Source organism: Chanodichthys erythropterus, chromosome 16 (genome assembly GCF_024489055.1).
Source record: "Chanodichthys erythropterus isolate Z2021 chromosome 16, ASM2448905v1, whole genome shotgun sequence".
Lineage (NCBI taxonomy): Eukaryota > Metazoa > Chordata > Actinopteri > Cypriniformes > Xenocyprididae > Chanodichthys > Chanodichthys erythropterus.
In genome coordinates this window covers 26,420,979-26,481,926 of record NC_090236.1, presented here as the reverse complement: position 1 = coordinate 26,481,926, position 60,948 = coordinate 26,420,979, and the positions used below count along the sequence as shown (strand labels likewise).

At 36.2% G+C, this 60,948-nt stretch overlaps 3 protein-coding genes across 7 annotated transcripts; 2 read left to right on the top strand and 1 right to left on the bottom strand.

Annotated features, from left to right (window-relative positions):
* The first annotated feature begins 1,345 nt into the window (after positions 1-1,345).
* Positions 1,346-22,720, top strand: ctdsplb (CTD (carboxy-terminal domain, RNA polymerase II, polypeptide A) small phosphatase-like b). 3 transcript variants are annotated; one of them, XR_010891892.1, is made up of 9 exons: positions 1,346-1,953; positions 7,894-8,054; positions 8,306-8,338; positions 12,370-12,471; positions 14,209-14,265; positions 16,773-16,865; positions 17,678-17,863; positions 20,413-22,288; positions 22,565-22,720. XR_010891892.1 is itself a non-coding variant. In XM_067362339.1 (8 exons), exons 1-8 carry the CDS (start codon positions 1,878-1,880, stop codon positions 20,536-20,538), a joined length of 834 nt encoding a protein of 277 aa, XP_067218440.1. In that variant the 5' UTR covers positions 1,346-1,877; the 3' UTR covers positions 20,539-22,399. The 3 variants fall into 3 exon arrangements, 2 of the variants coding, with proteins under 2 accessions (XP_067218440.1, XP_067218442.1); XM_067362339.1 differs by lacking the exon at positions 22,565-22,720 and having other exon boundaries at positions 20,413-22,399; XM_067362341.1 differs by lacking the exons at positions 8,306-8,338; positions 22,565-22,720 and having other exon boundaries at positions 20,413-22,399.
* Positions 22,721-24,716: 1,996 nt separating this feature from the next.
* On the bottom strand, positions 24,717-37,922 carry plcd1b (phospholipase C, delta 1b). Of its 3 annotated transcripts, XM_067362325.1 has the most exons (16): positions 35,861-35,946; positions 35,505-35,747; positions 34,710-34,868; positions 32,986-33,214; positions 32,765-32,894; positions 32,412-32,640; positions 31,630-31,831; positions 31,303-31,447; positions 31,030-31,182; positions 28,116-28,262; positions 27,859-28,018; positions 26,610-26,726; positions 26,322-26,500; positions 26,034-26,166; positions 25,647-25,796; positions 24,719-25,465 (listed from the first exon to the last, which is right to left on the bottom strand). In XM_067362325.1, the coding sequence occupies exons 2-16, from the start codon at positions 35,602-35,604 to the stop codon at positions 25,374-25,376; spliced, it is 2,325 nt and encodes a 774-aa protein (XP_067218426.1). In that variant the 5' UTR covers positions 35,605-35,747; positions 35,861-35,946; the 3' UTR covers positions 24,719-25,373. The 3 variants fall into 3 exon arrangements, with proteins under 3 accessions (XP_067218427.1, XP_067218426.1, XP_067218425.1); XM_067362326.1 differs by lacking the exons at positions 35,505-35,747; positions 35,861-35,946 and adding an exon at positions 37,751-37,922 and having other exon boundaries at positions 24,717-25,465; XM_067362324.1 differs by having other exon boundaries at positions 35,505-35,904.
* Positions 37,923-46,280: 8,358 nt separating this feature from the next.
* afg3l2 (AFG3-like AAA ATPase 2) lies at positions 46,281-56,125 on the top strand. The gene is made up of 17 exons (XM_067363587.1): positions 46,281-46,473; positions 47,265-47,358; positions 47,454-47,534; positions 47,638-47,759; positions 48,157-48,309; positions 48,416-48,490; positions 48,961-49,085; positions 49,287-49,560; positions 49,653-49,790; positions 49,886-50,039; positions 51,076-51,183; positions 51,851-51,976; positions 52,060-52,170; positions 52,361-52,476; positions 52,579-52,779; positions 54,316-54,510; positions 54,618-56,125. The coding sequence occupies exons 1-17, from the start codon at positions 46,381-46,383 to the stop codon at positions 54,858-54,860; spliced, it is 2,409 nt and encodes an 802-aa protein (XP_067219688.1). The 5' UTR covers positions 46,281-46,380; the 3' UTR covers positions 54,861-56,125.
* The last annotated feature ends 4,823 nt before the right edge of the window (positions 56,126-60,948 follow it).

Genomic DNA, 60,948 nt, shown 5'->3' with positions numbered 1-60,948 from the left:
TCTTTGACCAAAGAAAAACAAACAACCAAAAAAAAAAAAATAAATAAATAAAATCCCTTTAACATTTCCTGTAGGTCTTAACATTGTACTGACATCTTCCTTTCTTTCCCTTTCTCTTATCTCTCTGTTTCCTTCCTTTGTTTGTCCTCTTGCCAGACTGTCTGCAAAGCATTTTTTTTAAAAGACTGCTAAGAATTTGTATGGACACATCTACGCCTATAAACCTATTTTCACCCTCAATATCTGTGTAAAAGTGTGTGTGTGTGCATGCAGCCCATTTTAGCTTAACCAATCATTTCTAACTAAAATGACCTTTTTCACAAAAATCGAAGTTTCTTTTTTAAATTAAACTTTTTTATTTGAAAGAACATGCCAAAAAATTGTTCATAAATATTTACTTTGTTGGTAAGATTACTTATAATTGCTTTAGTACCCTTATTAGTAATGAATTAAATGTACTATCAGGCTCACTTTCCTTACAATTTCACTCTGCCCTGCCCCCCTTAAAAAACTCAGACCAGTCAAAACTATTGTTACATGTCAACAAGTGTTGAAGCAACAATACAAGATCAGTTTTTGTGAATGGCTGTAAAAATTTAAAGATACAACCTTATTTGGCCAATTTTACCTGATAGCCCATTTTAGCTGACTTCACCCTAGCTACAACTCAAAACAAAGTGCATTGGTTAACATGGAAATGCTTCACATTTTTGTTAACATGGGTGTGTTAACATTAAGCACAGACCATGTTGTTTGTTGTTGACTAGGTTATTTTTTATTTATTTTTTAACATAATATGGAGAGACAGAGAACCATATGGAAACATGCGAAATAAAGGGGCAGAAAAAGATGTTACAAACGTGCCACAATGTCTTTGAACAGCAGAGGGAGACATGTTATGGAAATTAACTGCGCAAAGGGAAAGCCCTTTATTATTTAAACCCCACAGGCAGAAATATACACTTCATAATACAGGTACAGGCAAATTTGTCTAACTGTATTGTACAGTGTGATGCCTATTTACCTTCTATATCCGTTTCTTTACTCTAAATGATCACTGTTTATTCACATATTGAAGCTTCTCAATACATATTAAACAACAGTATGAAGAAATCAAAACATTATGAGCTTATTGTTCTCTCACTGTATTTTTCATTCTGAAGCAGAACAGAAAACCATAAACCAGACCAAATGTTCGAGTATTTTAGTTGGACTTCGTTTGTTAAATATCGCCACTCCACAGTCGAGTGCCTAACGCGTTGTTTCATTGGGCGGACTGTGCGCTCCCAGACCGTGCTTTTATTTTTAATATGAGGGAGGGGGTTCCCAGAAAATACCTCCTCCTGCTGTTCCTCAGCTCTATCTCGTGAATATCAAACACTCGCCGTCTCCATATTGGAAGCAGAGATCAGAAAACACGGGAAAACATGAATAGACCGTTTATGACGATCGTTTAAGCGCACCGATGTCGGCGTTCTCCGCTATAGCTCCAGGAGTTTAAACGCAAGCGTTCAGACATCGCGCGGGTCATTTATTCAGCCCGCATTCGGAGGTTTCATGGTCAGTTCGCTAACGCTATCCTATATTAGCAACCCAACCTCCAACTACTTGTTAGCCATTCGGCGCTGGCGCAGTTGATTTTTGTAATGCGCATCCGCACGGGCTGATTGATCAAATGTGTGTCCGCGACGCGTATTTTAATGCAACAAAACGCAAAGATTAGTGGTCGGGTGCAGTCCGTTCGCCCACGCTAGCCTGATCGACAGCAGTCTGCTGGCTGGCTGGAGATCTGCCATTAACTCGACTAGCTGTTAGCACTACCTGAAACACGGACACGGCCAGAACTCGCTGGAAAAAGGAGCTAACATCTCGTTTCCATGGACAACACGTCCATAATAACGCAGGTTACGAACCCCAAGGAGGAGGAGATACTCTCGTCAAATGCTGAGAAAGGTGAGAAGTGTTTTTGCGCTTTGAAGTTGGTCGCCGTAGCGCGTTTTGTTAGCTTTACCCACCATTTTAAACGAGCGGGCTGCTGCGTCCGCGGAGAAGAAACATTTCAGGCATTTCATCCCTGTTTGGACTAACATAAACGAGGATATAGTGTTTTTTTTAAATAACTTTTAATATGCTTTCATATGATAATGTGCTACTTTTGATGCAGAACAATCAAGTGTGTTGTTTATATAATTGAGTCGTCGTAAAGGCGCAATGTAAACCGCTAAAGAGCGAAAGTTTGGGCTCTGTCAGCGTTGGTCGCCCGTGATGTGGATGGAGACCAACGTAAACATGTTTCTTTCTGTCACGGGGCAGACTTGCGTAAGTAGAGTGCTTTAAAGGGCGCATGTTTTATTTAAGATTTTTTTTTTTTTTCTATCAGTCAAGTCAGCAACAGGAATAGTTAAGTAGGTGCGTTATTTAGTTGCCTACAATTTTCTTTTTACAAAACACAGGCGAGTCAGTTGTGATGCTGTGTAGGTTGTCAGGAGGCAAACAGCACATTTTCAGTTTTTTTTAGGCAAGACACAACCGATGAATAGGGTACACTTGTTGATTAAACCCAGTATCATCAAACCCAGTTTATTAATTACGTTACATTAAGACAACGGTTTTGCACGTTTTCTGAAATGTTGTTTAAATATGCAGATGCATTATTAAATATTAATTTCCAGAACAGAAACAGGAACATTAGATAAAGATTTGTTTTGTCGACATATTTGAGTTAAAAGTTTTTACAGAGTGGATTTTGGACATCTGTTTTTATTACTCCATAAATCAGAAAATACTGTCAAGTGTCAACAGCTAAAAAATATATATTTTGAAAAATTAAAAAATGTTTTTTTTTTTTGTTTTTTTTTTGGGAGGGGGTAGATTGTATTATAAATCAGGTGAACATATATAAACAAATTCCACAGTAAAAAAAAATACTTTATTGGAATAATACTAAAGTTTGGTCTATGTACTATTCAATTCAATTCAAAGCAGCTTTACAGAGAATGTCAACATTACAATTTAGAGAATGCATTTTCAGCTAATAATGTAATAATTTAGGCAACTGATTTACAATCTTTGTTAGCAATTTAATTGAAGGTAGAAGCAATGAGCTCCTGGAAAAATGATTTACATATTAACAATAATTAGGATATATAGAAATTTGGGAATGTGCATGTTGATCCAGATGTTGCATCTTCTGAAGTCCATGCAGGAGTTGGCACCTTCTTCTTCAAAGGTTTTGGTGTACTACTGCTACTGACATGGAGATTTCTGGCTCAGTACAGGAGAAAAGCTCATTTTTAGAAACAGTCTTTAAAGATATGTAAGTGTCTTAATGTGTTGTGAACGAACATGTTGCATGTTTGTTATGAAAGCAAAAAATCTCAGAATTGACCAGTGCATGAAAACCGCGTCTTGCCTTAAAATATGTTACATAAAAATTTAAAGTAAAAAGATGAGTTTATATAAGGCAGTTTTGCAGGGCTACTCATCTGAGGATGTCCGGTTCTGACAGCAGGCATTTAGATGGAGCACTTCCAGGGCTTTACCTTTGACCTCTGGGTGGCTGAGTGGAGAAGCTCTTCAACAGCTGCCCTCTTAAAACGGCGCAGAATAAAGTTTAACAATCTAAAATTGTCCTTTGCGCTTTTGATGGCCTATTAGGCAACACTTTAAATGCCTTTTGTTACTCGCATCTACTGCCTTGATCTCATCCAGACCAGGGTTCCCACTTCAAAGCCATTCATGGGTCTTTCCAACATGTAGATTAATATTAAGCCAGAAGTAATTAAAGTCAGTAGTAATTACAGGTTTTTTTTTAAAGGCAGCTGCTTGAGCTCTGATGGCATCTGATAGTCTGCCGCAGTGATCAATGTCTCTGGCCCGTTGCCTGACAGGGATCTTTTCTGCATTCTGTCCACAATTATGCGAAACGTCCTGTACTTTACTGCATTTTATTCTTTTACTTGTTCGGAGTGCATATGGAAGTAGTTTATATTACAGCCAATTGTTCATTGGATGCCTTTGTTTGTAGTCTATATTGTTTACTCTTTATATGTGGTAAAGGCATTTAAATAAAAGTTAGATTACAGACAGATGCACGTTTATGATTTTTGTGTTGTGGCATTGCAAAGACACACTCACTATGACAGGCTACTCAGTTGATCTAGATATCAAGATATGCATTTTACACCTCAAACCATGATGCTGATCATGCTTCCTGACACGTCAGTTCCTCCGATATTCCTGAGTGAAGCCAAGCTGCTGTCCTCCCACTTAGGAAAAATGATCCTAGCCCTTCTTTTAAAGCGAAATAACACATGGTAATGCTTTATTAAAAGCTGCTTTCTTAATCAAAACTATTGAAAGTCCATTTAAAGTGCAGTCTTTTAATAAGCTGAGTCCTATTGCTGTAAAATCAGCAGGATCTTTCCAGTTTGTGGTGCGTCTGAAAAGGAATTAAATTTTATACTAAATGTTAGTGTCATGTATCGCATAGGTTATTGGATTTTGAGGTGAAAAGCATGAGATGTTCAGCTGAACCTTTGAGATGGTTAAAGGGGCAGGAGAGGAATGCACGGTTCTCATTGGCTGTTTGTTTTCTTAACCCCACCTCTGCTGATGCTGCCCCTCCTCTCTTCTTCCCTCTCTCTCTCAAATATTCCCCCTCTTCCGCTCATCTGTGCTTCTCTGAAGTCATCAGTGAAACTTCAGGAACAAGGGAAAATAGCCTCTGTCCCTTAAAATGGTGCTGGAGTCGGTAGCCAATGAGTGGAGGGACTAGGGTTTAGGAGCCTAAAGGGGACGGGGTGGGGTTTGTAAGCGAGTGGGGTCTAGTTTCATTTTTTTTTTTCTGCTCGTCACTATTTTTAAAGGGCCTTTACTTGCTGGTGACCTCAGTGTTAACATTCAGAGCCTCTGCTGTGGTGCTGGAATGAAGGCAGATTATTATTAGTGTGTGTGTGAATGAGGAGAGGAGAACCGCGAGGGTCTTTGGCGTCCCCTCATTATATGCAGTGTATTGGTGTGTCTTTAATCATTTGTAATAGACTGGACTTTTAATTAAAAATGCCATGTGACAGCTTGACTGGGTGAAAGCCATTTCCCTAAAGGGTGTTCATGCGTTTCCAAAATCAAGTGTCCCAAATGAGTGTTATTGAACTTTATATGCCATGTATCCACCTTTTTCCTAACGAGCATACTGCGTTTTAGATTTTGGGTGGCACTTCCGCTTTGGGGAAATTCCACTAAAAAATACTAAAACAAATCATTTCAAATCATAAGGCTGCGCTATAAATACTCCTTATCTGTCAGTTTGACTGAATGAGCTTTAAAATTTCCTTCATGTTCAGACGTTACGCTGGGTATTTTAATGTGACTTTGTATGACAAGAATATCTATGGCAAGAGCTCTTTTCAGTTGCTGTATTCTTTTCCTCCTGATTATTATTATTTTTTTTTCCTTTGTATTCCACTGTAACTGTATGGAAAATGTGTGAATCGTCTGTCACAATGACAAGTTATTATCACTTACCCTAGGTTTCACAGACAAGGCTTAAGCCTGTCCCAGACTAAAATCCATGTTTGAGCTGTTTTAACTGAAAGCAACTTTCACTGACATATCTTAAAATATGTCAGTACCATTGTTTTGTCTCAAGATGTACACCAGTAATGTTTTTTTTTTTTTTTTTTTTGTAAGGCACATTTATAAAAGTTACTTAAATATTCTGATTGAACTAAGGCCTAATCAAAGCCCTGTCTGAAAGAGGATCTGCTAAAGAGGATCTTTTCGTCGACTGAGAAACCAAAGACTGTTACTGAGTTTTTGAAATGAGCGCATGCATAAGAATTTCAAGGGAACGCCTCCCAAAACTCGTGCACGAGTATTGGAACATGAGTATTTACCACCGGCATTCGCTGTGTCGTGTTAGTGGATTCATTATGTCGGACTCACCGCAGGTAACTCATAATCTGCAGTTGTTACTCCTGTCTTCTGACAAAAACCATAGACAGTAAAAGAAATGGACACAGCGACCCCATTGGAACTCAATTGAGACAAGTGAAGCCCGTTTTTAGCGATTTTTAGCACTTCCGTTTCTGATGCGCAGACTCAAACTAAGCTTGATGACGTCTGCAACCTGTCTGACAGATGTAAATCTTCTAGTAGCTGTGCATGCAAACTGTCATTGTTAATCTTGCAGAGACGGCGAGCTTGAGCGGGGAGTTCTTTGGCGTGAGTGAGCAGGAGTAAATATTCTGATTAATTAGTTTGTAGTGTATTTTAATATGTAACGCCAGTACGCCATATTAAGTTAATGCATACTATTGCCTGCGAGCTTCTCCTCCTGTCTGTACGGTAATGTCTCTACTGTGAGACAGAGAGTCGAGTGGTTATGACGCAATCGTTAGCCTATTTTTACAAAAACTGTTTCTACGGGGCCATAATGTAACATAGAAGGTAATGGAGCCCTTTATACATTGTCGTGTATGTTTAGAAATAAATTATGGACAAATGGAGTCTTTAAACGCCTCAGATGTAAAGTTATTCGCTGTCAAAGTGACGCCAAAATGAATGGGAGTCAATGGGATGCTAACGCAAGTGAAGTTCTGCTACAAGATGGCGGCACGCGGCCGACTTCAACTTCCGGTCGACTTCCTTGGGCACTGACAAAAACATTGCATGCGGCGCCTGTGGAGTGTGGAAAAGTTACTGGAGCGCGTAGCTGCGCGCTCCTCTCACAAGGAATGTCTTGGCAGTGATTGACACGGCGGTGATCGCGTAAACGATTGGCTGATGTTTTTAAGGCCCTACCTCGTGCACAGATGATGTATATTAATATTATTCCTTTCAGTGCACCTAATAAATAGTCCTTTATCAGTTAGTAAAGACAGTTTCAAGTAATATTGCAAAAATGTATAAAACAAAACATCCTCTTTAGCACCTTTAATGTTCCAGTTAATTAACATTTTTGATTAAGGCAACGTGTTACATAATACAGACATATATTACTTAAGTGATATTTAACACCTCCATAATATTGCTGCTAAATAATCTGGGGTTATTCATAGTCTGTGGTAGAGTTGTCAAAAGTACCGACTTCGCTACCTAGTCGGTACTGAAATTTAAAAAACGTGACGCTTTGAGCACTGTTGAGCGGATTCGTAAACACCCCTGATTGGCCATTGTTTTCACGGCTCATCGGATTTGTCTGTGATTGGCTTCAATGATCAACGCTGTAAAAACGTTGTAAATAGTCATCAATGAAGCTCTTCACCGAGCGCTTACACAGATACACACGGACCAGTCCGCTGAGAGACGCCTGCTTTCAAACGCTCCTCTCCCGAATTTCAATACGCTTTCAAATTCAAACACTTCCGTGTGCTTTCAAACGCTGCCGTGCGTTGATCACCGTAAGACATTTGTTCGTCTTTGGATATTAAATGAAATTCGAGAGCTTTTTGATCCCTCTTAGACAGCAACGCAATTACCACTTTCAAGGCCAAGAAAGTTAGTAAAGACATCTTTAAAATAGTCCATGTGACTACAGTGGTTCAACTTTAATTTTATGAAACAAGAATAATTTTGGTTTGCAAAAAAAACCTTTATTCAACAATTTCTTCTATTCTGTGTCAGTCTCCGACGCTGTTCACCTGAGCACGTATGCGTATATGTGTGGCGTTGACGCGGGAGCCGGCCAATACTGAGTCGGCGTTCTGACATAGGACCCGGAAGCGCAGTGTTTACAATGTAAAAAGCATAAATCACATGAATTTATTATAATGGACAACCTGAAATAATAATATACCAGTGTGGTCACTAAAAATATCACGCATCCTCGGTAAATTATTATTGTAGTCATTTGTTTTAAACCTATGTTGTCTCTGTCTGTTCTTTTTTTAGTTTCGCTGTCTAACAGCAGCCTGAAGAAAAAAAGGACTCGCAGCATCTTCAGCTCGTTTTTCTGCTGTCTGAGGAGTTACGATGCCGAGCCCCCCGCCACCCCCAACAACAACAGCAGCCCTCTGCCCCCACCTGTGGAGGAGAACGGAGCTCCACCAAAGGTGAGACTGCCCAAACATCCTCTTTATAAGGGAAGTGATCACAGAAGATCAGATGCTTATGATCCAGAGACTCTGCTTCTGCGTATCGCCATCATGTGTGTTTTGCAACATGTTAAATAGAAGTCATCGACTCTCTCTCTCTTTCTGTGCAGACTTTATCACGTGTCTGAATTATTGTCCATTTGTCTTGTGGTTCAGCACCTCATTTCCTCTCCTGTTTGTTTCCTCTGTCTTCATCTCTCATGTCCCAGTGTGACCAGGTTGAGGTCATCCCTATCCCCAGTGTATGTATGATCCCACTTCACTCCGTGCCGTCTGTCTGTGTGCTCTCGCATGCCGCATGGAGCGTCGCACCACTGTACACTCGAATCGTCTTTTGAAGCGGCTCTGTGGACAGTGATGCACTTTGCCTGATGGATGCTTGCATACACTGTATATTATACTACTTCTACGGCGACTGGAAAGCCTAATGTTTTTCCTCACAATTATGGGCAACGTGTTGGCTATGCCCCCCCCTCCAGCTTTTAACTATTGGGAGTATGACAACTTCTGATTTGATAAAGCAAGTGTTTATTTCAGCATTTTCTAGTCTGTTGAAAGGTGATAAGCAATATTTCACCACTAGAATGTTTTTCATCTGCTGGTCGGTCAGGCTACTTTTTACTTCCCATGCCAAAATTTTCACTGGTCTGTTTTTAGCAATGCATTTTTATAATTGCTAGAAATAATTACATTTTTCATTAACTTTTAGTTTCCTTTTCACAGTTATTGAAACTTTGTAACAAGCTGGAAATTATTGTTTGGTTCGTCATTTAATATACTATTACTAATGCTTTGAGGTCTAGAGGTATTTTCTGAGAATTCAACAACCTAATCTATGTCATCCAGCTAGATAATCAGTCTTAGAGATAGATCAGCAGAATTTACAAGAACAGTGTAGAGTACATCACAAAAAAACAAACGTTTAAGTTTTGCAAGGCATAAAAAAGAATGTACACTACCGTTTAATGTACACTACCAGTTTTTTTTTTTTTTTTAAAGAAAGATATTAATAAATTTTTCCAGAAAGATTCATTAAATGAATTAAAACTGACAGTGAAGACTTTTAGAAAAGACATAAAAAAAAATTGCATTTATTTGAAATAGAAATCTTATCTTAACTTTATTAAAGAATCCTGAAAAAAAAAAAAGTATCATGGTTTTCTCAAAAATATTAAGCAGCCCAACTGTTTTCAACATTGATAATAATAAGGAATGTTTCTTGAAAACCAGCATAATAGAATGATTTCTGAAGGGTCATGTGACCAGTAGACTGGAGTTACTGTTTTTACTATATCATTGATTGATCATTGATCAAACGGCTATTTTTTTTCCTGCGTATTATGATAGAGATTGGCAAAAGCAAAAAAAATAATTAAAAAAAAGACACTTCAAAAGGTTCATAAATAGGTTGGTTGATTGTCTGCAATATCTAATTGATGGGAGTTTAGCATGTCCTTCTGCTGTTAAAGGGATAGTTCACCCAAAAATGAAAATTATCCCATGATTTACTCACTCTCAAGCCATCCTAGGTGTATATGACTTATCTTCTTAGACAAACACAATCAGAGATATATTTAAAAATCCTTATCCTTATTCCTCCAAGGTTTATAATGGTTGTGAATGGTACCCCAAAATCAGAAGAAAAAAAAATGCACCCATCCATTAAAAAAAATTATCCATACGACTCTAAGGGGTTAATAAAGGCCTTCTGAGTGAATCGATGCATTTATGTAAAGCAAGTATTATTATTTAAACTTTATAAAGTAAAGTAAAATAATGAGCTTCTGGCACGACAGCCATATGCATTCGACGTGCGTCCACAAAATGATAACTTCCACGATGTAGTACATAATGACATGACATACTACACGGTTAGAGGGTTAGTTCACCCAAAAATGAAAATTCTGTCATTTATTACCTTCCCTCATGCCGTTCTACACCTGTAAGACCTTCGTTCATCTTCGTTCATCTTGAACACAAATTAAGATATTTTAGTTGAAATCCGATGGCTCTGTGAGGCCTGCGTTGGGAGCAATGACACTTCCTCTCTCAAGGTCCATAAAGGTACTAAAAACATATTTAAATCGGTTCATGTGAGTACAGTGGTTCAATATTAATATTATAAAGCGACGAGAATATTTTTGGTGCACCAAAAAAACTAAATAACGACTTATTTAGTGATGGCCGATTTCAAAACACTGCTTCATGAAGATTCGGAGTATTATGAATCAGTGTATCGAATCTGCTGTTCGGAGTGCCAAAGTCACGTGATTTCAGCCGTTGGCAGTTTGACATGCGATCTGAATCATGATTACCATCACTAAATAAGTCGTTATTTTGTTGTTGTTTTTTTGGCGCACCAAAAATATTTATAATATTAATATTGAACCACTGTACTCACATGAACCAATTTAAATGTTTTTAGTACCTTTATGGATCTTGAGAGAGGAAGTGTCATTGCTCTCTATGGAGGCCTCATGGAGCAATCGGATTTCAACAAAAATATCTTAATTTGTGTTCCGAAGATTAACGGAGGTCTTACGGGTGTGAAACGGCACGAGGGTGAGTAATAAATGACAGAATTTTCATTTTCGGGTGAACTAACCCTTTAATGCTTTTTGGACGTACATTGGGTCTCATTCATGAAACATTCGTAAATACACAAGTAAACATGTGAGTGATTTGCGCGTGAAGAGACCTTCCCGAAAGCTCTTCTCCTGATTCACAAATACTTCGTAAACATCAGAATTGATAGTGAAATGTGTGTTAATGAATTCCAATCAGTCGTAAATGGGACGCGCGTGCACGCTCATTCTCAATTACCATAAATCCCGCCCATTAAATCCGACTGACAACTATATATGGGCATCATATTATGACACCAAACGAAGGATTTTGGCCATATAGGAAACAATTTCCATAACAATTAAGGGGCCATTAGTTTGCCCAGCCCTATTGAAATCAGTTAATTATTTGATTAAAGTGCTCCGTTTTCAGATGCTATTAGTGGCTCTCACAATAAAAGTAAAAAGAAAAAACATATGTGATTACTATATATAATATGTTTTTCAAAATGCTGTGTAAATATGTACCTTATTAAGGTGAATTAAAATGCAGCCTTATTAATGAGCAAAACGTTGGGATGTTAAACGCACTATTTACGCGTGGCTGGGAGCAGGTGTAGATTTCTTTCGTACCAACTAACATTTGGAAAATACGAACATTTTAATGAATCCAAAAATTTACGCCAGAACCTCTTTACACACCATTTACACAAAAATTCGTTCTGCTCATGTTTAATGAATGAGACCCATTGAATGCGTATGGCTGTTTCTAAACTAAGGATATTTTTAAATATATAGATTGTGTTTGTCTGAAAGAAGATATATATATCATATATACCTAGGATGGCTTGAGGGTGAGTAAATCATGGAATAATTTTCATTTTTGGGTGAACTATCCCTTTAATCTCAATGCTAGGCTGTTGAAGTCCAGATGGGAAGGTCAGATGTTATGATTTTGCCATAAGATTTTAGAAGCAGCGATCACACAATCCCCCAATAAAGTATCTGCTGCTTGATTTGCTGCACTGTTGTTTGCGTACTGAACAGGAACTTGCGTCCAGCAGAACTGTAAGTGTTTTTCTGTGTTTATTCAGCAGTTCAGACTGAGATCATGACTGCACTCCAGCGGTTCCTCCTAAGCTTGATTCATCCCATTAAACAGACAGGGATTTAGATTAGATAGACTCGACAGCATACTGCCTCCCTCTATAACAAGATTGCCTCTGCATGAATTGAGACGGTGCAGCTAGGATTAGAGAACTGGATCAAGAGATGGACCCATTCACCCACAGCTTATAAATAAAGTGATGGGATTTCATACAGGCAGCCAGTGCTGAAGTCACTCTCACACTCTCTAACCTTACCCAACCTGCATCTCTGATTAATGTGTGAAAAACCTTTTAATCCCTACGCAAGGCCATAATCCTTTCCACTTCCGCTCGAAAAGAGCTGGGATGTTACTGCATGAGCGTCATCTGTGCAGCTCAGGAAACACACTTCCTAAAATGCCTAAAGCTTTCCCTTTACAATTTCCAGAGGAAATGTGTAGATGGTTGGGGACAGTACTTTTTCCCCCATCTTTCTGCTCATGTTGCTTGAAAACAGTCTAACACGTCGTGGCTTAACCTCCCGTGCCTAATTTCTCACACATTACACTCAACCTGTTCCATGTTAATCATGTTAACTCTTTCTGTTTTGCATTTTCACAGCCTCCAGAGAAGTACCTCCTGCCTGAGGTTAACATAAATGACTATGGGAAGAAGTGTGTGGTAATAGACTTGGATGAGACTCTGGTGCACAGCTCGTTTAAGGTAATTCATTAATTGTTGCCTGTAAAAAGTAATCCAGATCATATTCAGGTATTTCCAAGAGAAAAACAACCAGGAATGGGTCACAGTGAAACTGTGACTTCTCTCTGTATTTTGCTCAGTGACTGTGACCCTCAGTGACCTAATTGCGTCAGGGATATATATGCATGCGGGCAGAGCTTCCTGTGATGCTTAGTGACGGGCCAGTCAGGGCTCATTTGTCTCTGCTGCTAGTAGGAGAGTAGAAGAACAACACTGATTGTGAAACTCAGTAGTGAGCTTTTTATCATCTTGATCTGTGTGTAAAGCACAGAAGTTTAGAGTGGTTGTAGTTTGATTATAACTAAGGCTTTATAGGATTAAACTCAAATTTATCGTATTTGATATGCAAAATTCAAAGGCCTCTGAATTATCAACATGATCAAAAGATGCTGAAAAACCTGTTCTATCACAATCTACTACATGCCTTCTGTCCTCTGATTGAGAAGTTCATACTTTTTTTAGCAAGTAAAAAGCCTTTTAGTTTTGTAAATCCCCTTTAGATTAGGGTGCATCTTTAAACAAAATTTTTTTATATTATTTTTAATATTTCAAGATGAACATATACTGTACTTAAGCATCCAACTCTTTTTCTAGAAAAAATAATGTTAAAATGTGAGTATCAAATATGATACATCAGGCTTTTGAGGAAAATTGATCTACGTCAATCATCATTGTATTGCCAAAATGAAAACTACAGAGCTTTGATCATAAAACTAAGCATTTAAATATCATCTTACTAAAACATATTACATGTTAGAAGTCTGACATACTGCTATAAAGATCTCATTGATTTATACTAGAAGCTATCAGAATTTCATCCTTTGGCAATATAAATAGCAGCTGCAACAAATTGCATATTTTTGCACAGTTTGAACTTCTGAAAACAACAACAAAAAAAGGTCATTGTTCTCCTGTAAATGTAAAAGCCTGATGTATCAAATACGATACTCAAAAACACACAAACTTTTTCCAATTCAGAACCTTGTATGTTATTTCATATGTCCATTTTTCCATTCCAAAACCTTTCATGTTACATGTACAAGGTTAATTTGTCTGTGATCCACTGATTTCATTCATGCTAGTAAGGACAAATATGTGGGGTGCGCCATACTCAAACCTCCCTCACACCTGATTAGTAATATTTGGAAGGTTTGTATTGAAAGAACACAGACGCCTTGTCTAGTACTTTCTTAGGTACACATAAGTGCATCTTTGGAGTTTTCCGAGATATTGTTGTATAAAAGGCACATGAAAAATGTTTTAATAGAATCCAGTTATAAAACACTGTGTATTGATAAGAATTTTAAAATTAACCAATTAATATATCAAATGTAGCCTGATATGATTTATTATTGGTATCTAAAAGCAATGTTCTTCTATTTTGAAAGATGGATTTTATAAGGCAGAGAAGGATACAGCCTGAGTGTTGCTCACAAAGTTGCGTTAAAACACTGAATGAAATGAAAATTAATAAAACTGTTAATAGCCACATCAAATAAAAACATATTAGAAGCGTATTGAGCCAGTCCATGGCAAACCAAAACATGAGTATTTAATAAGGTTCATGCATAGTGCCTGGAAGGCTATTCGGGTAACTTAATTTTTTGTGGGCTTAGTTGGGTCACTTTCTCTACATTTGTTTCCCATCTGATGCTGTGTCATAACTCCTCTGTTTTGCGTTTGTTTTCTCTCTCATAGCCTATTAGCAATGCTGATTTCATCGTCCCAGTGGAGATAGATGGCACAGTGCATCAGGTACAGAATTGATGGAAACATGCACAGGTTTCATATTACTATCTAGTGTGTTTTATAGCAGTTATGATCCAATTTATAGTTTTTATGTCGGTGTCAGCTTCATTAGATGGAGTGGTGAAAATGGCTGAGTGGCTGTTCCCTTGTTCAAGTAATCCAGGATAGGCTGTCTGTCCTGGGAGGCCTATTCATGATTACTTGCACTAGGTGGCAGCTGTTTATCTTCATGGAGCTGATACAAATCATCTGTGCTTTATTTGTTCCTCTGTGTTTTGGCATTCAGATTGAAGAACAAGAAAATGACTTTTAATTTATTATATTATATTACTATTATTATTATTATTAGTATTATTATTATTATTATTATTATTATTATAGGTTTTATATATTATAAAGATAATTTCTTATTTTTTTTTAAATTAACTTAAATGACTGTGCATCATATTAGATATTATATTATTTCATAAAGGTTATATGTATCATGAAAATGTTTATATAAATAGTCTTAAATGGTTCTGCATCATAATATTGCATTATATTTAATATTATATTTCTTGTTAAAAATGTCATTTTTATCATATGCATTATGAACATTTATTATGATTTAAATTGACTTAAATGGCTTTGTTTATGACAATATTTTATTATTGTGTTGTATTGTTTTATAAAGATTTAATTATTATTCTTATTATTAATATGCATTATAATACATGTATAGAGTGCTACAGTGCCCATCCACTTTTTTAGCTGTGTTGATTACTGAAGTAGTTTTTCCATTCATTTCTCCCATATGGATTTAAAAGAAAACTTTAATAAAGTGTTATAAGCCATGAACCAAGCCAACCAGCTACGAGGTGAACAAACTTTGATTTGAAGCAGAAAAGTATGTGAAAATTGGACAAAAAGAAAAGGTACAAGACTGTGTACTTGATGGCTTTATTGAGGCAAAGAATATGGAGTGAATTTTGTGCCATAATTAAACAAACAAATGCAGCATTTTGCAAACAAATTCAATCTGCTTTGCAAAGGGCAAACTCAACTCGCAAACGAACAGAAAGGAATGTGCAAATACAAAGGCCAGTTTGAGTGAGAACGCAGAGGAGTAACAAATGTTTTGTATTGTTTTACAAATAAAAAAAAATATTTCAAAAATAAATACAAACCATGCTACAAATTGCATATAACCTGTGAACAAATACCAAAACTATAGAATATAAATGCATACCTGTCTGTTATGATTGTGAGACATTTTATGAGATCTCTCGGCTCGATTTTTCTCACAAATTTGTCCAGACAGATTTTCACACAAATGCAGTTGAGCAACTTCCTCTTCCAAAACAGCAGATGGCGCTATGCTAGGGGATCAATGTAGCGCTAGAGAGAAAGTGCAAATCCTGGCAGCGCCACTTCCAGTGGCATCTGGTGGAGTAGTGTTTTTTTTTTTTGTGTGTATTTTTTTTTTTTTATAAAGATTTGATGATGGGGCTGGATGAGAAAATGATTGATATTACAAAAATAAAACAACACAAGTATTACAAAATGATAAATTAAAAATTGTAAAAGTCTTTAGTTTTTATATAGTAACTCTGTCCAACAGCGACACCCGCTGGTAAAGTTAAAAGGAATGGCTGAACATCAGTTAACAAAAATATATATATATATTGTTTGTATTGTTACTGCCTTTTGTTATTATTTTGGAAAAAAAGTAGAAATACATAAAAACACTAACTTGATGAGATTTATTGGTTTTAATCAACAGAATATTACATAGTGTAAAAATACAAAACATAATTGTATTTTGCCTTTTTTATGTATTGTTTATTTTACCAGGAATACGTGACAACATTAAGTGTAACGGGACATGAATTAAAAAAATATTTAGTAGATTGAGTTTGTTTGCAAAATGCTGGATTTAATTATGGCACAAAATTCACTCCATAAAAGAACTACAATCCCCTGAAGCATTGCAAACAACATAATCAAATTAAAACTATGTAGAAATATAAAACTAATTTAAAAATGTTGATAATGTCTATAGAAACACATATTTGTATGTATTTGTACATTTTGCAATAAACATAAAATATATTAAGTATTTTGAGACCATAGGGAGATTTACTCAATTAGGTCAGTGCTTCATGGGAATAGGTGGAGCAAATAAGCTCTGTTGGGGTAGTTTGCTTATTTGGACTCTGATTGGTGGAATTTACTGTACAGCATCATGGGTAATGTAGTTTTCACCAGGAATTCCATTATTAAATTGTAATTTTAAAAAGTTGAAATAATGCTTTCCGATGGCTTTAGCAGAAGCATACACCATCAATTAACAACCTTGTAGCGCACAGTAGGGCTGTCTAAAAAAGGTTTCTAAGTTATCATTAAAAATCAGTTTCCCTAATATGGACAAAAATGAATGGAGTTTTTACTTCCGGAATCTGACTGTTGAACTCTATTATGAGCACTTATCCTTCAAATTGACTTAAATGGCTCACAATATCTCCCCTTCCTAGGTGTATGTGCTCAAAAGGCCGCACGTTGACGAGTTCCTGCAAAAAATGGGCGAGCTGTTTGAATGTGTGCTTTTCACAGCCAGTCTAGCCAAGGTTTGTCCACCACACTATGACACTGCCTCGTTTAATGTTAACAAACATGTCAAAAGACTCAGCAGTCAGTCAGCATCTCACAAACACTCAATGGCTGAAACAGTCTGAATGTTATTTAAGGGAGAAAGTAGTGTGATATACCTGCCAGAGTCCTGCTGAGTGATTTAAGGTCTGTTGGGTAGGTGTTGAATCATACCTGCTCTGCTAATATCTGACCCCCCTCTCTGTCTCTGTGTGGCCTGCGTTTGTTTTAGCCGCTAATGCATGGGTAAGTGTCTCTATGGCAACTCTTCCAGAATGCGCGCCATGTACCAGTAGTTGCAGTCGCTGCTGCCTTCACCTTTGAAAGCTCACATTGTTTGATTTTGGCCGCTTTTACGATATGCTGTGAAGTTTCATTTGTCACCATATCTGTAGCTAATGTCTCTGATGTGTTTTGTTCTTCTCATTCCTGTTAGTGACACATTAGCCGTTGAGAATGTATGCGGCCCACTGTAGTTTAGATCATGTGTCTTGGTTGCTTTTGTGTCTGTTATATCGAGGACATAATGGCTCATTCGCTTTAATAGCAAGCTTTCTTACTGAGAGGCACGTATCTGACTATGGTTTTGTAGGTTTCCTTACAGTCCTCTTTTTAGACATTTTTAGTGTTGCGTTGCCCTAGCAGCTGGCATTTTCTCTGTTTTATTTATTTATATATATATTTGTTGCAGGGAGCAGCTGGATGATTCCACAGTGACTCTACAGTTTATAAAAAAAAAAAAAAAAATTTTGACTTGTCTAAGTGTCTGTTCTGTCTGTGTGTGCTTCAGTATGCCGACCCGGTGGCAGACCTGCTCGACCAGTGGGGTGTGTTTCGGGCACGACTCTTCCGAGAATCCTGCGTTTTCCACAGAGGGAACTATGTCAAAGACCTTAGTCGGCTCGGGAGAGAGCTCAGGAACGTCATCATTGTGGACAACTCCCCTGCATCCTACATTTTCCATCCTGAAAATGCTGTGAGTTTCGATTGCTGACGAACCATTAATCTAACTATTTCGGTTACGCTTGAACATCTTTAGTAGGGTTGAGGGCCGAGTTTATTTAAAGGTGCCCTAGAACGTCTTTTTAAAATATGTAATATAAGTCTAAGGTGTCCCCTGAATGTGTCTGTGAAGTTTCAGCTCAAAATACCCCATACATTTTTTTTTTTTTACTCATTTTTTTAACTGCCTATTTTGGGGCATCATTAACTATGCACTGATATATAGGTTGCGACCCCTTTAATTCTTGTGCTCCACTGCCCCCAGAGCTCGCGCTTGCCTTGAACAGCATAAACGCAGTTCACACAGCTAATATAATCCTCAAAATGGATCTTTACAAAGTGTTCATCATGCAGCATGTCTAATCGCCTAAGTATTGTATTTATTTGGATGTTTACATTTGATTCTGAATGAGTTTGATAGCTGTGCACATCCAGATGTCCTGCCCTTGTCTAATGGCTTGAACATGAGCTGGCATATGCAAATATTGGGGGCGTACACCCCGACTGTTACGTAACAGTCGGTGTTATGTTAAGATTCACCTGTTCTTTGGAGGTCTTTTAAACAAATGAGATTTATGAAAAAGGAGGAAGCAATGGAGTTTGAAACTCAGTGTATGTCTTTTCCATGTACTGAACTCTTGTTATTCAACTATGCCAAGGTAAATTCAATATTTAATTCTAGGGCACCTTTAAAAAACACACAAAAAAAACAAACAAACAAAGGCATTCAGTTTGATTCCTGAACGTTTGTCTTTTTCTTAAGTGAATTACAATTCTACCGCACATCCAAAGTAGTCTGACTCCCAAATGATTCTTTTTAGTGAATCAAACACATAGAGCTTACAACTTACTGTTATGCTGTTCTTTAGGCTTGTGAGACTTGGTTCATATAGTTGAACTGTTTTTTTATATGACATTGTGCAGTAACTTTTTGGGGATTAAAAAAAAACAAAATCGTATTAATGGGAGGGTTAAATAATCTTCAAAAACAATGTCTTTACCCAAATATAAATAATTTAAGTTACTCAGAGCCGTCGGGACGGATTTCTTAAAAGATTGCATACGCATGTGATTCACCTGTGCTTCTCGCATCATATCAATACACAGAAAAGTAGCTCCAGCTATGGGTACTGTGAAGCTGAAAAGAAGAGAAATTGGATCATTCAAAATTGGAAACCTCCGGCGAATCACCAGTTGCTTAAAAAAAAAAAAAAGAAAAGAAGAATTTTTATTTGTTCGGTATCTCAAACCACATTAGTCTATGCAAAGGAGCACACCCGAAGCACAACCAAGTTTTATTTTGTAACCACTAGGGGGCCAGAAGTTACAAAAGCCACCGCAGGAAGTTTTCCCAGGGACTTTGGGGTGGTACTCAGTGGGTTTCGACCACAGGAACCAGGGTCTAAATGAAGTTCCGGGTAAAAATTTCCCCATCAGAAAGTCCCTGCTCGCTAGGTAGTACTTTCCAAAGTTCAGGAACTTTCGGGGGTGGGACTTGGGCGCAGAACAAGCTGATTGGTTGAGTTCAAGCAGCATTTTTATTGGTTGACTCCATGTGCACGCAGCATTTTATTTCAGCCACCATTTTTAAAAGTCTGTTGCGGTGCATGCAAGTAAGAGTTGTTTGCTATTTAAATCAACATTTGGAGTTTAAAAATTACGACCAATGGACCAACAATGAGGTTCAGGCTTTATTAAGCTTCTATGCAGAGGACAAAATCCAGCGGGAACTAGAAAGTCATGCCCAGTCCTACGTCACCATCTAATCTTCATGGTACTTTAGACTGCGATGGAAACGCAGATAGCAACAGGTATGGGGGGAAAAAAGTTCCTGGGTAATTTCGGTGGAAACAAGGCTAAAGTGTACATTTTTAAAAAAAACACATTATGAGAATCATTATCATTTTAGAAAATAAATTTATGAAGTGCCATTTAAAAGGAAAAAAAAAAAGTTCTAGGATATAATGTATAGATAAGGCCAATTATTTTATTTATTTCATTTAATTATTTAAGCCACATAAAAAAATGGTGTAAATGCGACTAATTTAAAATTATGTAATTTAATTTAAATGTATAACATTTTTTATGTCATAATTTGGCTATTGCATTTCTTTTTTCAAACCAATATTTCATCCTGAAAAAGTGCCAAAAGAATTATGGCACCAGAATCATTAAGAAGATTCTGAAATGAGAAATTCCTTATGATTTCCGTCACTGTTCTTTTGTATTTCTTGTAGTATCTACCTCAATTTACACGGTCCTAAACTGGTGCTACAATATTCTGGCAACATTATTATTGTGTTTTTGTTGTTTGTTTGTTTTTTTGGTCACTGAAAGGGAAAAAAGCTGCATACTGTGCCAAAAGGACAGCAATATTTGATGTTTAATGCAGTTAGGTGAAGAAAGATTTCAGACCAGTGACATTTCATAACACAGATAGCAGGATTATCGCTTGGATCACCTGGTTAAAGGTTATAACACAATGTCAGGTTCTAAACGTGTATGTGTTTGTGTCTTGCGAAGGTTCCCGTGCAGTCGTGGTTTGATGACATGACTGACACGGAGCTCCTGGACCTGCTGCCTTTCTTTGAGGGACTGAGCAAAGAGGAGGACGTGTACGGGGTGCTGCAGAACCTGAGGGGCAGGTAGCAGCCTGAGCCGCAGCGCCTGACGAGGGGCCAGTGAAGTCCCCCGGCGGAGAGCAGAGGAGCCGCTCCGCTCAGCTCTCAGCTCCTCTCTCCTCCAGCCTGCAGTCCTCACCTCACCAATACCACCATGACATGCACACAGTGACATGAACAGACTTTTAACATTTAGTGGACACTCAAATATTTCTCTTTTGAAAAGTGCTTATGATAAACCAAAAAAATCAACCTTTTCTTTCCTTTTTATGAAATGAAAATATTCAAGTCATAACCATTCTTTGAGGTGTTGCTATGCAGGTAGAAATCCGTAGGGTTAAAGGACTGTGGGGTTTCCTCTCCGACCCAACAAAGTGCCTTTTTTGAATGTCATTTTTACGGGGGAAATTAACATTTTGTACACATATTTCCAGAGAACCTAATCTTTACAAGAAATATATGCTTTAAAACGGAGGCAGGTCAGTCTCTTTTTATAAAAGCACTGTTAAAGAGGCCAGAGATTTTTAATTATGTAAAGCTGGGTACACGTCTCCATCTTTGTTCTTCTTGTGCTCCTTTTCTTTTCAATTTTGCTTTAGCTTGTGCCATTATATAGACTGATACTATTATCTAGACTTATATGTTTAGTTTGTTTTCTAAGAGCAAAGGAATGCATTTGCACTTGTTAGGTTACTCTTCCAGTATACCGGAGCCTCTTTTGCCAACTAACCTAGGAGAAACGATCTTAAACTGAAGATTGTATCGTGCCAATCGCTCATAGTTTTATAAACGTTCCGTTTTCAGCAAACGGGCCAGCCGCTAATATTGGTGCTGGAGACAAATGTTCGGACATTTCAAAAATTGTATGCCCAGTCGACAGAGAGTTTTAGTCGCTAGTCTTTCTTGAAACGTTACGTTGATCTGAATGCCTTTGGTGAAGTAGCGTAGACACTGCAGTTGTTCCCCCGGCTGTATTAGTAAGGGGAAGTGTCCTTTATGGAAGCCAGGATGCACAATTGCAAATGTATCCCTTTTATCGTTTTTAATTCTTTTGTTGTTCATCGTTTGAGTCGTTGAGAATTGGTACAGGTTCATCATCTTTTTATTTTTTAATTAGTTTCGACTTGTTTTAAACCTTACCCTGCTGCTGCTACCACTGTACACTACACTACAAAAGACCTCCCTGTAGGTACGACCAGTACCAGCCCAGGGACTAGAGCGCTGTGCAGCTTGTGCCAGAGCATCATTCATAGGCGAAACGGACGTTTTTAGTCGCAGTCGGGCCTGAAAGGGTTTGCTCTTGTCCTGTTGCAGTGCAGCCCTCCTGTAGAAGTAAACGGAACTAAATCTCCTGATGAGATTCTGGTTCTGATGAGTTTTGAAAGTGTTCGGCGCAAGCTGTGCAGACTCTGCATCACCGCAGTGCCTAAGATGAGAGGAGCAGTGGCGGCATGTCCCGATCCACTGCTGAACAGGCAATAACCTCTCTTTCTCTCTCTCTGCCCAGAGTCCGCCACGTCACAGTTCAGTCCTGTTTTTTTTTTTTTTTTTAATTCCCTCAGTCTTTCTTCGTCTACCTCTCTCCATCTCTCTTCATCCTGTTCCGCAGCAGGCGAGGGAGAGCAATTCATTCTCACTTTTATGGTCTTCTGTCAGTATTTGAACTGTATGCTTGTTATCCACACCTGCTGTTTTCTGCTTGTTGACGTTCTGTACAGCCTCTCCTATCGTCGACTCTTTCAAATCTGCTGGTTGTTGAAGATCTTCTTGCTGTCTAGGTATTTGGCTTGCTTTTTATATCTAATATCGTTAAACACAATACTTCTCACATTTGCGAATGTCACTTTTTTTTTTTTTTTTTTTTTTACTACAGTTAACTCCAGGTGAAACACTATTGGTTTAGATCACGATTTTTAGTTACTTTTGTTCTGTGTTTTTCACTTCTAAACTGTCAGGTGCTGTTTTTAACACGCATTGTTTTCGTGATGTCACGCCAATGTTTTAAGTCGGCACATCCAATTAAATTATGCCTTATTTTCTTTGATATTTTTCAGTAAGCCATAAAGACACGATTTACTCTGGGCTTGAAATCAGTTCGGAGAGGCTGTACAGTGCTGATGTTTGGAGTATATTTCAAGTTGAATTCATGGTTGTCGCAAGTTTTCTTCCGGACTCTGACATGTTATATTAAAGCACCTTTTTAAAAAACAACACAGCGTCTTCTTTTATATTGCAGTGTACTAAAAGTCTAGTATCCTCAGATCTTTCCATTTCTTTAAAGTAAATGTCACTTCTTGAATGGTGTCTTTTAGCATATCTTAAGAGGTTGAAAGATTTTAGTGTAATTTTAGGGTTTAATTGTATTACAGAATCAGCAAGCAAGTAACTGCCTGTGCTTATTTAAGTATAATTATTATAAACAACATATGATTACTACTGTCTACTACTGTCTTCCATTAGGTTAGAAAAATGTTTTGGTACCACTTTAGTCTTTTACCTAGTTCCTTATTAGCTTGCATATTACTAGAATATTGGCTGTTTATTAGTAATTATTAAGCACATATTAATGCCTTATTCTACATTCTTAATCCTACCCATACCTAAACTTCACTAACTTACTATTAATAAGCAGTAAATTAGGCATTTATTGAGGGAAAAGTTGTAGTTAATAGTAAATGTTCCCTATACTAAACTGTTACCAATGTTGGTACTTCAATAAATACAGTGGGGTTCAAAACGTTGAGATTGCTAGTTAAATTTATTTTGCATTTAATTTAACATTTTTGTTAAAAATAATATCAGTATGAGTTGAGGGAAAGTTGAATTAAAAAAATTAACATGACTTTCAAAATGTCTAGATTTAATGGCAGCAGCACTCATGAGCTCCACGCATTTGTCAAACCTGATCATGTTCTCCTGCATGATTTATAATGATCCAAAGAGCATCAGACCATCTGTAGTCACGTTTAATCTCACAAATTTACTATGGTTAAAAGGTTAGTTCACCCAAAAATGAAATTTCTGTCAATTACTCACCCTCATGCTGTTCCACACCTGTAAGACCTTTGTTCATCTTCAGAACACAAATTAAGATATTTTTGATAAAATCTGATTGCTTAGTGAGGCCTGCATCAACAGCAAGTTAATTTACACTTTCAGATGTCCAGAAAGCTACTAAAAACATATTTAAAACAGTTCATGTGACTACTAAGGTTCAACCTTAATGTTATGAAGCGACGAGAATTTTTGTGCACCAAAAAACAAAATAACGACATTATTCAACAATATCTAGTCATGGGTGACTTGAAAACACTGCTTCATGAAGCTTCACAAATCTTTTGTTTCGAATCAGTGGTTGGGAGCGTGTATCAAACTGCGTGATTTCAGTAAACGAGGCTTCATTACTTCCTAAGTGTTTCGAAATTTCAATGGTTCACGTGACTTGTGGTTTGCTAGAGTATGAGGTCTCTGTGGAACAAAAATGGGCGTTTCTGAATTTGTGGGCATTTTCAAATTGGAGGGTGTTTATAAATCATGCAATGAAAATGATCTCCTTCACCCGACCCCACCCCTAAAAACTACCCACACTTTGACGTGGGCAAATCAGGTAACGCTCTAAAACACACCCCTCTGTTTATGGCCTCGCCCACTGATATGGTTACTGTCCTGCAGAGACCTGTACTTGGTTTGATATGCGCTCCGAACCACTGATTCGGGGGAAAAAAAAAAAATTTCATAAAGCTTCAAAGCTTCATGAAGCAGTGTTTTGAAATTGCCTGTCACTAGATATTGTTGAATAAAGTTTTTTTTTGGTGCACAAAATGTATTTTTGTAATAGTGTTACATTAAGGTTGACCCACTGTAGTCACATGAACTGTTTTAAATATGTCTTTAGTAGCTTTCTGGGCATTTAAAAGTGTTAATTATCTTGCTGTCAATAGAGGCCTCACTGAGCCATCGGATTTTATCAAAAATATCTTAATTTGTGTTCCGAAGATTAACCAAGGTCTAACGGGTGTGGAACGACATGAGGGTGAGTAATTAATGACAGAATTTTCATTTTTGGGTGAACTAACCCTTTAATGACTTGTTTACTTCTTATAACATTTGTTTTAGGAACACAAAGACATTTTTTTTAATCACAATATAAATATAACAATCAGTTTTAGTAGATGTGAATATATCTGTACTGCCAAACATGGTTTACTGCAGACTGATCCTTATGTTTGAGTGCCAGTTTTCCCTCAAACTCATGAATACTCTTTCTTCATCCCTCTTTTCTCTGGTTGAAGTTATTACAGAATTAGTAGAACTCAAGACAGTAGTTTTAAATAACTTACATTTATTTCTCCTTTACATGGATGTATACAGTTGGCAATGTGTTTCATCAGAATCACTGGCTTTATGAGTTCGCTGACAGAGTATCAGCCAGAAACATGACAATTTAACTATCTTATTTAATATGACAAATCTGATATGGTGTGTAACTACAAAAAAGACAAAAGATAAAAACTCATGCATCTAGAAATACTACAGAGGATGGATTTGTAATTGCTAAAATCTGTATATCTAAAAACTGTTATGTTTAAGTCTAAAGATTGACACTCATGAATATTAACGCTCAGAATGCATAATGTATAACATTTTACAAATAGTAAAAAGTACAAAAAAATTGAAATATTAAATGTGAGACCATTATATTACAACTTCAGAAAGGATGCTGTATTCCCACAATTTCCCTACCCACCAGAATCACTCAAGCTGCCTCATTGTCGAGACATTTACCCTTCAGGACGTCTGCGCTGTTGAATAGTGTGACAATATCATCTCAGATACAGTATAAAATCTGCACCATTGTGTGTATTATTCAGCATCCAAAACCATGATGTGAACGAAAAGCCCAGCAGAGGAAAGAAGGTCTCCATTCATGGTGAACAATGGCACATGGTGGTATCCTGTAGTATAACAAACAGAAATATACGACATAAGCAACAAATCAATAGTATTATTGTTAAAGCGGTTATCGTATTTAGCATGAAAACTTAATTTACATATCCATTTCTTTGTTTGGCCCTCTTTTTAATTTGAAACTTAAAATTGTAAATTGCAAATCATCTTGGATTGAAGCACACTAACCTTTCTTTAGGCTGTTGAAGGGAAGTGTGTACTGGCCAATAAATTCATTGTTCGACGTGGCATCGTAGTCCTCGATCAAAAAGCGCACAAGGGCTAGATCTGGCACACACACATCAAATTGGAAGTTTTCATTCCACATGGGGTTGAAGCCTTGAGAGAAAAGAGAGCACTATTAGGCAACATCCTGATCCTGAGGCAACCAGACACTTTTTGCTGCGGCGCTCGGGGAGCGATTGGGGGTTAGGTGCCTTGATCAAGGGCACCTCAGTTGTGGGTAATGAGAGTGGCCGAGAGCACTGTTCATTCACTCCCCCCACCTACATTTCCAGCCCGTAATGAGACTCAGTGTTATTATAACATTATTCTCAATTTACAGGGTTATTATACCATTATTCTCAATGTACTGCGTTTCCACCACGGTCGTATCAGCTGGCACACCGTAGATCTGCACTTGCACAATGGGATCAACAATAGAGGACTTCCTTTGGCTCACTTTGGGTAACTGCTGGGCTGAGATCACCTATTAGGCAAACAGTAACAGTAGTGGATGTCAAAAAAAAAAAAAAAAAGTATTTAAAATAAAGTATTTAAAAAAAAAAAAGCTATGCAGCTGACATGAACAGCACAAAGATATATTCCATATGCTCAAAATAAAGGTGTTGCAGAGCCACTTGCCATCACATGAAGAGTCTTTCTCTTTAACCATGGTCCCTTGGTGAGAGTGATGGGGTCAAACTCAGTGTCTCGGTCTCGTAGGTAAGAAGGCTTTAGGATGTAACCACTCTGTCCGTTCTGAAGAAAGAGCCCCTGATTCAGATCCATCTCTGTGCAGGGTGTCTGGAAGTTGAGGGCCACTGGAGGGAGATGTGAAATGATTAGTTTAGCACTGTGACATTATATACATATACATGTTTCTCACTAGTGTCATTTATATGGTGGGTTTCAGATTCATGACTTCTTTACCTATCTGACAGCCTGCGTTCCACAGAGGCACAGGGTTATAGTTCGAGGAGTCTGTCCTCAGTCCCCCTGGGTAGATCCTGCTGAGTTTGTCTGTATTGTGATGGATAAAATTGGTTGCTATAACAGAAAAAAAAAAAAAAAGTAATTATTGTGGGAACATGATTGTTTGCCTTTTCTTTTTTTAGCATCTAAGAGGCATTATTAGCTGTGGAATGTGTTTGGGTAGTTAACAATAAGAGATTTTAGGTTAAAATATGCACTACCGTTCAAAGGTTTGGGGTTGGTACATTATTTTAATGTTTTTGAAAGAAGTCTAACTAAGGCTGCATTTATTTGATCAAAAAGTAAACAGTAATATTTTAATCAGTAAAAAACTAATACTGTGAAAAATAACTTTTCTAATTTAATGTTTTCTACTTTAATTTTAAAATGTAATTTATTCCTATAATGTTAAAGCTAAATTTTCAGCAACATTACTCCAGTCTTCAGTGTCACATGATCCTTCAGAAATCATTCTAATATGGTGATTTGCTGCTCAAGAAGCATTTATTATTATTATTATTATCAATGTTGAAAACTGTTGTGCAGCTTAATATTTTTGTGAAAACCTTGATATTTTCTTCCAGGATTTTTTGATCAATAGAAAGTTCGAAAGAACAGCATTTATTTGAAAAGTTTTTGTAACATTATAAATGTCTTTACTGTCCTTTTGATCAATTTAATGTGTCCTAGTGTGCAAAATAAAAAGATTAATTTAAACACATTAGCGCATATTGTGTTTTAGACAACTGGTGACTGCCTTTTAAGTTTCACAGGTCTTTTACCACTCTTAGACAACTTATTGTCTTCTGTGTGAATTACCGTATTTTATTTGAATTACTAAGAATTCAATTTGTAAAGATTCAAACAGATCATTTAAAAAAATATTTTTTGAATATTTCAATAGGTCATTTTGTTTATGATTAAAATGTGTATCATTGTTTGCTGTCCAGCAAAAAAAAAAAAAAAAAAAAAAAAAAAAAAAACCTGAATGGCTCTTTTCCCTGTTAGTCACCTGCTTCTTTACATATTCAAAGTTGTGTGTCAGGAGTCTCCCTCAAGCAGAATTCATCTTCTGTGACGTAACGCACATTTATGACTGTGCATTTTGCGGAGCAATAAATCTGTGCCACTGGACAGAGTCCGAGTCTTATTCATGTTTTTTAATAGCCTTTGTTGCGTTTGAGCAGCATAAGTCATGACATCACACCTGATTCCTCCGCTAGTTTCACAGCTTTTCCCTCTTTGAATGAGGCCATCTCATAAAATGACTGCTTGTCCCGGGAATCCTCAAACCCATGGAAGGGAACACTTTTGCAGTAGATCACGATATCAGACAGCTCCTTTGCCAGCTTCAGTGATTTCGATTTCTGTTTTAGGTATGTGTAATTATAAAATAAATGTTAAAAATGAAAAGAAATCAAGCATTTAAATGAATACTTTCCATGGACACATTTGTATGCTTACGTTAGACTTCTTTTCATGGTCTTCATGGTCTTCATCATCTTCTTCCTCGGTTACACTTTCTTCATCTGCTGTTTTGGACTCATCTGAAAATGTGTCCTCAAGTTTGTTTAGTCTCTTCCCTTTCACTATGAACCGGCCTTTGAGTTCCTAAATAAAACAGTCATTAAACCAGAGACTGCAGATTCTGCCATCAGCTCACATTTACATGCATTCATCCAATGAAAGACATGCATTTTGCCTGATTTTGTTCCTTTCTTTTTAGTTTTTATATAATTCTTTTAACACAGGTAGAAGTAAAATGTGTATTTTCTGCACAACTAATGTCATAAGGAACTGCATTCTAATAGCAGCTTATTTACAGTTGTCTGCAATATTAGGCTGGAATATGATAAAAATGCCATCATCGTATGTACTGCATATTGTTTTTGACAGTACAGCATGTACATGGTCAGTACAGAACAGCAGGCAGTACAAACTATTTCTAACAGTAGTTAGCTTATGCTGTAAATGATACCCTAGCCAACAGCAGTGTTTTTATTGTTGACAGTGGCAGTGACCAGGACAGGCCACACCTTGACTGGAGGGAATGGAAAACAATGTTATGTAAGCTATGATAATCATCCGCTCCCCAGCAGGCAAAGCACCAGTCTCCATAGCAATCGAATACATCCTTTTTAAAAGCCACAAAACTGTGATGATGGATCAACATCTTATAACTCTGCCTTTGCAGAGTTTCCACATTTCATATATGTGCACATAATTGATGTGCTGAAGGTGTCAATTTTCTTGAAGAGTTGACATTTGTTATATCATAGATGACTGAAACAAAGAGAGATTGAGATGCAGTGATGTTTTCAAATAGAGAACAGCTGCATGAATTCCACACATTCCACACAGAATTCCACTCTGAAAGCATCTCCTGTTCAAACAGGCTGCAAAACTCTCTTGGGTCTCATGTCTAAATCCACAGCTACTGGGTTATATCAAATGCTTTGATCTTTTAGACTGCTCTATACATATTTTAAGTAAATGTTAATGTGTAATTTGCAATTTGGATTGTAAAACAGCAAAATAATGTGTGCATTTACTCCAAATGCACTTTATATTGGTTTATTACACTGCTTACAAGAATAATAATTCTGATTGATCAATCAAGGTGTTTTGTGGACAAATATTTTTGTATTACAACCACTAAACATTAGGGATGCATAATATAATTTGCCATAACGGTTATTTTATAATATTAGAGATTTTAATATTTATCTGTATATACAGATATTGGATCTTGTGCATGTTTTTTCCTCTATTTTTACATTTGGAATACCTTTATAAAAAAAAGAATTTAATAAAACTGTTAAGTCTAATCTTTTGCCAATCTCAAAATTAATATTTTTCATACTGTACAATGATTTACAAGTATTTAAAACAACTGATTTTAGTGTTTTAGTTTTATTTTATTTTAACATAACAGTGTTTTTAAAATCTACCATCTATCGGATATCTATGGCAAGCCGTTTTGACTTTTATTCACATCTCAGGATTTGAATTCTTGATATCAACAATTCAGTTCTTGATATCAGGAATTACATTTCCACTAGTAACAATGTTACTTCTTGATATCAACAATTCAATTATTGATATCAACAATTCAGTTGTTGATATCAGGAATTATATTTCCACTAGAAACAATGTTAATTCTTGATATCAACATCTGAATTTCCACTAGTAAAAACTAGAATTCTTGATATCTGTAATTGTATTTTCACTAATGAAATGTCACCATAGGCTGCCATTCAAATTCATTTGTTGATATCAAGAAATGAGTTCTTACTAGTTGAAATTCCAATTTCACATATCAGAAATACAATTCTTACTAGTAAAATGCGAATTTTTGATATCAAGAATTCAATTGTCACTAGTTGAAATGTCAGTTCTTGATATCAACAGTTGAATTGCTACTAGTAAAAATGTTCATTTTTGATATCTGAAAATGTATTTCTGATATCAATATAATTTCAGATATCTAAAATGGCTTTCTTACTAGTAACAATCACATTCATGATATCAGAAACTAACATTATCACTAGTGAAAATCAAATTATTGATATCAAAAATGATAATTTTTACTAGTAACAATTCAATTTTTGATATCAAGAACTGACATTTCAACTAGTGGCAACTGAATTATTGATATCAAAAATTATTAGTTTTACTAGTAAGAATTGTATTTCTGATATGTGAAATTGGAATTTCAACTAGTAAGAAATCAGTTATTGATATCAACAATTGAATTTGAATGGCAGCCTATGGTGACATTTCACTAGTAAAAATACAATTACAGATATCAAGAATTCTAGTTTTTACTAGTGGAAATGTAATTCCTGATATCAAAAATTGCCATTGTTACTAGTGGAAATGTAATTCCTGATATCAAGAATTAGCATTTTAACTAGTGAAAACTGAATTGTTATATCAAGAATTCATATCCTGAGAATGAATAAAAGTCAAAACAGCTTGCCATAGATATCAGCAATTACAAACTTATATTTGCTTATCGTATCGGACAGAATATTAATATCAGTGCTCCCCTACTAAACATTTTTATTGTGCTAGACTATCTCTCTTTCTTCTTAAATGATAAAAATAATTTCATGTCCATTTATTTACTCATTTGTAACTGGGAGTGTAATAAGCAAGATAGTGTACAATCAGTCTATCATTATGACAAAATAATCCCTCTCAGGCTCGGCTTCCTGTGCAGCCTGTCAGGTTTATTGTGTATTTTATAATAATAATAATTGGCTTAACCTATGGTATCCCTTACATAGTCTTGCCACTGAATATGCCTGTAAATGATCCTCTGTCTAACATGGCTTAGTGGATTACTGTGTCCTAACATCCTGCAATCACTAACCTCTGGAGAAGGGAAGTGTGTGGGCATCTGATCTCCGAGGGGTTTGGTGACCAGAGCGCTACCCAGGATAGAGATCAAGTGCTGAGCCATGGTCTTCTGCTGCTCCACACTGCAGTGGTTCTCCAAAGACAGGATCACAGGGTACTCAGACGTCTGGCGAAGGGAACAATGACATTGTTGTCAGTCAGGTACACGTGGAAAGCACACCAGAAGGACAAGCTCTACAAGTCCCAAAACAAACAGAAGTATCCGCTATGTTTTGAATTTATTTACCTTAAAGGCATATTCTTTAATGGCTTGAATCACATCTTTAAAGAGGATCTTTGAGGTGAGAGTGTATCCATGATAAATCACTGGCTCTCCATCTGATCCATCCCAGCAGTCCAGCTCCACACAGCGACATCCCTTTAGAAGTGCTCTGTACAGGGACAATGTTACTTGCAATTCCAAAACTAAGCCATAAAAACATGCTTTATAAGAGGTAAATTAATTCAGACTTTTTCATTATGAAACTAGAAATGATCAAATTAAGCACTTTATCATTTTTTTAACTACACTATGTAATTAAAATGTATTCAAATGTTGAATTATTCACATTACTTTATGTACGCTTCAGTGCTGCTGGGTCCCTTGAGCTGGTCCTCCAGCAGGTATGTGTTATGAGAGGAGGAGATGAAGTAATGGTTGAGAGGCCGGTTCATGTCCTGGTAAACACTTTTATGGGCCGGGTTGAAAATCAGCCCCTCTGGCTGGTGCAGGTACATTAGGAAGCCATCCATTGTCATTTGCTGTTTGGCTCTGGCTACAAGAAACACAGACATGCAATTAGAAAGACGTTGAACTTGTATATTTTTCACTGAGACTGAAGCTGAATACATATACTTACACTACAGTTCAAAAGTTTGGGGTCGGTAAGGCTGCATTTATGAAAAACATACACTAAAAACAATAGTGTGAAATATTATTTCAACTTAAGAAAAACTGTTTTCCATATTAATATATTATCAAAATGTAATTTATTCCTGTGATGGCGAAGCTAAATTGTCAGAAGCCATTCTTCAGTGTCACATGTTCCTTCAGAAATCATTCCAATATGCTGATCTGCTGCTTAAGAAACATTTCTTATTATAATCAGCGTTGAAAACAGCTGTGCTGTTTAATATTGTTGTGGAAACCGTGTAAAAAAATTCCAGGTTTCTTTGATGAACAGAAACTTCAGTCACTTTTGATTTATTGCATCCTTGCTGACTAAAAGTACTAATTTCTTATTAAAATAAAAAACAAAAAAAACAAACACTTAATGACACTAGACTTTTGAATGATAGCAGATATTTTTATCCAAGCAACTTACAAATAAGAATAACACATGACAGCGGCATTACCATTTTCATCAAGTTCATATTTCTCAATAAGCTGAAGGGCATCATTCTGAGACGCATCCTCTCTTTGCTCATTCAACAGGAAGGTCAGCAGATCAGTGGCGCTCATGAGACCGTCTGTCTTTGCATACTCTCTGTAGATGACATCGATCTCCTCCCTTTGTGTCAAGATTTTATAGAAATGCTCGATCTCCTTGCCCTCTAGGAATCCACCCTTCGATTGGTCACATTTCTGAAAGAGGGGAAAAAGTGGCATTTCTAGTCAAGTTATTTCTTGTGTTCAACTATTTAAAGTGTGAGAGAATATTATAGACAGGTAAACTGGGTTAAATTCCTGCATAAAACATGAATATTACCTGAAAGAGCATTTCAGCATAGTCTTCATCCACCTCAATGTTGATGTCTTGTAGAAAGCTCTTCAGCTCTTTCAGACTCATCTTGTTGTCCAAGTCTTTATCTGCTTTACGCATACAACTGTAGATCCAGCTAAAGCTCTGATGTAAGGACAATTAAAGACAGATTTGAAAGAATAATGCTTGAATTGCACATCAACACCACACGCATTTGAAAAGGATACTGCTCCGTTTTCTTCTGCGGAGTGAGGTTGCTCATGTTTGAGATGACTTTCTCCAAACCATTGACCCACTTTTTGGCTTCCTCCTCAGAGCTGGCGATCAGGTCCAGGTTTTTCTGTTGCCCCTTAAACAGAATGGAGAACGCTCGACCATCCACTGACTCTTCTGTGTATTTCCTCAGACCCTCAGTTTGCCGACCTGTTCGTACCGCTTCGATGTCCTCAAGAGAGACTGAGTGAGAAAGACATACAAAAACATAAGCGTACTTCATAAAATACAGAAAATATATAATGGAGTAAAATGTAATGCAGGTCACACTGAACCCAGACCATTAAGCAGTGTAATTTCAGTATGAAATGGTGATCATATATTTTGCATGTTTTATGTCCCAAAAAATGTTTGCGATTCACTGATAATCGGACAATGTTTTTCACAATAAATCATTTGGTTAATCTGCATCTTATTTTTGTTTTCTGGTAAAAAAATATCTAATTATCCTTAAAGTTACAAAATGTACATGAGAAGCAAAAATTCTTATGTTAGGTTTTATTTATGCTTAAAACCATTAAAAACAATCTGCAAGACAAGATCCAATTCCTAAAAGCAGTTTTTTTTCCCCCTAGTTTCCTGCTGTTAAATGCAGTATCATCACATGTCTAGATGTCAATAAGCATATGGAAATTATACGTAGAAGCGGTCATGCTTAACCTACAAAAGCGTTGTAAGCTTTATTTTGTGCATTTGCATATTTACACAAATGTTTTAAACATAGCCTCAGGGCTCATGTTTTACAGCACTGGTCACAAAATTACAATATAACTTGAATATGCTGTTGTAAAACACACCACTTGCATAGAAACACCTAATTTAGTGAGGGAAAAATGTGTTTCTTCAGTATCCCTTTTTATTAATTACATTTAAAAAATCATGGTCAATTCTTCTGGCCAATGCTTTAAACTTTAAAGCTCAGAATAAAAACATTGAATAAAAGCAGGAGAACTATAAAGTTCATCATTATGACAGTCACTGTTTTGATAGCGTACATTACCGTTCAAAAGTTTGGGGTCCGATTTTTTAAAATGTTTTTGGTAAAAGTATCATATGCTCAACGCGGCTGCATTTATTTATACAAAAACAAGAAAAAAAAAATAATATTGTGAAAAATTATTAATGACACTTTTCTATTCGAATATATTTTAAAATGTGTCTTTATATGCTAATCTTATTATTTTCAATGTTGAAAACTGTTGTATTGTGGCCTCCACAAAAATATTAAGCAGCACATTTTTCAGGATTCTTTGGTGAATAGAAAGTAAAAAAAAAAAAAAAAAAACAGCATTTATTTGAAATAGAAATCTTTTGTTACATTATGAATGTCTTTACTGTCACTTTTGATCAATTTAAAGCATCTGTGCTGCATAAAAGTATTCATTTCTTTTAAAAATATCTTACTGAACCCAAACTTTTGAACAGTAGTGTACATCAATATGATGAACAAATGTGAGTATACAGAAAGATTCACCAATAGTTCAATAAATCACAAATTTAGTCTCTATGCAGTAATTTTACCCAGTTTATGCTTAAAAATGTGGATTTGAGCAGGGAAATTCATCAACACACATACTGGCCAACATAACACATTGTGTGTCAGTGCAGGACACGAGAGCGCACGCAAAGAAAGGGCTGATTCTGACACACCCCTGTGTACATCTTTTATGGGACTCACATGTGTTTTTGGACTTCATGGTCTTTTTGGACTCATGCCACATGGTCTTGCAGTCCTCCTGCAGCTTGAAGTAGCGCGTCTTTTTCCATGAGCCCGAACGGACTTTCAAAAGGTCCCCGCCGTTTATCAGGAACTGCAGGTCTTGGTCACCCTCCAAACCTGTGGGGAAGACAAGGACAAGACCACTCCTGTAGTAATTCTTTCAAAGCTCACATTATTTCCTTTTGAAAGGCAGATTTGTGGGTCATTTCCCACATCACAACATCCTTTTTTGTATGAAGGCAGAACAAACAAAAGGATTGTATTATCCCTCTGTGGTCCAATTGAGGAAGGAACCAACCCTTTCATGAGTCCAGCTGCTGAGGAAGAAAACGTGGTTTTAACTTCTATGTAAAACACAAAAGACTCTTCCTGAAAGACACTAAACAGGACACCTGACACCAACCAGGACCAGGTATTAGGTCAAACCACCACAGCACAAAATGCATTATTTACTAAGGCGTGGTGTGTGTATTTGAGAGTAATTTACACACAACCATGAATCAATAGGTGTGACGTGAACTTGCTCTATTTACAACAATAGCTGGGACCTACTTACACTGCTATCTAGGTAAGCAACTTATAAGTGAGACAGACAATGTTTTCCTGGTTACGAGATTTCCTTGGAGAGGTTGCGTGTCAATGAACTGCATACATCTTAAAATAACCAATAGAATACCACTGTAAAAGCAAGTATGAAAGGTGAAGTTCTCATATTACATTAAAACAAGATTATTGTTATTTTCATCCTCCTACCTATAAGTTTCATGTTGTCGCGCGCTACTGTCTTGCTCTGCGCGCGGTATAAGGACTCTTGAGACTTGGTCCGAACTGGTTGTCTTCGTACACACTGCATAGTGTGAATTTTCCTCTCGGAAATCAAAACTGCTTCTGACAGAAGGAGCCGCAAACATATCCCAACCACTTGCTGCGCTGTGTGGTGTATGGCTCACTCACTTGTCCGCGGATTCGGGGCGTGTACTAATCCAAAGTTCATCCCTAAAATAAGACACCTTTGATCGTCTGATCCAAACAAGTGGTAATATTTGTTGGCAAATTCAATCTACAAGTTAAGGATGTGTGTTTAAAGAAAGCTAACAATGTATACTTACAAAAAAGTATACTTGAGACTCGCACGACGCGCGAATGCTACACATGCGTAACAGCTGGTACAATACCTGTTGAGTTTTTACCTGACTTTCTGTGCAATGGCGCCATCTAGTGGCTGCATTTGCCAGTCCACTGACAGACTGATGTGTTTAGCAGCCACACTCTAAACCTGATCCGGTGGATTTATGTGAACCCTAGACGTGCTGTAAGAGTACGTGCAGATAAAACATGCCAAAGTATGCCATTTAATCTCTCTATATCTTTGAGCTCTTCATTTTTCTTTCATTATAATGGCAGTAATGACCGTTTCAGAATTGTACAGGGATTTCTTTTGCACTGCAATGTCAATACAAATATTGTTTATATATTTTCGAGGTGTTAAATGTATAGGCCAATAATGTTATTGTTAACTAAAACTATTATAATACTTTTTTTTTCTTGTTAATTGAAATAAAGCTGAAACTATATAAATACTGCATGGGGAAAAACAAACAAAACCTGGGCAATTAACTAAAATAATACTAAAATTACAAAAACTGAAATAAGGCTAAATAGAAATACTAAATAAAACCTAAAGCTAATACAAATGACAAAATAAAAAAGTTAATAATACATAAACTAACATGATGAAACCTGAAAATAAAAGCTTAATATTAATAAATAGCCTATTATAATAGTATATAAACTAAGATAGTCCAAATTTAACTAACGCAAATGTTTAATTTCTGTACCAAATTTCCTGTGAACTTTTTAATACTGCACTAAGGCAATGTCTAAAAAAATTAAACTTTTATACAAGTTTTGCCCTAATTGTGGATTATATTGTTTATTTACAGATTCAGACATGTATGTACAGCATGATATCTTTCTGTTCCAGTAAACATGACCCATGTTTGGGTTCTTAAAAAACCTAAGGCATCTAAATGTCTATGACTGTGTGCTTGTTGTGTATACATCTCCTGAATCTCCAGTATCTCGGTCATCCAGAGGGAAATAACTGTTTTGCCTCTCACTGAAAACAGGAAGCAGCCAGTGGGTTTGTGGGGGCAGATAGTCCCTCTACAAATTGTCTTAATACAAAAAACATAGAACCACTGCAAGTGTTTGCTTTCTTTAAAACCACCTCACCCTGCACAAACTGAATTAACTTTTTAAAATATTTTTGTCACATTTAAGACTGTGATCTGCTGAAAAACACTGTTAAATGAGCTGAGCCTTGGCTTGAAGAGCAAGAAACCCCATAATTTGACAGACGTTTCAGGAACTGAAGTAATGAAAGGGATGTTATGTGAGTCAGGCGACGGAATGTTGCTCCAGGCTACTGACACCTCTCCTGTGCCCCATCCTCAATAGAAAATCTAGTGGGTTATTATATTGCTGCAGAATTGGAGCACTGTAGTGAGATGGAGAAATACACCCAACAAATAACAATACAAAGTTGCCAAGGGTGTGGCAGCCATATTATGTCCGCTAACTCAATTTACAATACACCACCCATTCGTGCGTTTTTCTTACTCATCCACAGACTGAAAACAAAAATGTGTGGTTTGCCAAAGTACTTTCAAACGTAGTGTACAAATTAAATACAATACCAAATATACAATATAATAAATAAAAACTGGTTAATCTTCAATTTGTTTGTTGTTTGTATCGACAGTTAAATGAAACATTTCATAGCTAGCGCGTGAGGGTTCATGGTTGGTTTTCAGTTGCGCGTGGCTGAAACTCACGAGCGCGTGCAGGTTTAGTAGTGAACAGGTCTGCACATTCACTGCACTCAAACTGAACTTTCAGATGTTTATCGATTGACTTTTGTGATGCGCACAACCATTTCAGAATCATTTTAATTCAGTTGCAACAGAGTTGCGTTTCAGTTTTCATCCAACACTTACATTGTTTATCAGCAATGCCGTTGGAATCCATTTCTCGTGAAAACAGCAGACTGTTATATCCTCCTCGTGCACAATATGTCCAGTGTTCTTAACTCCAGGACTTCACAGAAACAACATAGAACTTCGAAAAGTCTCGCTGGTGAAACTGAGAGCGGACCTATTCCTCCAACCTTCTCCGCACAGGTACAGATTACCTGCCTGTGGGTGCTAACGTCTCAGTAAAAGGTATCTCATGATGAGCCACTCCCACTGATCAGTTCAGCATCTCATAACTGCATGTTGTGCCTCCAGCTGCCTGTAGGGGTCATGACAAATTATGCTCATACAGTAATGCAAATCCAGACTGAGATTGAATGTTTGGTTTGGTTTTTTTTTTCAGACGAAGCTGTTCTTAAACTTCACCTGTAATTAGAGCTGTCAACACTTGTCATGTCGGTTAAGAGTAAATATGCTGCATTAGTGTATTGAGTCTGCCAGACAGCACTAATAATTTATAGGCTGGAAAGCAATGAGCTAATCATGTAACTATTTTGAACATTTTTTTATTTGAGTCTTTTAACAGATACTTAGGCAGACAGCTTAAAGGGATACAAAGAGAAAGACTGCATTTCTGAGTGGGATTTGCTTTGGATTAAAATATAGACTTTTTAAGACTATGTATGGACTTTAAAAATCAGTTTTCATTACATGATAATAAGGTTTTGTCCTGCAGCCCTGCAACAGTGATATTGCAAATCTCTCTCTCTCTCCTGCTTATATAATATGCCTAAATATTTAAATTCAAATGAGATTGACTGATTTTTCTTTTTCTCCAATTAAGGGGTAGTGGAGAATCATTAAAAACTATTGGGCTAAATCTGATATCATTCGTGCACAGAGGCTATTACAGACAAAAACACTCAAACAGTTAAATTTCTATCTCTTCAAACATGCCTATAAAACCTGGGACACATATTCTCTGTGGTTTGAGGTGTTTACACATAGAACTGTTGTTGGAGATTTAAAGATTGCATTTGTCAAAGAATTCCTTTGCTGACTGATAGTGATCAAGGAACACATTTTACTGGCAAAATGTAATGCTCTCGATGTAGATCTCGTATCTGTTATGTGATAGCTGAGCATAAAACAAACATTCCAAGTCAGTTTTTTTTTGTGTGTAAAATATATCTGATGCTTTCTGAACAAGCCGCCATGCACTTTAGCCTCGTATGCAAGTGCCCACCGGCAATGCAAAATTACAAGCTTATTTGTAAGGTCATTTTTGAGATTGTTAAAAGGGAACTTATTAATTGACCACTCCCTGCTTGGATCAAGAGACCAACCAGTCAAAAGGAAAAAGACAACTATATTTAATGTATCTTAATTTTTTACAAATAACAGCGTCATATGAACTGATTTGTGATTTAATCTTAGAAATTATTTTGTTGAGCTGTGGTAATTTCTGCATATTTTAGAATTTGGGCTACAGCATGGAACACAAATGGAGTGTATCACAACATCATGCTTTATACAATCAACATGTTTGCTGCTAAGTTCAATTGCAAGTACTATTCGACTTTATAATGAACTTAAGTAATGTAATTTGTCTTCAAGGCCTAGTTTCACAGACAGGGCTTAGATTAAGCCAGGATTAGGCCTTAGTTCAATTAGGACATTTAAGTAGCTTTTATAAACATGCCTTAGAAAAAACATTACTGGTGTGCATCTTGAGACAAAACAATGGCACTGACATATTTTAAGATATGTTAGTGCAAGTTCTTTTCAGTTAAAACAGCTCAAAAATGCATTTTAGTCTGGGACTAGGCTTAAGCCTTGTCTGTGAAACCAGGGGTAAGCCCTCAGTGTTTCCTCAGAAACTGAACAGAGTATTGAACTTTGTCACCTTCTAGTAAAGTAAATCACAAACACAATATATGTAGCCCAGAGGGTTAAGCAGGTTTCAGAGGGTGATTTAGAGAATTACAAACTATGACTTAAAAAATATCAGGACTGTCAATAGATTAATTATGATTATTGTGAAATCCCTTTCAGGTTTAAGAAAGAAAATGATATGTTTAAGTTGTGTTCATTTGTGTAAATGACAGTGATAGTGTAATATATGTGCAAATAGTGCACTCCAATAAAGTATAAACCTTACAGCAGTGTATTTATTACTGTGGACCCTACTGGATTCAAAGGAAAAGTTAAAAATATTTAGTGTTGCTCATTTTCATAAAGGGCAGCAAGTCACATGTGACCTAGCAGGTACTTCCCAGTTATCATTCTTAGACAAAATGCTGTATATAATGCATGCTTTAAGTTTACTCATTTTTAAAGTATGCAGCTTTTGAAAAATAACCTGTTACCTGTGAGTCACAGATGACTGGTCATTATATCCGGTTGTCGACGTGTGCATGCAACGCATGTCACGCAGAGTGAATGCTGGCAGAGCTGAGATCTGCGATATCAAAGATACCTGCCTGGTCAAATACTTTAGAGAAGAATGTCAGTGTTAATTCTTGTGTTACTCTTACGGTGAATGTCTTGTCATTTGTCACACTTAGTGTATGATTTTGCTTGACCTCTATACAACAATAGTCATGCAGTAGTGCATATAGCTGTGTGCTGTTCTGCCAATCAGCAGTCCCATTCATGGCTGGCTTACCCTCCAAGCAGCGTCAGCTCTGGGATGAGTGCATTTTAACATTAGGCCAATCTGCAGCCTCAGGAAGAGGGGCCTTATTCCCCAAATCCATCTCTATGTTGAAGGGGCCAAGGATAAGAATGCAGACAGAAGGCAGCATTTTGTGCCTTGGCTACAATAATCTGATTAGTTTGATCTAAAACATATTTAATAAAACAGAGTAAAGTGCATAAAAATGTAAATTTAAAAGATGGCTGGCTAGAAATATAGAATATGATAATTTACAAATCAATATATATATATATATATATATATATATATATATATATATATATATATATATATATATATATATATACACACAGAAAAAATGTAAAAAAAAAAATGTAAAAAAAAAAAAAAAAATTTGTGACATTTACAGTAAAACAAACAACAACTGGCAGCTGTGGTTGCCAGAAATTTACTGTAAAAATAGGATAGCAACATTTTAGGTTTTACAGAATTAACTTAAATTTACAGTAAAAAACATACTTTATTAACTGATATAATTTTAATATTCCAACCTATACTAGTTTTGTATCTTTGTGATGAACTGATAACCACGAATTTTGAGAGGTGGTGATGAGAAGGTCAAATGCAATAAAATCAAGAATCTGTGATTTGTTAATTCTCTTGGACCTTTATTTAAAGGGTTAGTTCACCCAAAAATGAAAATTCTGTCATTTATTACTCACCCTCATGTCGTTCCACACCCGTAAGACCTTCGTTAATCTTGGGAACACAAATAAAGATATTTTAGTTGAAATCCGATGGCTATGTTCATAGGGAGCAATGACATTTCCTCTCTCAAGATCCATAAAGTTACTAAAAACATATTTAAATCAGTTTATGTGAGTACAGTGGTTCAATATTAATATTATAAAGCGACAAGAATATTTTTGGTGTGCCAAAAAAAAAAAAAAAATAGCAAATTATTTAGTGATGGCCGAATTTAAAACACTGCTTCAGGAAGCATCGGATCATAAATGAATCAGTGTATTGAATCTGCTGTTCTGAGCACCAAAGTCACATGATTTCAGCCGTTGGCAGTTTGACACGCGATCTGAATCGTGATTCGATACACTGATTCATTTACGCTCCGATGCTTCATGAAGCAGTGTTTTGAAATCGGCCATCACTAAATAAGTCGTTTTTTTTTTTTTTTTTTGGCACACCAAAAATATTCTCGTCGCATTATAATATTAATATTGAACCACTGTACTCACATGAACTGATATAAATATGTTTTTAGTACCTTTATGGATCTTGAGAGAGAAAGTGTCATTGCTCCCTATGAACATAGCCATCGGATTTCAACTAAAATATCTGAATTTGTGTTCCGAAAATTAACGAAGGTCTTATGGGTGTGGAATGGCATGAGGGTGAGTAATAAATGACAGAATTTTCATTTTTGGGTGAGCTAACCCTTTTATGGCACACTTATGTAGTTTTTCGCCTCTAGAGGTCGCTTATTCAAAACACAGGCATAGCTTGATGACGCCTTGATTTCGTAGAATCATTGGAGGTGTTATCTTCACGTCTACAACCAGTGAAAAAGAATGAAAGACGAGCGACACATGACACGGATCGAGAGCAGTGGAGCTTTTATTATGCCACAGACGTACGCTTCTGCTTCTTCCGGTCATGAGTATGTGGGATTACGCAGCGCTGTTTTATCATATTAGATACATTTGTTTTGAAAGTTGTTATGGTACTCTGTGCGTTCGCTCTGCGGCTACTCTGAGACACTTGTTGCACACTCCAGTAAGCTAGATTGATATTAGGAATGGTAAACACGGTACTCGTAGTAAATAAAAAAAATAAAAAAAAGATTTAAACTGAGCTATATAACATGATTAGTTTTCTGTTGATGAATGTATCCAAACAGTTGCTCACCTGTCTAATAAAACACATTAACTGTCACCGTCCCACAGGTGGGACGTTTGCCATTACATATTTAAAACAGTAATATTCTATACTAAACCTAAACGAATCTTGATAAACTATATATCATTTGAAAGCTTAGAATCTCTAGTTTACATATTTGGTGACTGATTTCCAAAATAAATTACATAGGAGCAGTAATTTATCAATTTGCAACAAGCATATTTTCATACTCATAAGGCATGTTCAGACCTTTATTTTGAAATTGCAATGAACATGAAAAATCATTAAAGATTGGTTGAAACATGTTTGTTTTCATGCCAAGAGTTCAAAAGATAACATCCATTCAATTTTTTGAGAAAAAAAATGTCTGAAAATGTTTTTAATAGGAAAAAAAAAAACATTTATGATTGTGGCGCCGATCTATAACCTAGGCCTACATACATGTTATTTTTATGTTTATTAGAGGCTGAATTCATATCAAATTCTGCCAAAATTCCCATACTACTTCTATATAGGATGTCTACTTCATAAATTGTATGAAAATAATGGAAATATATGGTTCAGATCACTCAAACCATATATGGAAATGGAGGCGCCTTTATATGGTCAGTAATGGAGCTTGGTTGTCATCTAGTGAAAAAGTGTGGTACTGCGCCCAAACAAAATCTTACTGAAAGCTCATTTTTTGAGATATCAACCTGAAATTTGGAACACAACTTGTTCAGATTTTTGGCTTTGATTTCCTTGCAGCTTTAGAGTAAAACTTGTTTTGTAAAATATATATTTTATGTAAAATATAAAATATTATATTTTTACATTTTACATTTTCATAAACATAAACTTCTATAACTTTTTTCCTGTTTCACTTACATAAGTTTTTTCACATCTACAATAATCTGCCAAATTTCATCTTTAAAACAAGACCAGCCTTTTGTCTACACTCCAAAGTATGCTTGAATTACAACCATTTAAGTTTGGATAGTGCATTTTCTTGTCTAAAAAAAAAAAGTGGGGGTGACAGTTAAGGGGTTAAAGCGTCTTTGGTGTTTCCATGGTTTAAAACCGGAAATCGAGGATAACGTGGGTATTTATGATTTATGATTATGACATATATTGCCATCAAGACGACATCGTTCGTGGGAAGCAAGAAAATGTCAGGCCTTATTCTGCACATGCTACAATGGTTGAGTGGTTGAGTGGTTTCTTAGACACTACACCATAGAGAGGATGTGCTTGACTGGCTTGCCTGCAGTCCAGATATGTCTCTTACTGAAAATGTTTGGCACATCATGAAAAGGAGAATCAGACAATGATGACCACAGAAGATTCCACCTGCAAACCTAGTGATCAGTATCCACAATTCCCAAGTGATTAAAAAGTGTATGTAAAAAGAAAGGTGTAAACATGCCTCTGTCCCAACTTTCTTTGGAGCATGTTGCAGCCATCAAAATATGTTTATGTTTACAAAATACAAATAAGTTGGTTAGTGAAATCTTTTCTTTGTACTTTTGTCAGTTAAAGGTGCTAAAGAGGATGTTTTGTTTTATAAATTTTTGCAATATTACTTGAAACTGTCTTTACTAACTGATAAAAGACTATTTATTAGGTGCACTGAAAGGAATAATATTAATATACATCATCTGTGCACGAGGTAGGGCCTTAAAAACATCAGCCAATCGTTTACGCGATCATCGCTTAAACGATTGGCCCTCCGGCTTGTCAATCACTGCCGTGACGTTCCTTGTGAGAGACATGCGCGGATTGGCCCTCTGGCTTGTCAATCAATGCCATGACGTTTCTTGTGCGAGACGTGCGCGGCTGCGCTCTCCAGTGACTTTCCACACTCTACAGGCGCCGCATGCAATGTTTTTGTCCGGAGACAGGAATAACAACTGCTGATTATGAGTTACCTGCGGTGAGTCCGACATAATGAATCCACTAACACGATACAGCGAGCGAATGCCGGTGGTAAATACACGTGTTCCAATATCGTGCACAAGTTTTGGGAGGCGTTCCTTTGAACTGAGCTGTGAAGGAGGGGGTTGTTCTTACGCATGCGCTCATTTCAAAAACTCACTAACAGTCTTTGGATTCTCAGTCGACGGAAAAATCCTCTCTATCACCTTTAAATAAAGGTTAAAGAGAATGAACAAATCACAGATTCTTGATTTTAATGGATTTTACATAATGTCACAACTTTTCTGGAAATGGGGTTGTACCATAAAAAAAAAACCCTAACAGATTAGGAAAAAAAATATTTAAAAAAAAATTTAGTTATTTAATTGAAAATACATCAAATGTGAAGTGTAACACAGGGGATTCTGTGAATGTCATTTTATGGTTTTAAATTTTCACTGTAAATAAGCAATGATTTGTTTTGTTTTTTCACTTACAAAAACTGTAAATTTAACATACTATTAAACAATTAACTAGTCTTTACTGTCACATTTTAAAGTCTGAATTATTTTTTTATGGAGTTTTGTTTAAAGTAACTCCCACCTTTGAACATTTTTGAAAAACACAATACAAACACAAAAACACAAACACAAAACTTTTTTAAACGCATATTAACATATATTAATATAAAAGTGTTGATTGTTGATTTAGGTCACTCTTTCATTTTAGTTTCTGTATGTGAATTTAGAGGAACTGAAACTGAAATGCATGTTATTGATACTATGGAACAGAGCATGCATGGAATGCTCACAAAATTCTATGCAGGCTCTTTCATAACATTAACACCTGCAAATCTTCTGCTGTGCTACTATTACACAGATTTCTATATATTGATGATTTAATAAGTCAACAAAATGTTCTGGTTTACATTTCAACGCTGTGGTGCATTCAGATAAAGTAACACTTTATTTAGAAGAAAAGTCTTGTATATTGATCATTTATACTGTACTTATAGACATGAACGGTCTATAACTGGAGGAAAATTTTTAAAAGCATATTTTTTATTATAACTTAATCTAGAGGATTTGGCTCCTTAAACAGGGAAAACCTAACATTGGAACAAGAATGTGATCATTCCAGTTGGGCAAGATGGAGTGCCAAGTCAAAGACTTCGGGAAACATGTTGCTTCATGCTTTGGTACACTTTACTGACAGTGTTTCGCTCTGTCCTTTACTGTGACCCTGCTACGACCCTTCTGAAGAAACACTGGGGCCATGTTTAAATTTGGCCCCATAGTCTATACAGATAATAAATGGATTAGAGAGCAAAATAAGTAATTCTCTTAACATTATCAGTCTTTCCGTAATTGTCCTAAATAGTAGTATGCTGTAAACAATTCCCCACATTATTCACTTTTGGTATAAATGAGATAGAACAATTGTATCTTTCTTTAACAATAAAAAGTGTGTTATTCAGTGAAAACAGTACTCTTTAATGACGAGAGCAAAACAATTTATTTCAAAACTCCCATTGACTAACATTTCAGATTTAAATATTTTCCCATTGGCTGATGTCATCATCCCATAAGCTAGATTTTCACCATATAGTGCCTATTTTTTATTATCTTCTTTACATTTCTGTATTTTTGTACAACAATTAAATTCATGTTTTATGTAAATGATGAATATGACAAATTATTCCTAAATGGAATCATAGCTTTTTCTTACTCCAAGGTGAAAAAAGTGAATTAAAAAAGTAAAAAAAAAAAAAGGGTTTATAGTCTACAAAAAATATTTTTTTAAAAAGTACAATTTGAATAGGCTACACTATTCAAAATAAACTTCACTGCGTATTATATAATAGTAAATAATGTAAGGCTAATAAAGTTAGGCTATCAAAATGACGTTTAATTCAGCAATTAAAAACATGTTCAGAAGAGGTTTAATTTATTTAATGTAACGTTAATGACACATCTAACTAACAGAATAAAAAAAATAAATAAAGAGAAAGTGAAGGAAAATAACGCCAGACCACAGAGGGTTAACCATAGATGTTTACATCACCAGCGTGCACCGGAAGTAAATCGCAATGGACCGCAGTCAATTTCAAGTTCATGTTGTCAAAACTTTTCGTCCGATGTCTTGTTTTGTGTATTGATCAGAGTCACAGGCGCACAGTGCCATAATGGCACACCGATATCTGCATCTGTCAAGAGGCTGCAGGAACCTTCTCCACGCTCTGCTGCCAAATGTCAGATCAACAAACCGTGTGCAATCGGTAAATGTGCAGCTTGACTGTGTTTCTCTGGATCTTTAATCGTCCATGAACGCATCACCGCCTTCAACATATGCAGTGATATGATGTTGCAAATACGCATATTATCGTTCGTGTCATCGGTTTGTCTTGTCTGCTGCTGACTGCAGTGTTATAGACCGGAGAGTGTGTTAGTAAACAAGGGTCGGCCTGTGTGACATTGCATTGGGTAACACGTTTAGCTCTTGTTATGTCACAGTTTTTCACATTGAATCTGTTATACCGTCAAATCGAACGAAGACAGCGTCCAAAACAACAGTCACTGATTGTCTAATGTTTCAGTAATTCATGTAAACATTGTTTTTATAGATATAAAAACAATTCAGAACCTTCTTATTTCACTGCTTGTTTTAATAGTGGCTGTTGAAAATAGTAGTTACATAATTCCCAGTGAGGTAAAATTACAAATGGCATAACCATTAATAGCACTTTTACACTGAAAAGATACTTCAGGCATTTGAGCTTTTCACTGGCAAAACCCTCTAGAGCCTCTTAAAAAGGCTCAGTAAACCGTAAGTTCCTTCAAGACGTATGAACACTCTCAAAGTCACAGTCTTCTTTCAGTAAACTATGGAAAGGCTTTGAAACACAATATTTGAGGAACCTAGACATTCTCCAAATGGCTTCACTGTATGGCAATCTGTATGACCAAAATGTGCTTTGAGTCTTTTATTTTATTTTTTTGCAGCAGTCTGTTTTTCAGCAGTTGTGATTATTTATTTATATTGATCATCTCAATTAATTTGCTTTTGAAGGTTCAGGGTGTTGGACAAATTGCCCTAGACAGAAGTTCCTTGCTCTCTCAGGTCTTGGGCACCTATAGAAGATTATGCTCCAAACCTCCCAAAGGTGTGGGAATCACATGAATTATGAAATTGAGGTGCTCAATGCTGGGTCTTTCCTAGACTCTTCTGCTAATAATGTTGTATCTTCTTTCATTGAAGGATTTGAAAAATACTTCCCTAATAATAAAAATGGTAGTCCAAAAAACGGTGAGCCCAAGCCATCCAATGCAGAAGTCAAAGGTAATATCTCTCATAAGCTTATTATGCATGTTAATTGGCTTTTATATGATGCCCTTCGACATAGGATATAATCATGCTGTTTTCTGTATCTGTTTTAACCCAGAGCCCAAACCAACCAATGCTCATAAGACCGCTGGTGGAAGTGGAAGTAGTGGAGGAGGAGGAGGAGGAGGAAAAAGAGGAGGGCGGAAAGATGAATCCACTTGGTACAGCCGTCTCCAAAAGGTTAAACATTGTGTAGTAATAATTATAAGTAATATTAGGCTTATTGAAACATATTAAAAAGCTTTTTTACTGAGGCAGATGTCATGATATTTACCCCAAGTACTTTCATATCTTACTACAACATTCATGTTATTTTGAATTTATTTTTCCATTGATTTTAATGTAACAGAAATAGGGACAAATCTTTTCTCTCATATTGTTTTCACCGGAAGACCGAGTAATGACATTTTGAGTTTGAACAATGTAAAAAAAAAAATGTCTTCATGCTCTTTAAAAAAAAAAGAAACATATGCATGGATGAATCGTTTAAAGTAATATCTGTAACATCCGTTGAGTGAATTTCCATTTCATTCAGATTTGAAATACACGCTCTTATTTCTCTGTCACTCTCTTGCAGGGTGATATGCCATGGGACGATAAAGAGTTTCGCATGTATTTCCTTTGTGGAACGGCCTTCTGGGCAGCTGTCACATATTATTTCTTCTTTCGAGATGGAGGAAGGGAGGTCACCTGGAAAGACTTTGTAAATGGTTATCTTGCTAAAGGAGTGGTATGTAATCATATTTAATTTGTTTTTTCAGTGAATGTTGTTTGATGTTTCTTTCTAGCTACAGTTGAAGTTTGACTTGTGAAGTTGTGTATTGTATCTTTTCTAGGTTGACAGATTGGAGGTTGTAAACAAACGATATGTAAAAGTCATCTTTACCCCTGGTAAAACTCCAGTTGATGGGGTGAGTTTTACTTGTTTATTATTTTTAGATAGTCATTGATAACCAAGGCAATGGCAATATAATCATATAAGCACAGACTGAATGGCTGACATACTCTTCCGTTCAAACTTTTGGGGTCATTAAGATTTCAAATAAATGGTGTTCTTTTGAAATTTCTATTCATCTAAGAATCCTAAAAAAGTATATCAGTTTTCACAAATGTATTGTTGACTAATGGATGCTGAAAATTCAAGAATAAATTACATTTTAAAATAAAGTATTGTAATATTTCACAATTTTATATTTTCTTTCTGTATTTTTTCACCAAATAAAGGCAACCTTAGTGAGCAGAAGAGACTTCTTTCAAAAACATAAATTCTTATTGACCACAAATGATTGAGCGGTACTGGATGTGTGGTATACATTTCTCAGGTCTATAAAGACAATCGTGATAATGACACACAGTGAACTGTGATCCTTTCTTCGTACAGCAATATGTGTGGTTCAACATCGGCAGCGTGGACACATTTGAGCGGAACCTAGAGACTGCTCAGCTAGAGATGGGTATTGAAGGAGAGAACAGACTGCCGGTGGTCTATTCCACAGAAAGCGATGGGTGAGATATTGACTTAAATGGGCAACTATACATTTCCTAATGGAAGCAATTTAGAGATAATTTAAAGATGGGACAAAACATAATTTAGGAAAGGACATCAAAATTCATTGTTTTGGTTCAAGTATCATTAGTCAAACCAGAGGTTAAAATGCTACAAAGTTTAGTTTTTTATTTTCAGTCTTATTCTTCTGTCATTTTCAGGTCGTTCCTCCTTAGCATGCTGCCCACCATACTGATCATTGGGTTCTTGCTGTTCATGCTGAGGAGAGGGCCAGCCGGGGCAGGGCGGCCGGGGAGGGGAATGGGTGGGCTCTTCAGCGTCAGTGAGACCACGGCCAAAGTATTACGAGACGAGATTGACGTCAAGTTCAAGGATGTGGCTGGCTGTGAGGAGGCCAAGTTGGAGATCATGGAATTTGTTAACTTCCTTAAGAACCCAAAACAGTACCAGGATTTGGGTGCCAAGATTCCAAAGGTAGCACAAGACTTTTAAATAGCATTGCATAACTGGCTAATTTAGTAAAAGTGAACTGAGATTTCAACAGAATGTTTAATCTTCTTGTTTAGGGGGCTATTTTGACAGGACCCCCGGGCACGGGAAAGACTTTACTAGCCAAAGCCACTGCAGGAGAGGCCAACGTCCCCTTCATCACTGTGAATGGATCCGAGTTCTTAGAAATGTTTGTAGGGGTTGGGCCAGCCAGGGTAAGTACATTTTCTGAATCTTATTATGAGCTTTATGGTCTTTAGTATGCTTTCTTACAAACTTAGTAAACTTAAAACGCTCTCTTTTTGGGTAGGTTCGGGATCTCTTTGTATTAGCTCGGAAGAATGCCCCATGCATTCTCTTCATAGATGAGATCGATGCTGTTGGAAGAAAGAGAGGCAGAGGGAACTTCGGTGGACAGAGTGAACAAGAGAACACGCTCAACCAGTTACTAGTTGAGATGGATGGTTTGTATCTGAAATACAGTAGTTTCCATGATTGATTAATGCTTTGATTTTAGGTGCTTTTATACATTGTAATTTCTTAGGGTCATAAATCCTAATCAAATTACGACTAGTCTCAAACTCTAAGGGCCCTATCATAAATCTGGCACAATGCGGTGCCAGGCACGATGCAAGTTTTTATGCTAGTTTCAGCCCGACGTGTTATCATTTTCACGTCCTGCGCCACATTGTTTAAATAGCATATGCATTTGCGCCCATTTGTGCGCCTATAGGCGTGCTGGTCTGAAAACGAGGTGTGATCAGGTGCATTGTTGGCGTGTTGCTATTTTGAAGGCAACTGAAATAGACTGTGCCATTGACCAACTGAAACCTGGTGTAAAGTCAATGGTGCAATATTTTTTTGCTATTTAAAGAGTGTGTTTGTAATATGTGCCTATATGCGGGTGCACAACTCACGTACACTCTGCTTATTATACACCCAGGGATGCGCAGCAGCACGCAAACATGCAAATATTAAAAATAAAATGATTACAATGTAAAAGATTATTATTGTGTGCATAAAGATATAAATGCTTTGGCGGAATCCGGCTTTTTCCGTAGATGGTCTGGTCATGCGCTTTAACCTCGTGCACAGGCAGATCCGTTTCCTCGCTAGGAAACATTCAGTTTTTCTGCTTGCAAATTCTGCCATGTAAATAGGGAATCCGCCATGGCGCGAGGGAAACTGGCTTTTAAAGGGAATGGGAGATTCCATTTTTGACTCTGGTTTATTGCACGTTATGCCCAAAACACACCCATTACTCATTAAGAAAGTAGGGACAACCCTTTTAGACCATGCGCCGGGTGCATTGACCATTTTTCCCGTCGTTAAACTAGCAAAAGTGGATTCGGACATGCCCTAAGTGGACTTGTGCCATGCGCTTAGATTGTTAAAATAGGGCCCTAAATCTTTCATGTGTAGGATCATAGCAATATTTAAAGTTGGTAATAAAAATGTGATGTAATTATATACGCAAATTTATATCTCTCTCCTGTATAGGATTTAACACTGCTACCAATGTTGTAGTGCTGGCAGGCACCAATAGACCGGATATTCTAGATCCAGCTCTGATGAGGCCTGGACGCTTTGATAGACAGATATATATCGGTAAGAGTTTTTGTCACCTGTCAATGTTTCATTTTTTTTTTTTTTTTTTTTACAGTAGATTTTTGGAGACTTTTGGAGAACTTTAATTGCAGTCTATTAAAACATTTCCCTCATTAAGTATGAATTTATTCTGTAAAAAACATATTTATTGTTTTATAAATAACTATACACTACCATTTAAATGTTTAGGGTGGTTAAGATTTTTTAATATTTTGGAAAAGTCTCTTATGCTCACCATGGCTGCATTTATTTGTTTAAAAATACAGTAAAACAGTAACATTGTAAAATATTATTACAAATTAAAAACAAAGCTGTTTTCTATTTGAATATATTTTAAAATTTATTGTTTTCCTGTGATGGCAAAGCTGAATTTTCAGCATCATTACTCCAATCTTCAGTGTCACATGGTCATTCTAATATGCTGATTTGCTGACCAAGAAACGTTTACTATTATCAATGTTGAAAACAGTTGTTTTTTTCAGGATTCTTTTGATGAATAGAAAGTTCAATTATATAAATAGAAATATTTTGTGACATTATGTCTCTACTGTCACTCTTTATTAATTGGATGCATCCTTGCTGAATAAAAATATTTATTTCTTAAAAAAAAAAAGACTAAAGTTTTCAAATGATAATGTATATTTTATATATTGCATAATGATTGCAGGGCCACCGGATATCAAAGGCAGAGCCTCTATATTCAAAGTCCATCTGAGACCACTAAAGCTGGAGGCAGATTTGAACAGAGAAAGTCTGGCAAGGAAAATGGCTGCTCTAACACCCGGTTTTTCAGGCATGTAAAGACTTTTTATATATTTGGTTTTCAAAAGTTGTTTATGAGCTGTAACCTGAGCTTCACTGATATTTCTCTGACAGGTGCGGACATCGCTAATGTGTGCAACGAGGCTGCGCTAATTGCAGCCCGCCACCTTTCTGATGCCATCAACCAAAAACACTTTGAGCAAGCCATTGAACGAGTAATTGGGGGTAAGTGACAGATGTGAAATTTGAAAATCACACTTTAATTCTTGGTTTAACATATTTTTAGCAAAACGTAATATTTCTATATTATTTCTATATTAATATTTCTATATTATATAACTATGCATGCTAACTATATTAGCATGCATAGTTTTTTTGTGACGTTCATATAATTATAAGACCTCTACATGTTTAGGTCTTGAGAAGAAGACACAGGTGCTGCAGCCAGATGAGAAGAAGACAGTGGCTTACCATGAGGCTGGTCATGCTGTAGCTGGCTGGTTCCTTGAGCACGCTGACCCCTTGCTTAAAGTAAAACTTCCATTTAATCACCTGTACTTTAATACTCCGATACTGTTCTGCACTGAAACTGTCCTTTTTCAGTGTACTCAGCCATATCATTGGTCATTTCAGGTGTCCATCATCCCACGTGGGAAGGGTTTGGGCTATGCCCAGTATTTGCCTAAAGAGCAGTACCTGTACACCAAGGAGCAGCTTTTGGACAGGATGTGCATGACACTGGGTGGACGTGTGTCTGAGGAGATCTTTTTTGGCCGCATTACCACAGGGGCACAGGATGACCTGAAGAAGGTGACACAGAGTGCCTATGCACAGGTGGGTCAGACATTTATGTGATTGCCTGTTTGGAAAGTATCAGTGGTGGTTCATACATAGTAAATAGATAATTTCTGACAATTTGATTTGCATTTGATAGGATTTTACTTCAAGTTTTTTGTTATAATGTATGTAATTTTATTTTCATTCCTTAAGAATTAAAAAATGCATTTGATGCGAAAACAAGTATATATGAGTCAAAATTCAGTGCTTGTAAAATCAAAATTAACTAAAAAAATCCATTAATCATAATCAGCACTATATATATATATTATACACACACTAATGGTCAAAAGTTTTTTGAACACTAAGATTTTTTTTAATGTTTTTAAAAGAAGTGTCTTCTGCTCACCAAGGCTTCAATTATTTGATCCAAAATACAGCAAAAACAGTATTACAATATTGTGAAATATTTTTACAACTTAAAATAACTGTTTCCTATTTGAATATATTTTAAAATGCTATTTATTTCTGTGTTGGCAACTTGGCAAAGCTGAATTTTCAGCATCATTACTCCAGTCTTCAGGGGATGTAACAGTATTATCAATTTCGTGATAAAAGCTTTCTATTTCAGATAAATGCTGTTCTTTTGAACTTTCTATTCATCAAATAATCCTGAAAAAAAAATTGTACACAACTGTTTTCAACATTGATAATAATAATAAATGTTTCTTGAGGAGCAAATCAGCATATTAGAATGATTTCTGAAGGATCATGTGACACTGAAGACTGGAGTAATTATGCAGAAAATTCAGTTTTGCCATCACAGAAATAAATTGTATTTTAAAATATATTCCAATAGAAAAGTTATTTTAAATTGTAAAAATATTTCACAATATTACTGTTTTTGGATCAAATAAATGAATCCTTGGTCAGCAGAAGACACTTCTTTTAAAAACATTAAATCTTCCTGTCCAAAAACTTTTTTTTTTTTTTACTAGTGGGTGCAGGACACTATAGTTCATTTATGTAAGTGAGGAAAGCAAAATAAAATAAACTGTGACATATTATACCCAAAAATTCTTCATACAGTGGACTACCAGTAAAATTGATACAAATTTGGGACCAAAAATTATTCAGACACATTTTTACCTGACCAGTTTTGCTTAAGTGTTATCTAAAATAATAAAGATTATTTTTTTCTGACACAGTTTAACTCTGAGATCTTGTCATATTTTATTACCATTTTTTTATAGTGAATAAACTGTAATAATGAATGAAATGTTCAAGGTGTCTGAATAAATTTTGGTTTGACTGTATATAATTTAAAAAAGAAATACATTTTCTCAGCAAGGAAAAATTAAACTGATTAAAAATGGCAGTGAAGACTGATCTATCTATCTATCTTTAAATATATGCATTGTTTAATGTATAATATTTATATTGTTTAAACAGCTAAGGTAAATAGAGTTGTTGAAAAAATGTATATGGAATATTGTAAAAAAAAAAAAAAAAAAAAAATGGGGTGAAATTATGGTATGTTTATATATCAGTTCACAGACCCCCAGCTGAAAATTGTTACTCTTCCGTCTACAGATTGTGCAGTTTGGCATGAATGAAAAGGTAGGGCAGGTATCATTTGACCTGCCGCGACAGGGAGAAATGGTTCTGGAGAAGCCCTACAGCGAGGCCACGGCACGCCTCATCGACACGGAGGTCAGAGACCTCATCAGCATGGCCTATGAGCGCACAATGCAGCTGCTCTCGGAGAAGAAGGCTGAGGTGGAGAAGGTACAACATTTTACACTGATTCGTTTTCATCACATCATCATGTCAAAAGAACCGTGTACACAGAGCAACTGTGAAACTTAACTGTAATTCTCTCTCTTCACCACTAGGTGGCACTGCGTCTACTGGAGAAGGAGGTGCTGGATAAGAATGACATGGTGGAGCTTCTGGGCCGAAGGCCGTTTGCTGAAAAGTCAACATATGAAGAGTTTGTTGAGGGAACGGGAAGCATGGACGAGGACACATCACTGCCAGAGGGCCTGAAGGACTGGAACAAGGAGCGCGGCAGCGAGAAGGAGGAAAGTACAGAGGAGCAGGTGGCCCGACAGATCACTGGTGGTATGCCCTTCTGAGGACATCCGTTCATTGTGACCCTAAAGGGTCAGAGCACTTATTTATGAGATGGGAAACGCTTGTCTGACACGGACCCTGAGGCAAGTACCCTGTTCTTCAGGAGAGCTGTACTGTAGTATGCATTGGACTTATAGTGTACAGTAGGGTACAAACTTTCATGTGCAGAAGTTAATTGTGTTTCAGCAAAATTGAAACAGCTTTGAAAAGTATGAGAAAATCTTCCGTTGAAGTCAGAGTGTATTTTATGTGACATTTGAGCCAAAAAAAACAGTTCAGCTCAAGGCTAAAGCACTATAGCTTGTCAAGAAATATTCTCTCTAGTCATTTCAATTTTACCTATCAATGACCAAGAAGACATACAATATATCTATATATATATACACACACACATATCTTGACGTTTAACAGGAAACCTGTTGTATCACTTTTAAGCTTTGCCTCAGTGACATGCACAGGTTGTGTTTTTTCTTTCTGTATGTTAATATTCCAGTTCAAATTTTGTGACCTTTCTGAAAGTTCTTTTTGCAGTGCTGCTTGCTTACTGGCTGTCTAAATGACTGAAATATACGATCATGAATGTTATGAACAGTGCACAAAGTCATTTGTGTTAACTAACATACTCTTTACTCTGACAGATATGGGTGTCAGCCTTTGGTTTCAATGTTATTTTATGCAGTTTATGATCACATTCTTTAATTGAATGACAGAGATTTTTGATGTCTTTTCTTCTGTTGAAGTTTATTTGGATCATTTATGGCCCAGGCAGCTGCTCTCCATGATACAGATTGATTAAACTGTAGTTCAAATCTAGTCGCATAAGAAGTCGCATTTGCAATGAAATAGGATGCAAACATACACGAATGCTGGAGCAGTAAGCAGTTCATTATGTTGATGATGAGCTTATGAAGGTGATTTTAAGATTCAGTTACAAATCACAAACAATCTTTGAGGGTTTAAACAGAACAGAACGTGTTGTCCTTTTGTGACTACGGCAGGTATCGCTTGATATTACATCTAAATGTGTATTTTGTTCTGTAGAAAAGGTTTTGAACATGTTTGAAAACCTGAATAAATCTACATAAACTTCAAATGGTTTTTCTTTAGTTCTTGATACCTCTATGCATGGCATGAAATGGCTTCTTTTGTTTGGGTCATCATGGACTTCAAGTTGCTAGGAGATACACAGATCCACAGCTCCAGACTGAAAGAAAAAATAAAAATCTAGTTGGCACTGATTAACAGGAAAGCTTTGAAAACAACTCTTATGAAAAGGTTCTTTTTGTTGACTCCGCCAAAAAGATTCACAAAACAGCCCTTGCTCATTAGTTAGCATTTGAATCAGACTCAGTAAGTGTATCGTTCAGAGTCGTTCATAACTGATTTCTTCATAGATGTAATTTTCTAGTTATGTTGATTTGGAAATGAACTGGAAACTGTTGCTGTGAATTTGACTAACTGGGTGGCCTGTTTTTTCCCCCCACTGTTTTGCAGATATTTACATCAGTGATATTATAAATTAAATCAAAATATTAATAAATACTATAATAGTAATACTAAAATAACACTGATTTACATCAATACATTGAGAATCACTAGAGTTGACAGCATCAGATTAGAACAAATTTATACTGAATACAACTAGAAAAGCATTCTAGTCAAAAAAAAAAAAAAAAAATTTGGCTCCTACACATTTCCTTTTAGGGGCCGATGGCACTCTCGTCATTTTGTTTGTCTGGAGCCCTGAGATTTTAACAAGGATAAATTCCACTCTTTGTTTTGAACTGTTGCTTGAAGCAAATATGGATCATAGTTTTTCTCTCAACAGTTGCAGCGCCCCCATGGGAATCTGGTATGTGTTCAAAGAAAGCATGGGCTTCGTTTTTTTGCATTCACACGAGCGTTCGTGATGAGTGTTCGTGATAAGCGTTCAAAAATACACCACAGCCCACTTCCAATGGCGTAACATTTACTGGAGCGCTCCGTTTAAACAGCAGTATGAATCAGCCTCTCGCCTGCCGGGGAGGATGTCCACATTTAGACTAGGCAAACATGAAGAGGCTTCCCTCGCTGTCTCCTCTGAATCAGCACTAAATGAAAGTCTTCCCCACACTGTGACATCATCTGCATAGATTAGCAGCTCGCCTCGGGAATGTGGGAACTGCTGGAGTCAAAATCATACTGAAAGTGCTTTGAAAAGTCAAAGGAGATTTTGAGTCACCATTTGTCCTTGTCCCTGTATATGTTGGGTGAGCTGGATGATGTTAGACTGTTTGCACTGATCTTACCTGGACAGGAAATTGGACATTTGTGTGTTCAATTTAGCAGACCTCACCTGTACCATTTCCTGGCCAGGTCAAATGATCCTCCTTGAAGGTGAAGTGCGTAATTTCTGCTCCAGTAGCGCCACCAGTATTGTTTTTTTTTTTTTTTAATTTTTTTTAATTATAGCAGAAGTGTTGGAAGTCATTATTTTTGCAATTCTGTAATGTGCCACTTCACATTTGAAGGGAATAGATCACCCAAAATAAAAAATTCTATCCTATCATTCCAAACATTTTTTCTTCTGTGGAACACAAAATTAGATATTTTGAAGAATGTTGAGTTTGGACTAGGGTTGCAAAAGCTGGAAACTTTCCATGGGAATTAACGGGAATATATGGGAATTAATGGGAATAAACAAGGAATTTACAAAGTTACAGGTTAGCCTATAATAGGGTACTTAGATGTAGTTGCAGCATAATTTTGGTTAAAACAACCATATTTATTGCAATTTTAATAATTTTTTCCCTGCACATTCCTCACACAGCACACTACTTACTGCAGGGCTATTGAGGCCACACCCCCTGCATACACTGTGCACCTTCTCCCAGTCCATAACATACACATTTGATCAAAAATACAGTAATATTGTGAAACATAACTACAATTTAATACAAATATACATACAAATATAATTTATTTCTGTGATGCAAAGCTGAATTTTCTGCATCATTTCTCCAGTCTTCAGTGTCACATGATCCTTCAGAAATCATTCTAACATGCTGATTTGATACTCCGTTATCAATGTTGGAAACAGTTGTGCTGCTTAATATTTTTAATAACCTGTGATACTTTTTTTCAGGATTCTTTGATGAATAAAAATGTAAAGAACAGCGATTATTTAAAATAGAAATCTTTTGTAACAATATACACTTCTGTTCAAAATTTGGGGGTCAGTAATTTTTTTTCTTTTTTTTTTTGAATGAAATACTTTTATTCAGAAAGGATGTGTGAAATTGATAAGTGATATTAAAGTGATATTGTTAGAAAAGATTTTGAATAAATTCTATTCTTTTTAACTTTTTATTAATCAGTGAATCCTGAAAATAGTATTACAGGTTCCAAAAAATATTCAGCAGCACAACTGTTTCCAACAATGGTAATAACTGATATCAAATCAGCATATTAGAATGATTTCTGAAGGATCATGTGACACTGAAATAAATAACACAACAATTGTTGCAAAAATATTATATATATATACATTATATATATATATATATATATATATATATATATATATATATATATATATATATATATATATATATATATTTTACATATTTACTAAATTAGAATTAATTGAATGCGAAAAATAAATAACTTATTTCATGTTATGACCAAAGAAAATGTTTATATTTGTTTTTATATGATACTTATGTAAATATTATACATTTATATAAATTTACCAAAATTTCCAATTAATTCCCATAAATTCCTGTTAAGTTTCCAAATTGGAATATTTCCAAAATTCCCCAGGTTAAGTTACCGTGGAAAGTTTCCGGAAATTTACCGGAAACTTTCCAGCCCTTTGCAACCCTAGTTTGGACCCCATTGACTTTCATTGTATGGGCAAAAACCAGTTGAAACTTTTTTCAAAATATGTACATATATATCGATTTTTGTGTGTGTGGTTTTTAAACCATTAATGACTTTTACCATGTTAATGACTACACATCGTTTTTATTAGGCATTATGTTTATAAGGTAGGTATAGATAGGTATACTTGTCTTGAAGAAGTTGTTTTGCTATGGGTGTCTAAGGTAACAATTGCTTAGCTACAATACATTTTAAAAATTTGGCATTGGAAAGATTTTTTTAATGTTTTGGAAAGAAGCCTCCTCACATGATCCTTCAGAAATCATTCTAATATGCTGATTTGGTGCTCAAGAAACATTTATTATAATTATCAATGTTGGAAACAGCTGGACATTTTTGAGGAAACTATGAACCTTTTTTTTCAGGATTGTTTGATGAATAGAATGTCCAAAAGAACAGCATTAATTGGAATATCTGAATCTTTAGTGACATTATAAATGTCTTTACTGTCACTTTTGATCAATTTTATGCAGTAAAAGTATTAATTTCTTTCAAAAACAAACCACCTACTGAACCAAAACCTTTGTAGTGTACACGTGCTATACGACTATCTAGTATAATTTATAAAATAACTGTCGGTTTGCATTGCCTACCAAGTTTACTTTAGGAAGTTTGAGGAAAACTAACTGTTACTCATTCTGGCAGAGAATAACTCACGGACACATGTAAAAACGTGATTGCTTCAGGAGATGCCGAGGCAGTTGGCAGTGAAAGTTGCATACATGACTGCAGGTGATTCATTGGCGATGATCAGCGTCTGGTGGAGCAGGTAGAGTGATGAAGAGAAAGAGCGAGGGATCCCGCCTACCATCAGTACCACAGCGTCACTCAGCGAGGCCTGACTCATACAGAAGTGTAGTAGTGGGTGAGGACTATCCTGCCAAAACTCACACACACACCAACTCCTTACTGCCTCTTACATCATCAGACTCATAGTTATGACACCATACCATAACACGAGCACAAATACTACAGCAAAGAGCTATTTTTAACAACTTTCAAAGAATACTTGTCATATTTTTGTTCTTAATTGCAGATGTGGAAAGAACAAAAAGGGTCGTGGGTTTGATTAAAGTAATCGAAGGAAAGTAATCGCATTTGAAAAATGATATAGAAGTAGAAACACGTGAGAATGCACAGATGATGAAGCCTGTCTTACTCATTCCCAGAGTCCCTCTATGTGTCATCTATAGAGAGAGGAGGCATGGCAGGCAGTAGGATGTGTGATGACACCACCTTATGGGAACCTTTCAGAAATAGCAAACTCACCACACACGCTGCCCAGGCGAACATGTGGCAATGCTAAGAATAAGTGTTTAAGAGTTGAGAATGATCTATTGGAGTGTTGTGTTCCTTTCTATGTGTTAATAAGTCCAGGAATAGATATTTCATTTTGTTTCCCTTTAAGTTGTTAATCACTACAGTCATTTTTAGAATCACTTCAACATTTGAATGTGTCAAATATACACTTTTAAATCAAAACAAGAAAACTAGACACAACATGGAGGATTAATGATGAGAAAAAGATTTGAGATCTAAACAGTGATTGAAAAGTTTGGGCTCATTATGTGTTTTTCTTTTATTCAGCAAAGACACATTAGATAAACCAAAAGTGACTGTAATGACATTTATAATGTTAAAAACTTTCTATTCAACAAATATATCAGTTTTATTTTAAATATTAAGCAGCACAACTGTTTAACATTAATAATAAGAAATGTTTCTTAAAGGATTAGTTCACTTTCAAATGAATATACCCCGAGATTTACTCACCCTCAAGCCAGCTGCTTTCTTCTTTCTGATGAACACAATCAGAGTTATATTTAATAAATATCCTGACACATCCGAGCTTTATAATGGCAGTGAACAGGGGTCACAAGTAAGAGCTGAAGAAAGTGCTTCCATCCACATCCATCCATCATAAACATACTCCACACGGCTCCGGTGGGTTAATAAAGGCCTTCTGAAGCGAAGCGATGCATTTGTGTAAAAAATATTCATATTCAACAAGTTATGAAGTAAAATATCTAGCTTCCGCCAGACCGTCTTCGCATTAAAGTTACAAAGAAAGTGTAAACTGGCGTCGCGTCAGTTACACTTTTTCCATAAGTTGAATAGGGAAGGCGTAGGATGTAGCGTAAGCTTATGAACTTCAAGAGTTTTACACTT

Bases quoted from the DNA above. Each gene is read 5' to 3' on its own strand.
- ctdsplb (XM_067362339.1), top strand. From the start codon at position 1,878: ATGGACAACACGTCCATAATAACGCAGGTTACGAACCCCAAGGAGGAG. The intron at 8,055-8,305 runs GTGAGACTGCCC...CTCATGTCCCAG, and splicing joins AGAACGGAGCTCCACCAAAG to TGTGACCAGGTTGAGGTCAT. The intron at 16,866-17,677 runs GTTTGTCCACCA...TGTGTGCTTCAG, and splicing joins TCACAGCCAGTCTAGCCAAG to TATGCCGACCCGGTGGCAGA.
- plcd1b (XM_067362325.1), bottom strand. From the start codon at position 35,604: ATGCAGTGTGTACGAAGACAACCAGTTCGGACCAAGTCTCAAGAGTCC. The intron at 28,019-28,115 runs GTAAGCATACAA...TACCTAAAACAG, and splicing joins ACCATGAAAAGAAGTCTAAC to AAATCGAAATCACTGAAGCT. The intron at 25,797-26,033 runs GTATAATAACCC...TTTTCTCTCAAG, and splicing joins GCAGTACATTGAGAATAATG to GCTTCAACCCCATGTGGAAT.
- afg3l2 (XM_067363587.1), top strand. From the start codon at position 46,381: ATGGCACACCGATATCTGCATCTGTCAAGAGGCTGCAGGAACCTTCTC. The intron at 48,491-48,960 runs GTGAGTTTTACT...TTCTTCGTACAG, and splicing joins GTAAAACTCCAGTTGATGGG to CAATATGTGTGGTTCAACAT. The intron at 49,561-49,652 runs GTAGCACAAGAC...CTTCTTGTTTAG, and splicing joins TGGGTGCCAAGATTCCAAAG to GGGGCTATTTTGACAGGACC.